This window comes from Arachis hypogaea, chromosome 14 (assembly GCF_003086295.3).
Source record: "Arachis hypogaea cultivar Tifrunner chromosome 14, arahy.Tifrunner.gnm2.J5K5, whole genome shotgun sequence".
Taxonomy (NCBI): Eukaryota; Viridiplantae; Streptophyta; class Magnoliopsida; order Fabales; family Fabaceae; genus Arachis; species Arachis hypogaea.
In genome coordinates, this window is record NC_092049.1 from 68,883,824 (window position 1) to 68,939,153 (window position 55,330).

General features: G+C 35.5%; 2 protein-coding genes across 3 annotated transcripts; both read left to right on the forward strand.

The window, feature by feature from the left end:
• Positions 1-22,219: 22,219 nt before the first annotated feature.
• LOC112742087 (uncharacterized) lies at positions 22,220-32,650 on the forward strand. 2 transcript variants are annotated; one of them, XM_025791314.3, is made up of 12 exons: positions 22,220-23,279; positions 23,784-23,868; positions 23,950-24,039; positions 24,429-24,502; positions 24,737-24,821; positions 24,933-25,022; positions 25,312-25,442; positions 27,059-27,140; positions 27,235-27,282; positions 27,570-27,642; positions 27,753-27,856; positions 32,407-32,650. In XM_025791314.3, the coding sequence occupies exons 1-12, from the start codon at positions 22,423-22,425 to the stop codon at positions 32,443-32,445; spliced, it is 1,758 nt and encodes a 585-aa protein (XP_025647099.1). In that variant the 5' UTR covers positions 22,220-22,422; the 3' UTR covers positions 32,446-32,650. The 2 variants fall into 2 exon arrangements, with proteins under 2 accessions (XP_025647099.1, XP_025647098.1); XM_025791313.2 differs by lacking the exon at positions 32,407-32,650 and adding an exon at positions 30,868-31,484.
• Positions 32,651-34,040: 1,390 nt separating this feature from the next.
• On the forward strand, positions 34,041-36,777 carry LOC112742650 (acyltransferase GLAUCE-like). Its single transcript, XM_072215804.1, has 3 exons — positions 34,041-34,466; positions 35,196-35,748; positions 36,398-36,777. Exons 1-3 carry the CDS (start codon positions 34,041-34,043, stop codon positions 36,775-36,777), a joined length of 1,359 nt encoding a protein of 452 aa, XP_072071905.1.
• The last annotated feature ends 18,553 nt before the right edge of the window (positions 36,778-55,330 follow it).

Below are 55,330 nucleotides of genomic sequence, written 5' to 3' on the forward strand. Positions count from 1 at the left end.
GAAGATGGGTGTCAAAACAAAGTGGGGATCCCGGATCGCACAAGGAAAATCAACTTTGGGAGCTCATAGTTTGTGAAGAACTCCATCAAAGCTTGAAGATATTAACATTAAAGAATGGAGCTTATTGAAGACTCAAGCATTGGTGGATGTTCAAGGATGGATTCAAGCACAAGCCACCTTGATGAAGAGTCCCCCATAAGTCTAACTTAAGGACAATAAACAAAAGTGCTAGGTGGGAGACACCCCACCATGGTAACATCCTTTCATTTTTCTCTTTTGTATATATTGGTAAAACTAGTTTAATTTCATGTTTTGATTAGTTAGTTGAGTTTATTTGGGAGTCTCATAGGTTAAATAAGGTTTTATGATGTTTTGGTAGCTGTTTGGAGGTTTGGAATGCTTGGATTGGTGCAAAAACATAGAAAAATTTTGAAAAACAGAGCACCACCCACGCGCACGCGCACTCCACGCGTACGCGTGACCCAAGTATTTTCGGCCATCCACGCGCACGCGTCATATATACGTACGCGTGGATTGAGTTTTTTCCACTTCCCATACATTTACCCGAGAGTTGTGCCTGAAGTGTGCCAACTTTGTGCCCCAAGGCACGCGCACACGTACCTTGCACGTTCGCGTCGACTCTCTGCCTTGCCATGCACGCGTCCGCGCATTGCGCGCATACGCGCCGCTTCCATTTCATCAATCCACGCTCACGCGCACATGACGCACATGCGTGGATTGCCCTGTTTCACTCACTTTCTTTTCTTTTCCTCTTTCCATTTCTTTCCTTCCTCTCTCCTCTCTTCTTTTCTTTCCACCCTTCAAGCATCATCCAACACTACCAAGCATCATATAACACCATTTCTTTTAGTTAATTAGTTAGTTTAATTTTTATTTTCCATTATAAGTGTTGGATTACTAATCTTGTTTACTGTTTACTGCTACTGCTTATTGATAGGATGTTAGTTTAACATCATTGTTGTTAATTGTACTTGTTGGATTTCTTTGTTGAGGTTGTATTTGGTTACTTGGTTTGGAATTTTTCATGTTTAACACTTTTGAATACCAAGTACTTGTTACATTGCCTTCATGCATCTTAACTCTTTGAATTGCATGTTTTGGCCACCATGCATTCATCATCTATTGTTAGGCAATTGTACATTATCAATGCATTTTTTTAGGATGCTTGTTCTAATTGATCATCACCTATTTCATGCATTGAGATTGTGGAATTGTGAAATTGGATCGAAAGCTTACCTAGTGACATATTTTTGAGCTTTGTAAAGCTTTGTGGGCCATGCTTGCTATGTGATTGATTTCCACTTCTATCCGCTTTTTCCTAAGTTTCATAGCATCCATGTGTTTCACCTCTATGCCACTTTAGTGTTGCAACAACTTCAATATGTGTCATTGATTATTGTGTGAGCTTCATATACCATTTTGTTCACTAAGTCTACATACACATCAATCAATGCTCATGCATTATTCAATTTCACAATTGCTTGATTAATTGCTTGAATGCTTTCATGCCTCTTCACTACTTGTGTGGTTGACTTAACCTACAAGTCTTTTAAAGTATCTCAAGCACACTAGAATGAGTGAAGTGCATGTTTTATTTTGTATAATTTGTGACATGATCTTTAAATACTAGGGTGTGAGTACTAAACCGCATGCAAGTTAGGACCCACACACTTATTTGTCATTAATGTCACACTAATTCACTCACTCATTTCTAGTGGTTTACCTCATTCCAACAATCCATGCTCCCTTGCTTGTGCATTCACTTGTCTTATTATCTCCTATTTTCTATGTTTAGGATGAGTCATCATAAGCAAAAACGGAAGCAGGAGAAGAACACGCAGCATCGGTTGACCTACCAGCTGAAAGTAGCAACTCAGAAAGTCGCCGTACCCCCTTGCTCATCTTTGAGTGCACCGAGGACGGTGCAAACTTTTAAGTGTGGGGAGGTCGTCCGTCCGCTCGGCATTTTTGGGTGACAAGTTTCTAATCCCAACACTTTTGCATTTCATTTTTAGGTCTTTTAGGATTTTTGGTTGCATTGCATATGTATATATTAAGCTTAGTCAAAATCATGATATTTTCCAAGGATTTTATCTATAGGGCACCCCAATTGAAAAAAAAAATTTTAGAACTTGCTTGAATTATATACTTTGTGGAACATGATTTTTGAGCTAAGAACACAAGCATGTGATATTTGAGCCTAATTGTGTGGTTACATCATACATAACCACTTACTTTCATTCTTGTGTGCATTATTCTCTTCCTATGATTGTAATCTTTGATTTGTTTAATTCTATATGTCCATTATTTTGTGTATACATGCATTTATATGATTGAGGCCATTTTCAAATAGCTCACTTACCCAAATAGCCAACCTTTTATCTTCCATTGTTAACCAATTTTGAGCCTATGCTTAACCCATTTGTTTTTAACTATAGCACATTACAAGCCTAAGTGAAAAACAATAAATGTCCCTTATTTGGATCTTTGATTAGCTTAGGCTAGTGAGAGTGTTTATCATTTAATTTTGGGAGAGTTGGGAACATTGGGTAGAGATAAACGTATAGTTGATATTTGTGTTGAAAATTTTGGAAATTGAAAACATACTCATGCATCAATCATGTTTATACCATATGCATTGGTGTTCTTGTCTATATTTTAGTTTGAAAAAAAATGAGAAAAACAAAAAGAAAAAGAACATATATATATATATATATATAAGAAAAAAAATATATAGAAAAAGAAAAAAAACTAGAAAAAGAATTGCAGTAAAAAGGGGACAAAGTGCCCCAAGGAAAAGCTCAATAAAAATCAATGCATATGTGTGGTGTCCAAAAATAGAATGCATGAATGTGTGGAAAAGTGAAAAATGGGTAGTTAGGATTGTTAGAATGGTATAGGGTATCATAGGTTAGGTGGGAAGTTTAAGTTAATCAAAGATTCGAATTTCAAGCTCACTTGACCATATGCATCCTACATTGACCCTAGCCCCATTACAACCTATGGGAAAGACCTCATGATATTTGTATGCATGCATAAAGTAATTGTTGATTGTTAGATGAAAAACAAATCTTGGAAAGCATGATTAGGGGATAATTGAGTGAATCAACCCCATACACTTGAGCGATTAGAGCGGATACACATCCGGTGAGGGTTCAATTGCTCAATTACATGTTTCCACCCATGATCATCTGATTTCCTACAAGTTTGTAAAATATTTTTAATAATTCAATTCAATTGTGGGTTGAGTGATTGCTATTGCCTTAGCCCTTGTGTTTGTATATGTATTCTTAGAAATTGATTTATTTTGACTAAGTGGATGCATTCATGTAGATAGATTGCATATAGATAGGTTGCATGTAGTTAGTTAGCATTGAATAAATGTTCATAACCCTTTTCTTGTCCTTCTTTATTCTTAGCATGGGGACATGCTTGGTTTAAGTGTGGAGAGATTTGATAAACCCCAATTTTATGGTTTATCTTATGCTTATTTTGGGGGATTTTATCACTTTTTCTCACATTTATTCAATGAAATAGCATGGTTTTGCAATTCTCCCTTGATTTGTGCTTAAATGTGAAAACATGCTTTTTAGGCCTTAAAATAGCTAAATTCAATTCACTTTAATTCCATTCGATACCTTGATGTATTTGTTGAGTGATTTCAGATTCATAGGGCAAGTATTGGATGGAAGAAGTGAGGAGAAAAGCATGCAAAGTGGGAGAACTCATGAAGAAATGAAGGAACCGTAAAGCTGTCAAGTCCGACCTCTTCACACTCAATCGACCATAACTTGAGCTATAGAGGTCCAAATGAGATGGTTCCAGTTGTTTTGGAAAGCTAACATCCGGGGCTTCGAAAGGATATAAAATTTGCCATATGTTGTCTGACGCATAGGGGCGCGCACGTGCCATGTGCGCGCGCGCCGATGGAGCATGTGGGTCCACTTTGGTGAAATCGCCCACAGCGATTTTTGAAGCATTTTTGGGTCCAATCCAACTCATTTCTGATGCTTTTGAACCCGAGGATTGAAGAGGGAATGAACCAAGTAGTCATAGTTTTAGTTTTCATCATGTTTTAGGGTAGAATTCTAGAGAGAGAAGCTCCCCCTTCTCTCTAGAATTTAGGGTAGTTTAGGATTAATTTTCTCAAATTCTTCTTTCAATTCTTGTTTTGATTTCAATTCTCTTTATGTTTTAGTGTTCTATTGTCTTTGATCTTCTAATTCCTCTTGTTAATTTCTTGTTTTACTTTCTTTTATGTTGATGAACCATTGTTGAATCTTAATTTTCTTTAATGCAATTTTATGTTTCTATGTCCTTTTTATGTTCATCTTAATTGTTATTGTTGATTTCTTGCTTATGTTAGTTATGGGTTTCTTTTAATTCATGCATTCTATGATGTTTGCTTTTATTGCACACTAGGTGTTTGATATAATGTTTCCTTTAGTTTTTGAGTAGTTCTCTTTGCTCTTGGCCTAGGCTAAGGGAATTGAGTGACCTTGAGTCATTGGGTCTCAATGAATTGGTGATTTGAGAACCCTTGGTGATCAATTTGATACTTATTGACGCTAACCCACTACTAATCCAATTAGTAGGTAGGTTGGGACTTATGGGTTGATGTGATCAAGCCTATTTGACGTACTTCAAGCCTAGGAGTAGATATTACGTACTTAAGGCTTTGGAAGTAGACTTAATAGGTTGGCCTCTCATGATTGTCAATATTTGGTTTGTAGACAAGGATGGTGATCTCAATTACCTATGTCTAGCCAAGAGTACTTTTCCTTTATTTTATTAGTTCTTGTTATTTTACTTTCTTGCCATTTACTATTTCTCATCATTTACTATGCTTTCCTGGTATGCCTTCCAAGTGTTTGACAAAATGTTTGGTTGGATGTTAGAGTAGAATTTTATGCTCTTGGCTTGGGAAGGTAACTTAGGAACTCCTGAGTTACTAATGTCTAAGTGATAGATTGACGATTGGGAGCCATTAACGCTAAATCTCACTAATTGATTCAGTGGAGAACTAGGACTTATGGACTTGGATTGACATAGCTCACTTGACTTTCCTCTACTATTAGTTAGGGGTTAACTTAGTGAGGTTGGTCCTTGCCAATTCTCATGTTGTGGTTAGTGATAAGGATAGAAATTCTTGACCACCAACCTTTGCCAAGGTCTTTTTGTTATTTGAATTTCCTTACCATTTACTTTTCATGTCTCTTATTCCAAAAATCCCAAAATATACTTCATAACCAATAATTGAGCACTTCATTGCAATTCCTTGTGAGACGACCCGGAGTCTAAATACTTCGGTTAATTTTGATTGGGGTTTGTACTTGTGACAACTCAAATTTTTTTATGTGGGAATTGTTTGTTGGTTTAGAACTATTCTTACAATGAAGTTCTTATTTCTAGAAGAGAAATTCTAGACCGACACGACAAATTCTCATTATCAGTTACTCCTCGGAGGAGGAAGTGAAGCAATCGAAAAGGACCTGGTCGACGAGACAAGACAAATGGCACACCTAGCAGAAGCTGCAATAAAACATAGAATAGCCCTAAGGTACAATGGCAAAGTGCCCATAAGAAGCCTAGGAGAAGGCGACTTGGTCTTACGATGCAACGACATAGGGCTACCAACCCAGGGGAAGGCATGCTAGCCGCAAACTTGGGGGGTCCTTACAGGGTAAGAGAAGTCCTTGGCAAGGGAGGCTACAAGCTAGAAAAGTTGGACGGAAGCGAGGTGCCGAGAACATGGAACATGGCAAACCTTAAGCGGTTCTACTCATAAGAAGAGACGACCACACGACCTGACGACCTCAACCCCCCTCCCTTTCATGTTTCTCCTTTATGTTCTCCTTTTATGTTCCTCCTTTTTACAATCCTATCATTTTCCTCTTTTATTATCTTTCACTTAATTGCGCATTACATTATTTCCTTGTTTCAGAGTTCTAACAATATGATAAGTTTACCTTTCGCAAAGTTTCAAATTGGAATAACAAGCGACGAAAAATGGCGAACGGTCGACCTAACAGGAACCCGGGACTGATCACCCCGGGAACCATAGGGACCAAAAAATAAACGACTCAGACAAGCAGCAAAAATAATGAATACCACAAAAATAGTAAACCAAAAGGCCGCGACGGCCCGAGAGAACAAATCAGTAAAAAGCAAAGCCACGACGGCCCGAATAAACAATCAATAACCAAAACGGAAGTTTGAAATAAAAAAGAAAAGTATTCGGTACAACCAAAGGGCACCTTATAACAGGCCCCGAAATGAAAGCAAGATTACAAAATAAACCAAGGAACATGAAAGTTGGGGAGTATCCATCTAGCGCTTGAGGATGTCAATGATCTTCCCGCCCTCCACTGTCTTCATAGCGCCAACTTGGGAGAGGTCGAGGTCGGGTGCCAGCACGGCCACCTGGAGCTTAATCCCTTCCTCGGTCAGCTTAACAGCCTCACGGGCCCCCTTTGCAAGCTCCTTGTTCTTTTTCTTCAAAGCGGCCATCTCCTGGGAAGCAGCCTCTGCCGAGCTCTCCGCCAACTTTAGTTTCTCTTTGATGAGCGAATAATTTATACGCTTTTTGGCATTGTTTTTAGTATGTTTTCAGTATAATTTAGTTAGTTTTTGTTATATTTCTATTAGTTTTTAAATAAAAATCACAATTCTGGACTTTACTATGAGTTCGTGTATTTTTTTGTAATTTCAGGTATTTTCTGGCTGAAATTGAGGGAGCTTAGCAAAAATCTGATTCAGGCTGAAAAAGGACTGCTGATGTTGTTGGATTCTGACTTTCCTACACTCGGAATGGATTTTCTGGAGCTACAGGAGTCCAATTGGCGCGCTCTCAATTGCGTTGGAAAGTAGACATCCAGGGCTTTCCAGCAATATATAATAGTCTATACTTTTCTCAAGGATAGACGACGTAAACTGGCGTTCAACGCCAGTTCCATGTTGCAGTCTGGCGTCAAACGCAGAAACAGGTTACAAATGGGAGTTGAACGCCAGAAACAGGTTACAACCTGGCGTTTAACTCCAGAAATAGCCTAGGCACGTGAGAAGCTTAAGTCTCAGCCCCAGCACACACCAAGTGGGCCCCAGAAATGGATTTCTGCACCATCTATCATAGTTTATTCATTTTCTGTAAACCTAGGTTACTAGTTTAGTATTTAAACAACTTTTAGAGGTCTATTTCGGACCTCATGACATTTTTAGATCTGAACTTTGTACTCTTTGACGGCATGAGTCTCTAAACTCCATTGTTGGGGGTGAGGAGCTCTGCCGTGTTCCGATGAATGAATGCAATTATTTTTGTTTTCTATTCAAATACGTTTGTTTCTATCTAAGATGTTCATTCGCACTTCAATATGATGGATGTGATGATCCGTGACACTCATCACCATTCTTAATCTATGAACGTGTGCCTGATAACCACCTCCGTTCTACCTTCGATTGAATGAGTATCTCTTGGATTCCTTAATCAGAATCTTCGTGGTATAAGCTAGAATCCATTGGCAGCATTCTTGAGAATCCAGAAAGTCTAAACCTTGTCTGTGGTATTCTGAGTAGGATTCAGGGATTGAATGACTGTGACGAGCTTCAAACTCACAAGGGTTGGGCGTAGTGACAGACACAAAAGGATCAATGGATCCTATTCCAGCATGTGTGAGAAACGACAGATGATTAGCCGTGTGGTGACAGCGCACCTGGACCATTTTCACTTAGAGGACGGATGGTAGCCATTGACAACGGTGATCCACCAACATACAGCTTGCCATAGGAGGAACCTTGCGTGCGTGAAGAAGAAGACAGGGGAAAAGCAGAGATTCAGAAGACAAAGCATCTCCAAAACTCCAACATATTCTCCATTACTGCACAACAAGTATTTAATTCATACTCTTTTAGTTTTCGCAATCCAAACTGATAATTATAATTGATATCCTGACTAAGAATTACAAGGTAACCATAGATTGCTTCAAGCCAACAATCTCCGTGGGATTCGACCCTTACTCACGTAAGGTATTACTTGGACGACCTAGTGCACTTGCTGGTTAGTGGTATGAGTTGTAAAAGGTGTGATTTACAATTCGTGCACCAAGTTTTTGGCGCCGTTGCCGGGGATTGTTCGAGTTTGAATAACTGACGGTTTATCTTCTTGCTTAGATTAGGAAAATTTTGTCTTTTGAGTCAAAGTCTTTTACTTTCTTTTCAAAAATCTTTAAAAAAAATTTTATTTTTCTTTATTAATCTGTGATTTATCTTTAAGTTTTTTATTATTGTTCTTGTTAAAACTTTAGAATCCTTATTTCCCTTTTCAAAAATTTTTCGAAATTTGAATTTTTTTACTAATAATTGACTTTTTCTGTTTGAGTTTAGTTTTACATTTTAAGTTTTGTGTCAATTGCATATTTTATATTTTTCTTTAAATTTTTGAATTTGTGTCCTTTGTTTTTCCTAGATCTTCAAGTTGATCTTGTTTAATTTTCTTGTTTGATATTTAGTTTTTCTTGTTCTGTTTCTTATCTTGTTTTTCTTGTGCTTTTTCAAAACATTAGCTTTCAAAAAAAAATTTATTCTTAGTTATCAAAAATACTTCTTCAAAACAAGTGTTACATTTACAGCTCAATTGGCTAGAGCGTTGGTCTATGTTCTTGGTAATTGGGTATCTTCTTTTTAAAATTTTTTCAAAAATAATTTTTCTTTGATTAAATCTTGTGCCAAACCTTAAGTTTGGTGTCTTCTTGTTGATCTTTCTATAATTTTCGAAAATTTTATTGTGATTTTTTAAAAATTTTAAGTTTGGTGTTCTTTCTTCATGTTCTTGTTGTTCTTGTGAGTCTTCAAAGTGTTCTTGAGTTTTCCTTGTGTCTTGATCTTAAAATTTTAAGTTTGGTATTCCTTGGTGTTTTACCTCCAAAATTTTCGAAAACAAGGAGCATTAGATCTAAAAATTTTAAATCTTGTGCTATTTTATTGTTTTTCTCTTTCCTCTTTAAATTCAAAAATATCTTTTCTCTCTATTTTAAAGCAAATTTTCGAAAATCAATTTTGAATTTCTGATTTTTTCAAAATTTAAAATCTTTTTCAAAAATCATATCCAAAAGTTTTCAAATCTTCTTAATTAAGTAATTATTTTAGTTTTAAATTTCTGTTCTTAATTTTTGAAATTTATATTTAATTTCTAATTATTTTATTTTATTTCGTTTTTTTATTTATTTAATTATTCGTTCTTTTTTTAAAAAAAAATATATAATATAATAATAAAAATATATTTTAATTGCAATTCACATCAATTCCCCTTCCTCCATCATGGACCTAAATGGAATTGAATAGTCCAGAAGGACTCTGGGGTCATATGCTAACCCCACTACTGCTTCATATGGGAGCAGTATCTGTATATCCTCCATTGGAGTCAGTTGCTTTGAGTTGAATCCTCAGCTCATTATCATGGTGCAGCAAAGTTGCCAGTATTCCGGTCTTCCACAGGAAGAACCTACAGAGTTTTTGGCACAGTTTTTACAAATTGCTGACACAGTACATGATAAAGAAGTAGATCAGGATGTCTACAGACTATTACTGTTTCCATTTGCTATAAAAGATCAAGCTAAGAGGTGGTTAAATAACCAACCTAAAGCTAGCATAAAGACATGAAAACAGCTGTCAGAAAAATTTCTGAATCAATACTTCCCTCCCAAACGGATGACACAGCTAAGGCTGGACATCCAAGGCTTTAAACAAGGAGATAATGAATCTCTTTATGATGTTTGGGAGAGATACAGAGAGATGCTAAGAAAATGCCCCTCTGAAATGTTTTCAGAATGGGTGTAGTTGGACATCTTCTATTATGGGCTTACAGAGAAAGCTCAAACTTCTCTAGACCACTCAGCTGGTGGGTCTATACATATGAGAAAGACAATTGAAGAAGCTCAAGAGCTCATTGATACAGTTGCCAGAAATCAGCATCTGTACCTAAGCAGTGAATCTTCCATGAAAGAAGAGGCTAAAACAGTAACTACTGAACTCAGTCCTGCAGAACAACTTACTGAATTTAATCAGCAATTAGATTTTCTAACAAAACAGCTGGCCGAATTCAAGGAGATATTACAAGATACAAGAAGGGCTAATATAAACATGGAAGTACAGTTGAGGCAAACAGAACAGCAGTTATCAAAACAAATAACAGAAGAATGCCAAGCAGTTCAATTAAGAAGTGGAAAAACATTAAATACCTCACTTCAAGGCAGCAGGAAGCCAAGAAATGAACAAACTGCTATTCGCGATCCCTCTGAGGACAGTAAGAGCCCAGAGAAGAATAACTCTGGCGTTCAAACGCCAGAAACAAGCAATGATTTGGCGTCAAACGCCCAACGGAAGCTCAGTTCTGGCGTTCAAACGCCAGGAACAAGTAAGGAGTTGGCGTCCAACGCCACTCCAGCTTCTGACTTTGGCAATCAAATGCCAGTGAGGGATCAGACACACACAAGTGCTGATAACAACCCCTCTAAAAAGGCCTCTCCAACCACCTCTGTAGGAAGTAAACCTGCAGGAACTAAGGTTGAGGAATACAAAGCCAAGATGCCTTATCCTCAAAAACTCCATAAAGAGGAGCAGGATAAGCAATTTGCTCGCTTTGCATACTATCTTCGGACTCTTGAAATAAAGATTCCATTTGTAGAGGCACTTGAGCAAATACCTTCTTATGCCAAGTTCATGAAAGAGATCTTGAGTCATAAGAAGGATTGGAGAGAAACTGAAAGAGTTCTCCTCACTGAAGAATGTAGTGTAGTCATTCTGAAAGCTTCCCAGAAAAGCTTAAGGATCCCGGGAGCTTTCTGATACCATGCACACTAGAGGGTAATTGCACCAAGACAGCTTTATGTGATCTTGGAGCAAGCATCAATCTAATACCTGCATCCACTATCAGAAAGCTTGGTTTAACTGAAGAAGTCAAACCAACCCAGATATGTCTCCAACTTGCTGATGGCTCCATTAAATACCCATCAGGCATGATTGAAGACATGATTGTCAGGGTTGGGCCATTCGCCTTTCCCACTGACTTTGTGGTGCTGGAAATGGAAGAGCACAAGAGTGCTACTCTCATTCTAGGAAGACCTTTCCTAGCAACTGGACGAACTCTCATTGATGTCCAAAAGGGGGAAGTAACCCTGAGGGTCAATGAGGATGAGTTCAAGTTAAATGTTGTCAAAGCCATGCAGCATCCAGACACACCCAAAGACTGCATGAAAGTTGATCTTATTGACTCTTTGATAGAGGAGATCAACATGGCTGAGAGTCTCGAATCAGAGCTGGAAGACATCTTTAAAGATGTTCAGCCTAATTTAGAGGATTCAGAAGAATTGAAAGAACTTCTGAAACTTCCTCAGGAAGAGGAAACACCTCCTAAACCTGAGCTCAAGACATTACCACCATCCCTGAAATATGCATTTCTGGGAGAAGGTGACACTTTTCCAGTGATCATAAGCTCTGCTTTAAATCCACTGGAAGAGGAAGTACTAATTCAAGTGCTAAGGACACACAACACAGCTCTTGGGTGGTCCATAAATGACCTTAAGGGCATAAGCCCAGCTAGATATATGCACAAAATCCTATTGGAGGATAATGCTAAGCCAGTGGTTCAACCACAGAGGCGGCTAAATCCAGCCATGAAGGAAGTGGTGCAGAAGGAGGTCACCAAGTTACTAGAGGCTGGGATTATTTATCCTATTTCTGATAGCCCCTGGGTGAGCCCTGTTCAAGTTGTCCCCAAAAAGGAAGGTATGACAGTGGTTCATAATGAAAAGAATGAACTGGTTCCTACAAGAACAGTTACAGGGTGGCGCATGTGTATTGACTACAGAAGGCTCAACACAGCCACCAGAAAGTATCATTTTCCTTTACCATTCATAGACCAGATGCTAGAGAGACTAGCAGGTTATGAATACTACTGCTTTTTGGATGGCTATTCAAGTTATAACCAAATTGCAGTAGATCCTCAGGACCAAGAGAAAATAGCATTCACATGTCCTTCTGGAGTGTTTGCTTACAGGAGGATGCCCTTTGGTCTGTGTAATGCACCTACAACCTTTCAGAGGTGCATGCTCTCTATCTTCTCTGATATGGTAAAGAAATTTTTGGAAGTCTTCATGGATGACTTTTCAGTATTTATAGACTCATTCAGCTCCTGCCTTAACCATTTAGCACTTGTTCTGAAAAGATGCCAAGAGACCAACCTAGTTTTAAACTGGAAAAAATGCCACTTTATAGTGACTGAAGAAATTGTCCTTGGGCATAAAATTTCAAACAAGGGAATAGAGGTGGATCAAGCTAAAGTGGAAGTAATTGAAAAATTACCACCACCTGCTAATGTTAAGGCAATCAGAAGCTTTCTGGGGCATGCAGGATTCTACAGGAGGTTTATAAAGGATTTTTCAAAAATTGCAAAACCCTTGAGCAATCTGCTAGCTGCTGACACGCCATTTGTGTTTGACATAGAGCGTCTGCAAGCGTTTGAGACTCTGAAAGCTAAGCTGGTCACAGCACCAGTTATTTCTGCACCAGACTGGACATTACCATTTGAACTAATGTGTGATGCCAGTGATCACGCCATTGGTGCAGTACTGGGGCAGAGGCATGACAAGCTTCTGCATGTCATTTATTATGATAGCCTTGTTTTAAATGATGCCCAGAAAAATTACACAACAACAGAAAAAGAATTGCTTGCAGTGGTTTATTCCATTGACAAGTTTAGATCATACTTGGTAGGATCAAAAGTGATTGTGTACACTGACCATGCAGCTCTTAAATATCTACTCACAAAGCAGGATTCAAAACCCAGGCTCATAAGATGGGTGTTGCTTCTGCAAGAGTTTGATATAGAAATAAGAGACAGAAAAGGGACAGAGAATCAAGTGGCTGATCATCTGTCCCGAATAGAGCCAATAGAAGGGGCGCTCCCCCTCCTTTGAGATCTCTGAAACCTTTCCGGATGAGCATTTATTCGCCATTCAGGAAACACCATGGTTTACAGACATTGCAAACTATAAAGCTGTAAGGTTCATACCCAAGGAGTACAGCAGGCAACAAAAGAAAAAATTAATTACTGATGCAAAGTACTACTTGTGGGATGAACCCTATCTCTTTAAGAGATGTGCAGACGGAATAATCCGTAGGTGTGTACCTAGAGATGAAGCACAGAAGATCTTATGGCATTTCCATGGATCACAATATGGAGGCCATTTCGGAGGTGAGTGAACAGCCACCAATGTCCTCCAATGTGGCTTCTACTGGCCTACCCTCTATAGAGATTCCCGAGAGTTTGTACGTAACTGTGACAGTTGCCAGAGAGCTGGTAATCTGCCTCATGGTTACGCCATGCCTCAACAAGGGATCTTGGAGATTGAGTTGTTTGATGTATGGAGAATTGACTTCATGGGGCCTTTCCTACCATCATACTCAAACACTTATATTCTGGTGGCAGTCGATTATGTATCAAAATGGGTAGAGGCCATTGCCACACCCACTAATAATACTAAGACCATACTGATGTTCCTCCAGAAACATATCTTCAGCATGTTTGGTGTCCCTAGAGTACTAATCAGTGATGGGGGCACTCACTTCTGCAACAAACAGCTTTACTCTGCTATGGTTCAGTATGGGATTAACCACAAGGTGGCCACTCCATATCATCCACAGACAAATGGGCAAGCTGAAGTCTCTAATAGAGAACTAAAAAGAATCCTGGAACGGACTGTCAGTACCTGTAGAAAGGATTGGGCAAGAGGGTTGGATGATGCTCTGTGGGCTTACAGAACAGCATTCAAGACTCCTATAGGAACCTCTCCAAACCAACTTGTGTATGGTAAGGCCTGTCATCTGCCCATGAAACTGGAACATAAGGCCTACTGGGCAACCAGATTCTTGAACTTTGATGCCAAATTAGCCGGAGAAAAAAGATTACTCCAGCTAAATGAGCTAGAGGAATTTAGACTCACTGCTTTCAAAAATGCCAAGCTTTATAAGGAGAAATAAAAAAGATGGCATGACAAAAAGCTGTCATCAAGAGTCTTTGAACCAGGACAAAAGGTTCTGCTGTTTAACTCTAGGCTCAGGCTATTCCCTGGGAAACTGAAATCCCGGTGGAGGGGACTATATGTAATTACAAGTGTATCACCATATGGTTATGTGGAGCTTCAAGACATTGATTCTGATAAGAAGTTTATTGTTAATGGATAGAGAATCAAACATTACCTTGAAGGCAATGTTGAGCAAGAGTGCTCAAGGCTGAGGCTAGATTAAAAGCTCAGCAAGGTCTAGCTAAAGACAATAAAGAAGCGCTTGCTGGGAGGCAACCCAGCCGTTGGGAAAACTTTTTCTATTATTTTGCCCTATTCTTGATTTTATTTGTTTATATAAAGTTCATTGTTAATAAGGTAAAGAGTCAATTCCATAAGTTCACAGGGTTACAGAAGGATTCAGCACACAAAACAGAGAGAAAGAGCTCACTGGCAAAAAAACGCCAGTAAGAAGCACAACTGGGCGTTAAACGCCCAAAAGAAGCATCTACTGGGCATTTAACGCTAGTAATGATAGCCATCTGGGTGTTAAACGCCAGAAAGAAGCAACTTCTAGGCGTTTAACGCCAGATTGACAGCATCATGGGCGTTCAGAAAAACGCCCAGTGACATAGGGGTTTCTGGCATTTAACGCCAGCTAGAAGCAATAGCTGGGCGTTAAACGCCTAGACCAAGCACCAACTGGGCGTTAAACGCCCAAAACATGCAGTAGTTGGGCGTTTAACGCCAGGATTGTGGGGAGTAGGCAATTTCGTTTTCAATTCAAATTTTTTCCATTTTTTTATGTTTCAATTCATAATTTCTTGCGCAAACATGTCACAAACCCTAATTTCTAAAAACCCTAATTTCAAAAAAAAAAAATCAAATGTATCTTAATTCATAAGCCCTTTTTCAAATCCTTTTCAAAACAAAGCTATCTCTTTTCACTCTAAAATCTTTTCAAATCATCAATATCTTTTTCAAATCTTCACATCATCTTTTTCAAAATTCAGATTTATCTTTTTCAAATATCTTTCATATCTTTTCAATTTTAAATCATATCTTTTTCCTATCATACTTATCTTTTACAAATCATATCTTTTATCATATCTCCTTCAAAATTTTCGAACCCACCCTCCCTTTTCCCTTTAAATCCTAATTCGGCCTCCCCCTCTCCTCCACAAGTTGCGCTTGGCTCTCCCTCTTTCCCTTTCCTTTCTTTTCTTTTGCTGGAGGACAAGCAAACCTCTAAGTTTGCTGTGTTTATCCGTGATCACTAAGCCAATACCCACTAAGATCATGGCTCCCAAGGGAAAACAAACTGACTCAAGAGGCAAGAAGGAGAATATTCCAAAAACCACTTTGGAATCAAGGGAAGTTCATAACCAAAGAACATTCAAACCATTTTTACAAAATAATGAGTCTAAGGTCAGTGATCCCGGAGGTTAAATTCGATTTGAAAGAAGATGAATATCTGGAGATCCAAGAGCAAATTCGAAACAGGAGCTGGGAAGTCCTAGCTAATCCTGAAATAAAGGTGGGAAGAAACATGGTTCAGGAATTCTATGCTAATCTATGGTAGACAGACAAGCAGAGAATAGCTAGAACCGCATTTTATGACTATAGAACTCTGGTCAGATGGAAGATTGTTCACACCCACCCTGACAAAATAAGGGAGATCTTCAAGCTGCCTTAACTGCAAGATGACCCAGACTCCTTTAATAGGAGAATGATGAGATCAAACCTGGGATTGGACAAAATCTTAGAGGACATATGCCTCCCTGGAGCCAAGTGGACAACCAACACAAAGGGTGCCCCGAACCAACTCAAGAGAGGAGATCTCAAACCAGTTGCCAGAGGCTGGCTGGACTTCATTGGGCGCTCTATACTGCCCACTAGCAACCGCTCTAAGGTCACCATCAGAAGAGCAGTGATGATTCATTGCATTATGCTAGAAAAAGAAGTGGAAGTTCATCAGCTGATTGCTTGTGAACTTTACAAAATTGCAAACAAGAACTCCAAAGATGCTAGATTGGCTTATCCAAGCTTAGTCTCTCTGCTATGTAAAGATGCTGGAATAAAAATGGGAATAGATAAGTATATCTCAGTTGAGCAACCAATCACCAAAAAGTCTATGGAAGGACTACCAGTGCAGGACGACCTCATCAAGAGAAAAGCAGAGGAGCTCCTCCCGGAAATCCCTCAAATTGAATACTGGGAGCGCCTAGAAGCATCTGTCACCAAGTTGCAAGAAGTTGTGAATCAACTGAAGGAAGAACAACAAAATCAAAACAGCATACTATGTAAACTGCTTAAAGAACAAGAAGAGCAAGGGCGTGACATAAAAGGAACTGAAGCGCCAGAAGCTGTCTCTTGAAGGGCCAAGCACCCCACAGACTAAAGAAGCATCTACCTCCCAAAATAAAGGTTGTTGAGTCCTAACTCTGAGATAACCTTTTATCTATGTTAAGAGTATATGAGTATTAGAGTTAGAGTCATTTATTTTTAAGTCCTTAATTTCCTGTCTTTTATTATTAAGTGTCTGCTTTTATGCCTAATTTATAATATTAAATAATAAATAAAGATTAGAGTCTATGCCTTAAAGTTATGAATATCCTAGGAATCCATCACCTTTCTTAAATAAAAAAATTGTTTTAATTACAAAAGAACAAGAAGTACATGGTTTCAAATTCATCCTTGAAACTAGTTTAATTATTTTGATGTGGTGACAATACTTTTTGTTTTCTGAATGAATGCTTGAACAGTGCATATGTCTTTTGAATTTGATTGTTTATGAATGTTAAATATGTTGGCTCTTGAAAGAATGATGAAAAGGAGAAATGTTATTTAATGATCTGAAAAATCATAAAAATTGATTCTTGAAGCAAGAAAAAGCAGTGAATACAAAAGCTTGCGAAAAAAAAATTTAGCAAAAAAAAATAGAAAGAAAAAGAAAAAGCAAGTAGAAAAAGCCAAAAGCTCTTTAAACCAAAAGGCAAGAGCAAAAAGTCAATAGCCCTTAAAACCAAAAGGCAAGGGTGATAAAAAGGATCCAAGGCTTTGAGCATCAGTGGATAGGAGGGCCTAAAAGAATAAAATCCTGGCCTAAGCGGCTAAACCAAGCTGTCCCTAACCATGTGCTTGTGGCGTGAAGGTGTCAAGTGAGAACTTGAGATTGAGCGGTTAAAGTTAAGGTCCAAAGCAAAAGAAGAGTGTCCTTAACAACCCTGGACACCTCCAATTGGGGACTCTAGCAAAGCTGAGTCACAATCTGAAAAGGTTCACCCAGTTATGTGTCTGTGGCATTTATGTATCCGGTGGTAATACTGGAAAACAAAGTGCTTAGGGCCACGGCCAAGACTCATAAAGTAGTTGTGTTCAAGAATCAACATGCTAAACTAGGAGAATCAATAACACTATCTGAATTCTAAGTTCTTATAGATGCCAATCATTCTGAACCTCAATGGATAAAGTGAGATGCCAAAACTATTCAAGAGGCAAAAAGCTACTAGTCCCGCTCATCTAATTGGAGCTAAGTTTCATTGATATTTTGGAATTTATAGTATATTCTCTTCTTTTTATCCTAATTGATTTTCAGTTGCTTGGGGACAAGCAACAATTTAAGTTTGGTGTTGTGATGAGCGGATAATTTATACGCTTTTTGGCATTATTTTTAGTATGTTTTCAGTATAATTTAGTTAGTTTTTGTTATATTTCTATTAGTTTTTAAATAAAAATCACAATTCTGGACTTTACTATGAGTTCGTGTGTTTTTCTGTAATTTCAAGAATTTTCTGGCTGAAATTGAGGGAGCTGAGCAAAAATCTGATTCAGGCTGAAAAAGGACTGCTGATGTTGTTGGATTCTGACCTCCCTGCACTCGGAATGGATTTTCTGGAGCTACAGGAATCCAATTGGCACGCTCTCAATTGCATTGAAAAGTAGACATCTAGGGCTTTCCAGAAATATATAATAGTCCATACTTTGCTCAAGGATAGACGATGTAAACTGGTGTTCAACGTCAGTTCCATGTTGCACTCTGGCGTCAAACGCCAGAAACAGGTTACAAATGGGAGTTGAACGCCATAAACAGGTTACAACCTGGCGTTTAACTCCAGAAACGGCCTAGGCACGTGAGAAACTTAAGTCTCAGCCCAGCACACACCAAGTGGGCCCCAGAAGTGGATTTCTGCACCATTTATCATAGTTTATTCATTTTCTGTAAACCTAGGTTACTAGTTTAGTATTTAAACAACTTTTAGAGGTCTATTTCGGACCTCATGACATTTTTAGATCTGAACTTTGTACTCTTTGACAGCATGAGTCTCTAAACTCCATTGTTGGGGGTGAGGAGCTCTGCTGTGTTCCGATAAATTAATGTAATTATTTCTGTTTTCTATTCAAACACGCTTGTTTCTATCTAAGATGTTCATTCGCACTTCAATATGATGGATGTGATGATCCGTGACACTCATCACCATTCTCAACCTATGAACGTGTGCCTGACAACCACCTCCGTTCTACCTTCGATTGAATGAGTATCTCTTGGATTCCTTAATCAGAATCTTCGTGGTATAAGCTAGAATCCATTGGTAGCATTCTTGAGAATCCGGAAAGTCTAAACCTTGTCTGTGATATTCCGAGTAGGTTTCAGGGATTGAATGACTGTGACGAGCTTCAAACTCACAAGGGTTGGGCGTAGTGACAGACGCAAAAGGATCAATGGATCCTATTCCAGCATGAGTGAGAACCGACAGATGATTAGCCGTGCGGTGACAGCGCACCTGGACCATTTTCACTGAGAGGACGGATGGTAGCCATTGACAATGGTGATCCACCAACACACAGCTTGCCATAGGAGGAACCTTGCGTGCATGAAGAAGAAGATAGGGGGAAAGCAGAGATTCAGAAGACAAAGCATCTCCAAAACTCCAACATATTCTCCATTACTGCACAACAAGTATTTAATTCATACTCTTTTAGTTTTCGCAATCCAAACTGATAATTATAATTGATATCCTGACTAAGAATTACAAGGTAACCATAGATTGCTTCAAGCCAACAATCTCCGTGGGATTCGACCCTTACTCACGTAAGGTATTACTTGGACGACCCAGTGCACTTGCTGGTTAGTGGTACGAGTTGTGAAAAGTGTGATTTACAATTCGTGCACCACTCTTCCAACTCCTCAACCTTCTTCTTGGCAGCAGCAGTTTCACCACGGGAGGTGTTCAAATATTTCATCAAGGCCATATCCCGATCCACCAACCTATTAATCTCCTTGGCATCCTCGTCAGCCTTCTTCTACTGCTCGGACAATTTTCAGGGACTCCTCCTGAGATCGTGAATCTGTCAGATCTTTTTGGGAGTTCTGAAGCTTTACTTCCATAGCATGATAATTGCCCAAGATAGGCTCCACCTTCTTGGCAATAGCAGCAGCTCGGAGAAGACTGCGGTAGATCCACCTAGCCTGCCCGGAAAGGTCGGCCTCGTGAAAAAACTCCTCGGTGCCAGGGAGCAACTGGGATTCAATAAAATCCCAGCATCGAAGTTTTTCTCCATAACAGAGAGCGCCTTCCCGGTATCCCGCTTCGTCTTCTTAGGATTACCCACGACTTTCAAGTCGTCGTCACCAAAACCAAAATATTCCTAAAAAATTTCCGTCTCCACACCCTGGGACCCCGAAACATTCTCGGGAGGAACAACCTTCTCTGGTTGAACCTAGTCGACCCCGTCAACTTGGCCACTGGCCTCCCCGGTTTCCCCCTGCTCCTGACTCGCCGTAGGAGTAGCCGGGGAGTCGTCATCACTCTCATCATCCCCCTTGATGAGGTTCATCAAATCAGCCAGGATTTTCTTCTCACCAGCCATGGAAACTACGAGCAAAGAAAAAGAGAGCAAAGGTGTGAATAATAGAAAAATAAAACATGAAGAAGCACAAAAGAAAAGGAACTCACCAACATACGACCGACCGACCTCCCGGTCCCCCATAACCATACGGGGATTAAGGTTCTTTTCACCAAAAATGGCCAACAGAATATCAGCAATATTGCGATCTTCCGGACTCAGCCAGTCATAAGATACTTTTATTAGATAGTTGGATCCCACCCCAAAGCTCCAGTAGGTCGGGATCCACCTAGCTCCCTCGGCCGTAAGCTAGAAAGGTTGGTGACCTTCAATTGGCCTAACCTTAAAGAAGGTAGACTTGAACCCATGGTAAGAGTCCTCAAAAAGGGCAAAGATTCTACGGCCTTGTTGGGCCCTAAAGGACATATATCCCTTCTTAGCCTTCCCCTGGCTAGAAGGGTTCGTGAGCAGAAAGAGGTAGAGAAAGACATTCACTGAAGTCGGCAGCTCTAGATACTGACAAACCATCTCGAAGCAGCGGATGGAAGCCCAACTGTTCAGATGAAGCTACGACGGAGCAACATCACAGCGATTTAACAAGCCCATGACGAAGGGGGAGAAAGGCAAACAAAGCCCCAAGGTCGTGAACATGGGTTCATAAACCCACAACCAATCGACAACTCGAGGAGAAGAAAAGTTCTTCTGACATACGCGCTCCAGACCAGCAGGAACGTAAACTTGATAAAGCGCCTCCTCGGGACCCCCTCCATACAAGAGCCCTGACTGGCGCAGTTTTTGGAGGCCCTCCTTTGTAATCCTAGAAGGGGTATCCTTCACGTCGGAGGAAAGCTAGGCGTAGTGGTCAACAAAATCGGCTAGCGGGCGCTGAGCCTAACTCGAGGAAACAAGGCGCTCAGCCATACCTATAGCGGGGGCACCACCTAGTCAAGACGGGAGGTCGGGAGCCCTCAAAACAATAAAAGCGAAAAGGAAAACTACGAATCACCCTTTAGACACCCCTATACTAACCCAAAATGTAAGTAAAAACTCAGGAAAAACCCAGTGGCACCCCCTCTAGAAGAAAAAGCAACAAGAAAAACGCAGAAACCCAGGCATGCATAAACAGGAATGCACGAAAACTAAAGGGAAGAGGCAACCAAAAAGGAAAAACCATAAAGCTTACCAGGAAAGCAGAATCCACAAGATGCTGGATAGGAGCGAAGAACCCAAAGAGGAAGAAAGGGCACTGGAAGCAAAAAAGAACCAATGCAGCAAGAGCAGAAGCAGAAGCAGAAGCAGCAGCAACGCGAGGGATCAAGAAGATGAGGAAAAAGAAATGTAAAGTGGGGAAGGGGGTTACGAAATAAAAATAAGGGGAGAAAGCGTAACCGCCGAGGAAGAGCGCTAAAAGGCAGGGGCATATTCGTCATTTCACTCGAAATTTCAAATCAATGAAATGATGGGCATTTAATGTCCAGCATAGAAGCCAATAAAGTAGTGCCAAGGTCGAGGCGATCACGCGTGAGGGACACGAAACGCCATCAACGAGTTCCCGAAAAAGAAGAAAGTTTGCCGGCTTGGCGAATAGGACAAACGCGCCCAGCCACGAGTTCCAAACCTCAAGGCTGGCGCGTTGGGGGCACTGTTACGGACCACCAAGTCCAGCCCAACTAGTCGCGGGGTCGGGGCACCACCCCCACCCAGGCCCAAACCTCCAGCAAAGGAGTTCAACGGGTCGGTTCCTAACACCCGACCCAAGGCCCGACCGACCTACCACCCAAAGCGTGCCATCGCTCGGGTTGGTATCCTCGGGGAGCGTCCCGACCTGAAGTCCGGGACGACCTGCCCACGTGGAATGCGACAGCTCACAGCTCCTCAACTAATGGGTTAGGCCATCGCTAGGCCCACCCAACATAGTATATAAGGGGAGAGGACAGCTCTCCCCCCAAGGTACGTCACATTTTTACCTAATTCGGCCATCCTCTGATACGGACTCTAACTTGATCGTCGGAGTGTCCTTGCAGGTGGCCACCCCCCGCGCTCCACCCCAACTCCGGCGTCGCTAGCACACGTCAACCCTCGCTCCACGTCAGCTCGGGGTCTCTTCCTCTCTCCTACTCGTCACCATCCGACTACCCGAGAACATCAGGTAACGAACAATCCCATTACTAAAAAAGTGAGCCTCTCGTGAGATAAATTAAAAATAAGTTTAGTTTATATTTTTATTTTTTATTTTTATTTTTAGTATTTTTTATTTTTATAAAATAAAAATAAAAATAAAGAATAAATAAAAAATCGAACGCACTCTAATTTCGCGTTTGAAATTAGCGGTTTGCTAAATTTTAAGCCGTGGTTTACCCCTGAAATTGCAAATGATAAACTTCACCTCTTACTGTATACTATGGACTGCTTAGCTCAGCCAATTGAAGCTCATGCCAGAGTTTGAATTCGCAAAACTCAGATACCAGAGATAGAATTCACAACCTCGATTGGTGCAACAATGGAGGAGATATCCAATTTTCCATTAAACCCAGAGCCCCCAGAAGAAGAAAGCCCGCAGTCTCAGATGCATGAATCTACTCCCGACCGTAAAACCATGCGAACAACCAAACCCGGCATCAAGCGCCTCATCCTCAGCCTCACAGTGCTCTTCTCATTCATTATAGGTTTCCCGTTCCTCTGGAAATCCATCGAAATCTACCGCGCTCCACTCCCCTTCGACCGAATCGAGTCCTTCTCCTCGCAATTGGAGTCCGATCCCTTACACTTCCCCTGCCGATTCCAAGCCATATTCGTCGGCTTTGACTTCTCCGCTTCTCGCGGCCTCGGTCCAAACGACGTCGCAGCAGCAATTACCCGCAAGATGTCCCAACTGAACCCTAACTCCTCGCGATGCGGCAATTGCATCGGCGGTGACTACGACGTCTCTGTGGTCATCGATTCGGGCTCCAGTTGCGCGCAGACGGAGGGTTCGGAAGCTAAGTGTCCGTTGAAGTGTGGTGAAGTTGTTTTTGGCGGGAAGTTGAGTGACGAAGATTTTGATGAGATGCTGAAGCGTTGTTTGGGGAATGTAGGCGGTGGAGGGAAGGGTTATAGTGTTGTGGTTTTTAATGGGGACAAGGAGGAAGGGGAAGTGAGGGCTGTGGTGGGTAAGTACCGGCATGCGTGGGTACTCGGCCACGTTTCGGAGGATGAGGCGGTTTCAAGGACAGCTGAGATCTTTGCCAGGGTGTTTATGAATGCCGGGAGTGAAGGGAATTCGATTCGCAGTGAGTTCATGCCGGTTGGTGCTGATGGCAGGATTGTTCTTTCCTTCAGTTTGCTCAATGCAGAGCCACAAGATTGGATATATGATTGGTATGGATTGTGAAATTGAGACTCCATTTCAGTGTTGTTTTAATGAGGTTTTATTTCAATTTTTTTTCTTTCAAAAACTAGCTATTGATGTTTTATAAATAGGAATTAATGTTCCATTTACTGACAGTGTAAAGTGTCACTGTCAGCAAATGAAAATACAATTAAGTGTCAGATTAGTATACCCTTTACAATAGTACCCATCATGATTTCTCACTTGCAATTTGATTGATGGATAGTGTAAAACTTTTTACATTGCAGGGCATAGAAATTCATCTTAGATGGATGATAAGTATTTATTTTGCTATATTGTTTCTAGATGTGTTATTTATAAGTTAGGCACTCAGAATTCACATGTTTTAAGTGGTGACATAGAGGCTTTAACAGTTATTCTAGATCATTGTGGAACTGTTCTTTTTGCTTTTATATGTGTTGTCATGAATATTATTAGCTTAGTTTTCTTTGAAAGAGTTTCATCCTGAAGTTTCTGTGGTGATCTTAATATAGGAGTTTTCATGAAATTGACAAGACTCTGTTGCATCCTGTGATCCAAGCTTTGCAACCTATAGCAAACATAACGGTTGAAAGCCAGGTATAGCCTTTTATACATGTGATGGTTAAAAAGTCGGGGCATTGTTTAGATTTGAATGATTTTATTGTTCCTAATTGGCAGGTTTTATACTACACGCCAAAGTCTTCTTTTTCGTACTGGGATGATATACACGGAAGCCACATATTCAGTACCAAGGATCTTCCTTTCTTTGTATACATTCTCTTTGGTCTTGACTTATTTATAGTTTGTAGCAAATTTACCATTATTTAGTTCTAACTTTAGACCCTTTCTACTTTTGTATCATTGGATAGATGATGTGCCTTTCTACCCGAAAATATTTGATTTGTTGGCATAATTAGTGATTATCAGATAAAGTCACAGCGCTTTGATCATTTAGAAGTTCCTTTGTCTATTGAGTTATGCATATGTCTTTTGTAGAGATGGTTCAACTTACGTGAGTTCTTTATCACTGCTAATGCATTAGAAAGTATCTGCAGAACCTTGCAATTTTTCTTGTAGTATTTACTTAATATCTATCTGAGATACAACAATAATAAATTTGGTGATGTATTTGATGTAAATATTTTGATGTTGAACAGCTTAATTCAAATGAGTGGCATCTAGATACTTCAGTTGCAGCAGGAGGGAGATCTAAAGTATTGCAACTTGTGGTGTATACTCTTCAGCTCAATCCTAGATTTATTTACTTCTTTTCATAATCTAAGAATTCGTTTCTTCTTTTACTTTTGATAGCCTTCCTAGTGCTAGCATTAAATGGAAAAAATTGAAATTTCTTCTGTCTCATTGTCTCTACTGCTATTATAATTCTCTATTGTGATTAGTTTGTTAATTCTGATCTGCGTTTAAACAGAGCTTACATTAAATGTTTCCTTGTATATAATGGCAGGTATATACCATCTGCAAAGGAATGTCCTCTGCAATTGGAGCTTCCAAATGGAGATCTCTCTAAGACTAATGGCTTTATATCTCCTGTTATTCATCTACCTTCAAAATTTCCTTACTTTATCATTTTGTAATATTACATGTCTTATAAAATTCCAAATTTGTGATTGTTATGAAGAGCATATTTTGGAATATTGCAGATGTGGGGTGGTGTTGTTGTATGGAATCCCGAAAGTTGTGTAAAGGATTTGGAGAGTAAAGATCCAGACAGACGTGTGATTTCTCCCCAGGTTTTCCTTTTAGTTTGTTAACACTCATTAATCAAAATCTTCAATTATATACATCGAACGTAACCCGATTTTTGGAAAATTTTATTCTGTTTATTTTCAACCCAGTGTAATAAGTTCTCATTAACAAATAATTGATATATCTGAGCCATTACAATTCAGCAATTATTTTAAAGCACTTTTATTTATTTTCTTGTTTAGATAGAGAATATTATGCTATTTGTTTATGCTGGTATACATACATATCATAAGTTCAGTTTCTGAACATGGAAACATGCATATTATGAAACAGAATCTCCAGAAGCTTTTTGAAGTTCTAATGGGGCAGTTGCGGCAACTCCTTGGTCTCAAGTCTGATAACCTATATGTTGGTCAATCAGGGGCATACATCCTCCTAGGGAGTGAAAGAGGTTTTACAGAATGGTAAGAGTAATAATCCTTTTTGTATTCTTTAGAAAACATTAGTTACATGTTTTGAATAGGAATTTTCTTTGACCTGTTAAAATTATTTTGGAAGCTTGATAGTGCTATATGTGTCCTAAATTGCATGTCACAAGCTCCTAAATGGACATATATATTAAAAGGGGGAATCTCGTTCAATTAAAAAAATTTATAATTCATTATGTATCCTTTAGGTACTGCTCTAATAATACAATTCTTCGAGGCATGACAAATTCATTTCCTTTGTTTGATGGGAAATATTTCTGAGTTATATTGTCTGTATTCTCTGGTGTATCTTCTTGGAAATATCTTAAAATTTGTTTCTTTCTTTTAATGGAAAAAGCATTTTCTGAAATGTACTTTCCTACACCTGATATAAGCCATATAACGGTCAAAGGAAATTGTTCTCTCTGGGTGTGGAAAATATGATTTCTCCTTTTCTTAACAAACTGGTGTTTAAAATTTAGAAAATGCGTTGCTTCCTAATTTCTATAAGAACCTTTCAGCTGAAAACAACTTTAGGAAATATGCTTACATGAAATCATTTTTCTGGAGGCAAATTTGTACCTATATCATTTGCCAATGTAAACTTGTTGCCAAGTAATTATCAATAAAACAAGGATAGTTTTCTCCTTTGATTTGTTCCATAAAATAGCTGCAGTAAATTTACCTCTCAATTTCAACTTTCAAGGAAAACAACAGTGGATGGTGGGTGGTGAAAATCAACATGAGAAGAACTTAAATATACTCTAGAGATGAGAATGTTGCTATGCGTTAGTTGACACACTAAATGTAATAGCTTTTGGAATGAATGATATGGGAGAAAGTTGGTGAAACCTCTATTGGAAGGAAGAATATTGCCATAGATAGCTTGGTCATACGATGTAAAAAAGACATAGAATCCTCACTAAATGGAATACATCCGATAGAGGATAGCAGGTAGGTTTAGAGGGAGAGCAACAAGAACTATATATATGAAACCAGGAAAATTAAACTTGTTTGGGTTTAAAGATTTTTTCTGTATTCCTTTTCTATTTTTTTTTTTAGTTAAAACTCCATATTATTTTCAACATATCAAAAAATTCTAGTAGTGTCTTTATATGTATGTGGCTTTTGATCGGAAGCAATTTCATCATTTGATCAGTGTTCATCTGCACCTTAAAGAAAAAACACTTGGCTGTTATTGGTGGTGAGGTTTAGGAGTATGAAGTGATCCTCATCGTTGTTTTTGTTATTTGTTTTTGTTTTCCTGCATTTTAATACAGCTATACTCATTCCATACTGTTGTCAGTCTGTGATAATACTCGGTTTCTATTCATTCTGATTTACTGGTACCGCTGTACCTGTCTAACACTTTTAAAATGTTCCCATTGAAGTTAACTAAATGCATTTTCATCCTTGTTTCTTATCTCACTGAAATTGACTCTTATCTTCTTGGGATGATATAAGTAGAATTTGTATATTTATTTATATATTCATTTATATCAAAGGCATTTATTACTATTATTATTAGTATTTCTTTTGTTTAAAAAGAAAAAAAAAATTCCTTAATAATTAAACTGCAGTGAATATAATTTTTGTCAGTGGATTTTATGTAGGGAGTTGGATGTTTTGTCAGGGAAGCATGTATGCTTTAATCTACATTCATGTGCGACAACACTTGGATCTCTTTCCAGATTGGTATATTTATCAGTTATCAGCTGAGTGTCTTTAAGTTTTAAAATGGATATTCTTTGCTAAATGCTTTTCAATCTGAAATTCCATTTCTATGCAGGTTCAATCATTGCCAAGAATGATTATCATTGATGAAATTGGAAAACAGGTGATTGTAAATGCTTCTTGGTTGTTGTAGATTGGATTATGTGTTTTTAACATGGACTATGATGTCAACCACATTCCATTGGTTGAAATGTCCTGTGTTTAGTGCATATAGCATAATTCATTTTTCCCCATTTCACATCTAAATATCTTATGTTTATAATATTGAATTTCATATTTTTGCTGGAAACTCTGTATAATATTTTCTTTTGTATATATTCTCTGTACGTTAACTTTTAAAATATGGATATTAAATTCTTTACCTCCTGAATGTTATGTGTTGATGAGCAGGTGAAGTTTTCTCTGGAAGCTGCAAAGTTTGCTCAAAGTTATGCATCTACTGGAATTTATAATGCATCTGCTGGTATGATTCCTTTAAGCTTATTTCAATTTTAAAAGGTTATTAGTGGCTTTGATGAAGATATTTAGGCTGCTGTTTGTTGCTAAAATATGACCAATCTCTTTTCTTGTCAGTATCATCAAGGCAAGCAAGATCTCTGGTGGAGGATGCCTTTTTCCATCCTTCAATTATGTCTATCAGCTACTATTCGTTTGAGCATTGTTTTGCCATCTATTCGGTTAGTTCTTTTATCCTGGTATATGTAGATCAATACTTGATGTTTGCATCATTCAATCATTTGAATGCACTTGTTTCCGGTGGCGGATCTTGGGAAAAAAAAAATTAGGAGGTCCAAATATATAATTAAGTATATATATTATGTAAAAGTATTGATATTCAAATTAAATGTGTTAATTTTTTAACTTTTCAATAATTATAAATTCATAATTGTACTATTGTAATAAATTCTAAAAAAATTTAAAAATTATAATTAACATAATAGCATATAAAATTACAATAAATAGATATTTTTGTTTGTCCAAATCATTTTTTTTAAATTGAAGATCAATAAAGAAAATATAAAATGATAAACTTAAAACATAAGATTTTTTCTATTTGATTTTATGGTACTACTTATTCTATTATGTAATAACATACTTTAACAGCGACATAGAAAATTAAAAGATTAGACTTATTTTAATAAACACTTTCACTAATAAAATCATGTGCAATTAGTTATCCATTTTATAGTTTAGTTGAAAAATAATTTTGTATTATAAAGTAAAGTTAATAAAATAGTATGAACTCACTTGTTTTTATTATTTATCAAAAAAATTATTTATTATTTGATAGTTGGATTCCATTTAGTAAAATCATTATAATTTGAAATAATTAACTTATCCTTCTAATTACAAACTTAAGAAATATTGCTTATAATTGTAATATGAAATCATGATATAAATAAATAAAAGAAAAAACAACCATTTGTACTTATGAACTTTACGAATACTGACAAAAGTACCTATTAAATAGGAAAACTAACGTACCAATGAAATATAGGTTCCGTGTGACAAAAGTACCAAAATCCTATTTTTTTGTTGACTTTTTAATAAAATTTCCAAATTACTCCCTCCATTTATCTTCATCCTTGACTCTCTCTGTAATCCTCCAATTACGAAATCCATGTTGAAAACATAGAGACAGGGCACACAAATAGCGTTGCATTGCTCTCCCCATCACCAACATCAAGGCTCTTAACTTTATCAAGAGCAATAAGAGAGAGCAGAGTGAGAGCCTTTCCGAGCCCCATTTCATCGGCTAGGATCCCTCCCCTCAAAGGCTTTGTCTTTACGCACGACTCAGGGCTGGAAGTGAGTCAAGCTAGCTCGAGCTCGACTCGTTAATAGCTCGATAAGTTAGCTGGTGAGCTGAGCTTAAGCCTGAAATTGAGCTCATAAATTAAATGAGTCGAGCTTGAGCTTGGATAAGTTCAGCTCATTAGCTCGTGAGCTGGCTCAATTATATATATATATATATACACATTATTGTTGGTTGAATGGATGAAGTATAACGTGACAAATCTAGTTAAATTGTTCAGGATAGAAGTGAATAAGAGACACATTTATATATTAATGTTCTTATTTAAAATTTTATAGGCATTTTTTATATATGATTTTGATGTAGGAAATAAATAAAAAATTTATAATTGATAGATAGCTAATATATAAAATTGATTTTTTAAAATATTTTTTAATATATATGTTATAATTTGTTGATATAGAATTATAGGTTATGTTTCTGTTATTTGAGCTAACTTGTGAGCTTGAGCCAGTTCGTAAGCTTTCGGTGAGCCAAATTTGAGCTTAAGAAATAGGCTCGATTGTTAATGAATCGAGCCGTGAGCCAAGCTTAATTTTCATGAGTCGAGCTTGAGCTTGGTCTAGCTCGGCTCAGCTTGACTCACTTCTAGCCCTACGCGCGTGCTCTTTTAACCAGGTTGAAGAACTGTCCCCCTTCTCTCTACTCCAAAACGACGGAAGCTCCTTGCTTTCCTCTCTGTTAAGGAGCCACAACAGCCCTTTCTTCTGGTGCTGTAGAAGCTTCGTCCTCACAATGTTCTCGGGAGGCTCCAGCGATTGAAGAACGGGGGTTTTGGCAGCCAAGTTGTGGGTGAGGCTCCTGAAAATGAGGTCAATAGCTTCGAACTTCTTAAGGGCTGAGATGGCAGCGATAACCTCCGAGTAGCGGAGGAAAGGGTGTTGGTCAGAGAGATTGAAGAGAAATGGTGGGGATAATTAGGGAATTTTATTAAAAAGTCAACAAAAAATTAGAGTTTTGATTCTTTTGTCATACGGAACCCATCTTGTATCGGTTCAATGTTAGTTTCATGGGTATTTTTGTTAGTTTGTAAAATTTATGGGTATAAATAGTTGTTTTTTCTAAATAAAAGTAGAAAAATAAAGATTTGGTGATATAGAAAGAAAAAGTAAACGATATATATCCAATGGATATTAAATTAAAATAAGGGATAAAGTTTACTTTTTGTCTCTAACATTTGTGATTTTTTTTTTTCAAAAATATCCATAACGTTTAATTCCATTCAATTTTGTCTCTAACATTTTCAATTCATTTAATTTTGTTCCTAAGGTTTTACGTGTAATTGATGTCTAAGGGTAATTTGGAAACAAATCAGAAACGTTAATGACAAAATTGAATGAAACTAAACGTTAGTGGTATTTTTGAAAATGATCACAAATGATTGTGACAAAAAGACATACTTTACTCCTTATAATAAGAGATGAACCAAGGACCATAGATTATTGAAGACTTACAAGAAGAGTGAAAGCCAATTCATAACCTTTTATACACATGAAAGTAGTAGTCAGTTTTATTTTCATAAAATGTTTTGGGGGGCCATAGCCCCCATTGTCTTAAAGAAGCTCCGTCATTGCTTGTTTCATTTTGACATTAATAATGAGGGAATGCAGATATGTATAAGCCCACATACGCTGAAAACTGAATCCTCTTTAGCTGGATGAGATTTTTATAATAAAACGAGACATATAATAAGGCATTAGAAGAACCATGGTGCTCATCAAGACTCAGGAGTGCAATACATGGAAGCTTGAACGAAATGCTTATAGGCTATAGCCCGGGAAATGAACTCAGATGTACTCATAATTTTAACAGATGTCTATATTTGAACGAAATGCTTTACTCAGATGTCTATATTTTTTTCTATTGCTGCAGCCATTTTTTCTTCCGGTTACAATGCATGTCATCCTAGCTGCTTTGAGAGAATGGAAAAGATACAAGCAAGAAAATAGGAAGTACTTGGCATGGAAAGCCAAAGAAAGAATTGTATCTTAATTCGCATTACAAGAGATCACATTCGACAGTGCAACGTAGCTAGTTTTCAAGGTACTAAGAACTCCAATATATGATTAAGCAGTGCAACTCAGAAAAACTCTTCTTTCTCTGCCTCCAAAATCTGCTTCCTTTCTCGTCTTCCTAAAGATTTATAATCTTGACATCGGAGAGCTATTTGATGTAATTGGGGCAAGGCAACATTAACAGAGGGTCCGAGGATCGCGGTTGTACGCATGTACCATGGGTAAGAAATTAAAGGGAAAAAGATGCGCATCACAGAATGAGTTAGTGAATTTGGGCAAGTATGCATGCAATTTCTTCATTCTGTGAACAAAAAGTGATGCCATTGGCTAGTTTTTGTTATATTGTGCTTGTCAATAAACCTGATTAATATATATATTTTGACGTTCTCAAGACATTGTAATTCTCACTTCGTACCCTTCATCAGACTGTAAGCCAAATTATCAGAGAACAATGTAGCATCTTCTTATTGTCCAGTTTTCTTTGTGGGACATTGATCTTAGAGAACAATTTTGTTGACCCATTTGAGTGAGTGTAACAAGCAGCTCTCTTTTAGATTGAGGCCTTGAAAGTCAAATAAGTCAGCAAACTGGCTGGGACTAATTCAGGGTGAATCAATTCTACAATATTACTGTTCATACCCTAGTCCGAAAACTTAAAGTTAGATCCAATGAAGATAAAGACCCACTCAAAAAAAATGGCCTCTTTTACTTGTCCCGACCTCATATGAGGTTGGGTACGATAAGGAGGTCTAGTCCTGCTTATTCAAATAAGTAATTATCTTTTCAAATATCTCGTATTATATTTACCTCTTCTAGAAAGTAAATCTTAACAAACATCCAAAATAAAAAGAATAGTTATCCATTTACAAAGGTGGTTATTTACTCTATTATAAATACACTTAGGGGCGGATTCAGAAAAAATTAACAACGGGGTAAAAATATATAAAATAAAATTTATGTATAAATATTTTATTTTATCTTTTTATTTCATAGTATATTCTAACAAAACAGATCAAGGATTAATTTATCGTAAATCTGAACTCCATTTAAGAATTTGTCATTGTCCAATAAATTATTATATATACAAAATAAAATATAAATTCTTGACATTTGCTTAAATGAATTATTGATATTCTAAAACATATTTCAAATAACTTCTAATTAGCTAGTATCATGAAGTTAATTATCACTATTTCTTTATTTTATTTATTTATTTATTTTAAAAATAAATATTAACATTTATATATAATTATGTTTTTTCATCAAAATTTTTGTGGTTTGCTTCTACCTGGGTCCGTGCTTGAATACACAGACACCTCTCAGGCATATTTAAGTTCCAATCTATTAAAAATTTGTTTAAAATCCTTGCTAATTTAGACATTGGAGTCTCTTATAGGTACCACCCCCACCTCCTCATAAGGAACTCGGACGATGACACCTCGTCTACGATACAAGTTGGACGTTGTCTCAGAAAGAGTTTGGATCTCACGTCCCAGCCCAAGAGCAATCCAGTTTCAAGTAACCATCGGAACAATAACTAAGTTTTTATTTTGTTTTAACTTAATTTTGGGGTCAGAATTATTTAAAAAATGCTAGGTGACAAAACATAATTTTAACCAAGCATATCTTTGTTCTTGCCATTTGATTTCTATCTCCTCTTTCTTCTTCATCATCACCTCCCCCTCTTCCTTCTCCTTTTTCTTCTTTTCTTATTTGATTCTTCTCTTTTTCCTTTTTTCCTCTTCCTCGTTTATTATTTGTGTCATCTTTTTCTATCCAATATATGTTATAGCTAAATTATTGAGCACAAAAATTTTTTATATACAACACAAATTGTGGTGGCGAGCACATAATTTTTTAAAAAATCACAAAACTAAAATATTGATTTATCCAATCAAATGCAATAAAATTATTGAGCACAAAAATTTTGATACACAATACAAAAATTTACGGTGATTAACGAAATTTTTATACATCAATTTAAGAATTTTGTTTTCTGTAAACTTTTATGTGTGAATCACTATTAAGCTTGTCAATTTTTGAATTCTTTAAGACGAGGATTGAATCTTTTTATTTCATCACTCTATTTACTTAGTATGATGTACTAGAATTTAGTTTTTCTTTTTTTTTTTTGTATTACGTGCAAAAGTTTTTGTGTTATATTAGTAAGTTTATGTATTTTTTAACAAAAAATTATGTGTTTTTTTTTTCATCATATGCTACTTCATCATTTTCTTCTCTTTTTTATTTTTTCTCTTCATATTTTTTTACTTCACCTACTCAAGAAGAATAAAAAATGAAAAGAAAAAAAATAAAATAAAGAAGAAGAAAAAAAAATAAAACATTTACGAGAACACCGGAAGGATGAAAAAGAAATTTAAGGAAAAAAACGCAATAGCGGCTGTAATACAAGAAGGAGGAGGAGGAAATGCAAAAAGAAAAAGAAAGCGCATGACAGTTTTAAGTCCAATCTGCCTAATTTGGGAGTTGAGCCATAGAAACTCTAAATTGAAACCGGATTAAGTTAAAAGTTTCAAATGTATGTTACATAATTGATTGGGTTAATTGGCTAATAGATTCAAATTAAGTTAGATAATATAAGTTTTTAAGTTAGATAATATTAATTATTGGTCATATAAATATGTATAACTAATTCCTATTAGTTATACATTTATCTCTACGGAGACGCTACAAATTTGTTACAAAATGAGTTACTATGATATAACATTTTCCACTTGTGTTAATAAGAAAATAAAAATGGTTGAGAGTTTCAAGTATTAAATTATGACGCAAGAAAAGAAAAAAATTTATGTTTAACCACATATTATTAATCAAATCGTTATATGTAAGCAATAATAATGGAGAATAACATACATAATTCTAACTTCCCAGTAGTGTTAATAGCAATAAAGTGACGTAGTGATTTGCTTAACCTTTTTGTCAAACGCTATATATTTTTGTCACTTTTTCATGTTTTTTGGTATTCCATTAACTTAATATATTGAGGGAATACCGATTTTTAAGAGAATAATGGAATTGATAGAGAAAGTAGTTGTTTATCCCGAGCAATCCACTCTTAAAAAGCGAATTTTCTTGTCCAATATCGACTTATGTCTTGTTGTTTACCAGGACACTGTCTTCTTCTTTGATCCTCCAACTAGCGAAATGAGTTTTTCTGAAATTTTCAACAAATTATGCAATGCATTTGGTAAATTGCTTGTGCATTATGACTTTATGGCTGGCCGACTTGTGCAAAGTTTGGAGGACAGTCATCGGTTTGAAATAGACTGTAATGATGCTGGTATTGTGGTTATTGCTGCAAGAACTGATAGAAAGTTGAGTGAATTTGGTGATATTTTTGCACCTAATCAAGATTTAGAGGAATTGGCTATGTTCCTCCAAGGAAAACAGGAAGAAGAAATCGACTTGAAAGAGAAACCCCTTTTATCGGTACAGGTTGGTCAATTAATGCTTCCTTAAGTGCAACATAACTAACACTTAAATTTGATTTCAATTCATTTTATATTTGTAGTTACAGAATATTTGTATCAACGTTTAGAAAAACATAGTAACTTAGTATAGATCTTGTAATTAAAAATTTTCTTTCAATTAGCAAGCCAGGTCTTGCCAATTTGACTATAAATACAAATTGAAGGATAACAATCCGCGAAAATTGAATTACAAACGTTTTCAACTACATGGGACATAATTACAGTATAATATTTTAGGCTATAAGAACTGTTCACATATTTTGGAAATCTTCGAAATTTTTTTTATTATTGATTACCAATGTGTGTAATCTAATTATATTATTTTATTAAAGATTTTTCCTTAGCATGAATTTTTTTCTTAATTTTATTGAAACTAAATTGTACGAGTGATTTAGATTCTATGTATATAAAATTTAGTAAAAACAAAATCGGTTGGTCTGATTTTATGGAATTTGATTTTAAAAAATTTCTTAAACACAAATTAGAGAATGAAATTTGTGTACGTAATTAGAATTCTATTATTTGTTTCTCCTAAAATAGAATGTCAGATTTCTTTCAGCTGTCAACACTGACCTGTTTGGTCAATATATGTGATAATTACACATGATGGTCCCATATTATTATAATTAATTTCGGTTCATGTTATTTGTTTTAGTTATTATTATAAAAACAAATATTTCATTATTTCTCACAGTTGACGCAATTTGCTTGCGGGAGTTTGGCATTAACTGCTCACTACAATCACTGCACACTAGACGGTTTAGCAGTAAGAGATTTCGGGGCAAACTTGGCTGCATTAACACGTGGTGATTCCCTAATCGTAGTTCCTTTTACAGATAGGACATTGCTAAGAGCAAGAAACCCACCAAGGATTAGTTACCCACATTTTGAGTATGGAAAAGCTACAAACATTGAAAACTTGTTTAGTGTTCGTGGAACAAGTGGTGGCATTAATGTAAGACAAAATGTGACACAAAACCAAATCCAGATTCTTTATTTGTCTCCACAGCAAATTGCCAGCTTTAAAATGAAAGCTATTAAGGATTGTAACTTAAAGAATGTGACTACTTTTCATGTTGTTGCCGGTAAAATATGGAAGGCGAGAACTATTGCGATAAAGATGTCAGATGATCAAGTGTCGACAATGTTGTTTCCTGTGGATATTAGGAAAAGAGTTTCTCCAGAACTTCCATACGGCTTTGCAGGCAAGGATGAAATACATATGAGAATATTTTTAACAAAAAAATGTTATGAGTACATAAAAAATAATCATTATATAAAATTTACCAAATCAGCAATTAAGTATTTATGTTTAACTCATTTTAATGTGTATTTTATCTTTTAATATATATTTTATATAAGTAGCTAATTTGGTAGTATAAATAGCTAATTTGGTTGCTAATTTTTAATGTACACAAAACATGATTGTATTTTTAATTATTACAAAAATGTGATTTTTGAAATTTGAGCATTTATATAGGTGCTCTCATTGAAAATAGATTCTCTCAATTATTGTAAACTGTGATTTCTCACCATATACATTTTAAGTAAAACTAAAAAAACATGTGAGAGAACACGTTCAATCATAAAAGATCACACTTGACAATATCAATTGAAAGAAAAATAAGTGTCTCATATTCCATCTTTTAATCTTTTCTTTTTGTTTTTTATTCTAGCTAAAAACTAAAAAAAATTACATCTTTACTTTTTTTCCTCTCATATTTTCTATTGAAACTTCTAACATTTAAAAGACAAAAAAAAAAAAAAAATTTGCCACCACTTCATGTAAATTATTTTCAAAACATCACATAAAAATAAGTTATTTATAAAGAGTAAATAACCCGATCTAACTTCTGTGTGTAATTTTGTAAATGTTGTTTTACTTTTCTATTATAGGCAATGCTTTGGTTCCTGGATTTGCAAGAGCAACTGTGAAGGAGCTCACAGAATTAGAGGATGCTTATCATATCATAAAAGTACAAGAAGGAATTGAAAGGTTGGATGACGAGTATATTAAGTCAAGCATAGATTGGTTAGAATTGAACAAAGGAGTGCCTCGTAGGGAAGATAGTTTCTCATTGGTTTCAGGGTTGAGATTGGGGATTGGGGACCAACATTTTGCATGGGGTAAACTAAAATGTTCAACACCACTTACTGTTAAGCCAGGTCTAGTCATGCTATTACCAGCAGCACCAGGTGATGGAGGTCTTAATGTCTGTCTGGATTTACTAGAAGATCAAATGTACATATTTCGTAGGATAATGCTGGAATTCTAAAAACAAAGGCACAATCTTTATACATATATAACTATATGTAAAAATAAAAGTACTTTAGTATTATTCTAAATTAAAAGTAGGCACTCTTATGAGAGATCCCAATAAAAGTAAAGTTTGATGCCATTTATCTGTTACTTTGTAACGAGTAAAAGTGGACCAAATAGTTCAGTTATGTATTTTTCATTAGTAGTAGAATTTACTATAAATAAGAATGATAGTGATGTAATGAATTATGAATAAAATTAATGAATTGTACAAAAGAGGAAATGATAAGAAAGGATAAGTAACTAACTAATGGTGTAGTGAGTAGATCTAACAAACTAACCAACATGCTTACTATACAAAACAACCTTTAACTAATTTCTGAATTTGGCCAAGATGTCTATTGCATTTGAATTTCATTTAGTAGACAATACATGCAGCTGTATTTTGTTACATCCCCCCACAGACTGAAATTACATGGTTTGTGTAGAAATCAAGTAAGAAAATGATCTTGGAGCAAGGGATTTGGTGAACAGATCAATCGACTGCTCACGGGAGGCAATGTGCCTAAGATTAGAAACCCTTTCTTTAAACTTGTTTCTTGCCATATGGCAATCTACTTTAACATGTTTAGTTCCTTCAGCATGGAAGACAGGATTGGAAGCAATATAGATAGCTGATTTGTTGTCACAAAAGATAAAAACCGAAAGAGGAGGATCAATGTCGAATTCCTTGAGTAGCTTGAGTAACCAAATGACCTCATAGGTGCCATTAGCAAGGACATGATATTTGGCCTCTGTGGTCGATCTTGAGACTGTGGCCTACTTCTTACTTTTTCAAGAAATAAGAGTTTGATCAAGGAAGAAACAATAACCACTAATAGATTTTTTGGTGTCTTAACAAGCACCCCAATCTGTGTATCTAGAGAGTTTGAAGGAATTGGTAACTGAGAAAAGTAAGCCAGTTCTCGTGATTGCTTTAGATACCAAAGAACCTGATAAGCAGCCTTCAAATTTTCTTTGTCATGCAGTAGAGTGTATAAGAGCCAACCCAACCTAAAATCCAGCTTAAATATAAAATATATTTCTTTGAATATGTTATTTTTACTGATGTCATTTTCGGGTTAAATTTGGATTATGCTTCGGATTGAGTCAACCCAGCTCGAAGTCATATTAAATAACTAAAATATATATTTTCTAATAAAATTAATAAAAAAATATTATATTTTTATATTATATAATACTGCTTTATCTTTAAAATAATTTATTTTTATATAACTGTATATAATATTTGTTAAATTTAATCTTTAGTGGTCATATTTTATTAATTTATTATATAAAATTTAAAAAATTATATATACTTTAAATCAACTTGGTTTAACTCGATATATTTCAAATTAGTTTAGGGTTAGATTCAAAATTTTAAAATAGACCTGGTGACGAATGGATTTTTGATGGTATAGAATTTTCACAAATGAATTCTCGTTGCAAGTATAGCTTCTAAACCAACAATAATCCTTTCATACAAAAATTTGCTTGTCACAAGTAACAAAGCCCTAAATTCTATAAACCGAAGTATTTAAACCTCGGGTCGTTCTCCCTAGGAATTACAATGAAGTGTCTTGTTATTGGTTATGGATTGTATTTTGGGGTTTTGGGATAAGAGACATGAAATGTAAATGACAATGAAAATAAACTAACAACTAAAAAGCACTTGGCAAGGTTGTGAGAATTAGAAGTCCTATCCTAGTTATCCTCCTCGATTGTGACCGCAATTGTCCATTGCTACCACTTAGTTAACCTCTAATAATGGAGGAAAGTCAAGTGGATGAATCAACTTGATTCCACAAGTCCTAGCCAACTCCCAAGGGAAAGACTAGCTTTAGTGATATCTAAATCAATTAGCAACTTCTAATTATCAATCAACAAAGATATTAGATAACTCAAGCGTCACTAATTACTCTACCATAGCCAAGAGGAACAAAATCTATACTAAAATCCAACCAAGCATTTCATCAAACACTTGGAAGGCATAAAAGAAAAGCAAAGTAAATTGATAACAAAAAAAATAGAATCTAACAACAATTATGGCAATGAATTAACAACAACAATCAAAAGGAACACAATTATTATGAATTACCTCTAATTGAATTGAAAGAAAATAGAAGGAGCAAAAGTAGATCTACAACAAAACATAAGAACAACATAAAGGAAATTACAACAAAAGAATAGAAGAAGAATGAATGTAACAACAAGGAATTGAAAGATAGAAGTGGAAGAAAGCAAAGATTAAAACCTAGATCTAAAAACTAAACCTAATTCTAATCCTAATTCTAGAGAGAAGGGAGAGCTTCTCTCTCTAGAAACTAACTCTCACTACTAAACTAAGCTAAAACTTAACTAATGGTAACTAACTTCTAAAGTATGAAAAGTATGAAAAGTATGAAAAGTATGAAAAGTGTCCTCATTCCCCCTTCAATCATTGGCTTAAATAGCATCAGAAATGAGTTGGATTGGGCCCACAAGGCTTTAGAATTCGCTGGCCACGTTTTGTTTTAAGTGAACCAGGTGGCAGCAACGGCGCGTGCGCGTACTATGCGCGTACGTGTCACCATGCGCGGTTCAACCATAGCAAATCTTATATCGTTTCGAAGCCCCGGATGTTAGCTTTCCAACCCAACTGGAACCACATCATTTGGACCTCTGTAGCTCAAGTTATGGCCGATTAAGTGCGAAGAGGTCGGCTTGACAGCTTTCCGGTTCTTTCATTTCTTCATGAGTTCTCCAACTTTTCATGCTTTCTTTCTTCATTCCCTTGATCCAATCTTTGCCTCCTAAACCTTAAATCACTTAACAAACATATCAAGGCATCTAATAGAATCAAGGTGAATTAAATTTAGCTATTTTGAGTCCTAAAAAGCATGTTTTCACATTCAAGCACAATTAAAGGAGAATATACAAAACCATGCTATTTCTTGAATAAATATGGGTAAAAGGTGATAAAATCTCCAAAAATCAATACAAGATAAACCCTACAAATGGGGTTTGTCACCTGGCTGCCAGAAAAATAAATTGAATTCAAGTCTAATAAAGCATGACCTAACACGGCCTATGCACACCTTTATCATATAGGATCCAAACACTAAAGTTTTAGAGTAATTACACAAATCAGTTCCAAGGATTTTAGAATCGGACATTTAAGTCTCTAAGAAAAATTAATACACAGATCAATTTCCAATATTTTACTCTAACAGATAAATCAGTCCCTAATTCATTTTTTGGCAGTTATTACCCAAATCAGTTTTCAAAGATTTTAAAATTGGACATTTTAGTCCTCAAGAAAAACTAATGTACAAATCAATCCCCAACGTTTTCTTTTTGTTAGACATAATAGTCCTCCGTCCAAAAATAAAATAAAGTAAAATAATAATTATTATTAATTGCACAATAATATTAAACTATATTTTTTGTATCTTTTGGACAAAAATAATAATAAATTTATTCATTAAATAATAATAATAATAATAATAATAATAATAATAATAATAATAATAATAATAAAATTATTAGAAATTATTTTACAAGAAATTCAAGGTTAAAACCATTTGATATTTTTGTATTTAATCAAAAGATGTCCTATGTAAAAAAAATATATGATTTTATTAAAAGATATGTATTAAAAGAAAATATTTTAATTTGGATTTATATTAAATACATATTTATTTAATACGAACATATTTTTTAAAATAGTACATCTTTTGATTATATTAAATACCAAAATATCAAATAGTTTTAACCTTGAATTTCTTGTAAAATAATCTCTAATAATTTTATTTATTATTATTATTATTATTATTATTATTATTATTATTGAGTGACTATATATATAAATCCATATATAAGAATCTAATAAATAAATTTATCATTATTTTTATCTAGAAAATACAAAAAATCATGGTATAATAATAATAATAATAATAATAATAATAATAATTAATAAAATTATTAGAGTTTATTTTACAAGAAATTCAAGGTTAAAACTATTTGATATTTTTGTATTTAATATAATCAAAAGATGTACTATTTTAAAAAATATGTTTGTATTAAAAAAAATGTATTTAATATAAATAAGAATTTACTGAATAAATTTATCATTATTTTTGTCCAAAAAATACAAAAAAATATAGTAGAATATTATTGTGCAATTAATAATAATTATTTTATTTTATTTTATTTTTGGATGGAAGACTATTATGTCTAACAGATAGAAACATTGGGGATTGATTTGTACATTAGTTTTTCTTGGGGACTAAAATGTCCGTTTTTTAAATCTTTGGAGACTGATCTGGGTAATTACTCTGCCGGAAAATGAACTGGGGACTGATTTGTCTGCCGGAGTAAAATTTTAGGGATTGATCTGTGTATTAATTTTTCTTGGAAACTAAAATGTCTGATTCTAAAATTCTCGGGGACTGATTTGGGTAATTACTCAATGTTTTATGTATTCCGCTGACATCACTTTTCACCTTTTGAGCTTATTGCCATTACAAGGCAATGTCTTCAATGGACCACATCAAAGAATATTATTCTCTATAAAGTTGTTGTTTTTAAAAAATTTAAAGGATAAAGTACTAAATTGGTCTATCACGTTTGGGACTAATTCTATTTTGGTCCCAAAGATTTTAATTGTCCTATTTACATCCAAAAAAAAATTTTGATTAGCCACAATCAAGTCTGCTGTCAAGTTACGGTGAAATAAGTAACGACGTGTCCTACGTGATTAACCTAACACACATGATGGATTTTATCGTTAGAAGCAAGAGAGCCAAAAAAAAAATTAGAGTCAATAAGTAAACCCGAAACCCCTAATGCTGTTCATATTCTTGTCCCTCGGACTACTAAGAATGGCTTCTCCATCATCTTCTCAAGGTTCGCGTAGCAGTAACAAAACTTGTGGGAGAAGGAAGACATGCTTTTGTGGGGAGAGTCCAGTGCTGCGGACATCCTCTACGGCAGAGAATCCTAGAAGAAGATTATGGGGATGTGTCAGGTAAGTGTCCTATTTCTAGTCTCCTCTTTCGATTGATCAATGGTTGCTAAGTGTATAGAGCTATTAAACAGTTGGGTGTGTTGTTTTTGGTTTTCTAAGTACAGATCGGAGAAGAATGCGAGTATTTTACTTGGGCAGAGGCTGAAGGACAAGACCTACAAATTCAATGACTAAAGAAAAAAACAAGTGTGTTGAAGGAAAATCTGTACAAGGCTAAAAGAAAATTCACAGTGGCAATTGCAGTTGGGGTTCTTAGATGGATAATGGTTGGGTTGTTGCTATATGATCGATCTAGTTATGCAAGACATATGAGGCTATCATATGTTTAAATTGCTGATAAAATTAGAGTTGTGGTTTAGGTTGTTAACAGTTATGTGTATCTATTTTGCTGAATTTGTCCCTTTTTTGATATGAATGTGTAAAAGTATGTGCTGTAAATATTGTTAACTATTGATTGAAATGAAAAAAAAATGGGTTCCTAAAAATTGACATACATTTTTGGCACTCTAATATTTTAAATTACTTTGTCAACCAATAGCAAGAACTCTTAAAGAAGCAACTCACATGACCATACTCCTAAAAAAACTTATAACCGTCTATACTAGAAAAGTCTTAAAGTAGCTTCTCTAAAGCATTACAATATCAAAAGAAGTCTCAAAATAACCATCCAAACACAATGGTGTAGTCAAAATAGAAATCTTAAAGTAGATTCTCTTAGGTGGTCATTGCCACTTTCATTACAAAATATTCATAGAACATAGTACTATAAAATCATCCCAATGCTTCTAGGCCCTAGGTGGTGTTTTGGCCATGTACTTCAAGGTCCTTCTGGATGGGCTATGATGTGTTATTATTGATAGCTGGGGTTGACTGTTGTTGTTGGTGCACTTAGCTCTCTTGGAAGAGGTCCGTGACTATTGGGTCCCTACCTCTTGTGCGTTGTTCTTTCTCTTTGGCTGAGTTCTTGTTGCTGCCTTTGATCTTGATTTGATGGGATTTACAGTCCTAGTTGTGCAAGTACTAGTCCTAGTTATGTTAGCATTCTTCTTGAAAGGTTGAGCTGCCTTTTTCTACAACCAATAACAGAAAATAGAAATATCAATAAATTGTCATTAATCTAATACATAGATTAAATTAGTTCCAATCCATACATTAGTTCCAATCGTATCTTGTTTGCCAGGGCCTCCACCTTTCGCTTTCTAGAACTGCTTCTTTTATTGTGACCAAGTGCAAAATAGTATGAACATTTTTGTTGTTGTCCTTCCCTGGATAATTTTGACAGTGATCCAGTATTCCTTGGCTCATCACCAGTCTTGTTCCTGCTCAATTTAGGGCATCCTATAGATTTCCTAAAGACTAGTGGTAGCACATCATCATTCTGAGAATGCTCCCATAGATTTAGTCCATTAATAGAGTAGATTACATGTTGATAGCAGTTTACATAGGTCTCTTTCTTATAGTAATTGTTTATATAATTCTTGACATCTAAATCATTTTTCTAATGCAACTCATGGCATGCTCACAAGGATAACCTGTTAGCCGAAACTTCCTACAAGAGCACTCATGGTCCTTTAAGTCCATAACAAACTTGTCCCTATTATCCTGTGTGCTATACACTTCATACTTGTCCCTACCTGCATAGCTGGCCATATGCTCCCCACCTTTATCAAACTCTTTTTCAATCTTCTTATTTATTTTTGGCAAAATATCTCCAGCATATGTTCGTATACTTTCTCTAATATCAGCTGATGCGTGAGCATCTTTCATAACTTTTCCTAGTGAATTTGCATTCAAATTGTTGAGTTTAATCAAGAATTAATTATCTTTTAGCCACTATGGATACTAATTTGAGTCGTGTTTAATTTTGTTTATTTTAGGTAGCATTTGGCTAGATTTGATGGAGTTTCCACAGAAAAAGAGAAGAAGGCGAATAATGCTGTCAACCCTGTCCTCTCTGCACTCAAACCTGAATAACTCAAGCTACAAAAGTCCAATGGACGTGATTTTAGTGGCGTTGAAAAGCTAACTTCTAGAGCTTTTCAACTATGTATAATAGTTCATACTTCTTTTTCATCAATTCAGCAAGGGTGGCGCCTAACTTGAGAATTCTCAAGTTAGGCGCCAAGATCAACTAACTCCATGAACCAAGGCAGCCAAGGTGGCGCCTTGCTTGAGAAATCCCAAGTTAGGCCCCAGGATAAGAGAGAGGCGTCCAAGACACACTGCCAAGGATGCGCCTAACTTGAGAAATCTCAAGTTAGGCGCTAGGCACAACAACAACACGCAACATTGGTTTTGATTCCTTCAAGTTAGGCGCACTCCACATTCAAGTAAAGCCCACACCACATTCAAGTAAGGCGCACTCCCTCATGAAGTTAGGTGCTGACTCGAGCTATGCACACCATTCCTCATTGTGCCCTTCAAGTTAGGCGCAGGGAGGAGCAAGTTAGGCACCAACTTAGTGAACCCAAGTGGTCCCCATTCATCCAAGACAAGGCTGCGCGCAGAGTACATTATTCGTGATTAAATTTTATTTTTTTAAATAGGAAAAGATAGTAATTAGTTTTAGGAAACATATTTTACATTAATTCGGATTGGATATAAAAAGGGAAAAGAAGCATCCCTTCGGGCTCTTCTCTTCTCTTCTACCTCATTCCGCAATTTGCAGTTTTTCAGAATCCTTGTTTTATCTCTGAACCATGAGCAGCTAAACCTCCACTGTTAAGGTTAGGAGCTCTGTCTATTGTATGGATTGATACTATTATTTTTCTATTTTAATTCATGTACTGATTTATATTTCAAGAATTATTTTCGTTCTTTATCTTATGAATTTGAGTGGAACGCAAGTATGACCCTTGCTCTAATTGGGTTCTTGTATACTTGGAAAAGCTCTTTACTTGAACAACAGCTTGAAAACAATTTCTCCTAAATTTCTAATTATCTGGACTTAACGGGTATGTGACATATAATCCTCTTATATTTGGGTAATTAAGATTTCTGTGGCATATAAACTAGAATTGAACTTCACTCTCTAATTGGAATTAAGTGACCAAGGAATTGGCGGTTGATGAAGGTTAGAGGAGACTAAAAAGGTCTAAGGAATTAGGGTTTAGTCACATATAGTTTGCCATGAATAGAATCTTGCATGATTAAAATAGTTGGTAAGAAAATTCAATCCGGAAGATAGATATCTCTGAAGCTGATGAGCGGATAATTGATACGCCTTTTGGCATTGTTTTTAGGTAGTTTTTAGTATGTTTTAGTTACTTTTTATTATATTTTTATTAGTTTTTATGAAAAAATCACATTTCTGGACTTTACTATGAGTTTGTGTGTTTCTCTATAATTTTAGGTATTTTCTGGAAGAAATTGATGCACCTGAGCAAAAATCTGATTCAGAGGCTGAGAAAGGACTGCAGATGCTGTTGGATTTTGACCTCCATGCACTCAAACGCGTTTTTCTGGAGTTACAGAAGTCCAATTGGCGCGTTCTCAATTGAGATGGAAAGCTAACATCTTGGGCTTTCTAGAAATATATAATAGTCCAAACTTTGCTAGAGATTTGATGGCCCAAACTGGCGTTCAACGCCAGCTAGAGACACTTTTCTGGCGTAAAACGTCGGAACTGGAGTTAAACGCCCAAACTAGCATCCAAGCTGGCGTTTAACTCTAGAAAAGGCCTATGCACGTGTAAAGCTCAATGCTCAGCCCAAGAACACACCAAGTGGGCTCTGAAAGTGGATTTCTGTACTATCTGCACTTGGTTACTCAATTTATGTAATCCTTAGTAACTAGTTTAGTATAAATACTAGTATTTCCTATTGTATTCAGATCTTATCATCTTTTTTCCATCTTTTATAAACTTCATGGTTGGCTGGCCTCACGGCCATGCCTAGGCTATTTTCTCTTATGTATTTTCCAACGGTGGAGTTTCTACACCTCATAGATTAAGGTGCGGAGCTCTGCTGTTCTTCATGAATTAATGCAAGTACTATTGTTTCTCTTTCAATTCACGCTTACTTCTTCTCTAAGATATACTCTCGTACTTAATTTAGTTAAGTCAGAATGAAGGGGTGACTCGTGACAATCACCCACTATCTTCGTTACTCGCTTAGCCAAGATCCGCGTGCCTAACAACCACAAGCGGTCTACATGATGTTCAACGTAGTCATTGGACGACAGCCGGAGTATAGTCTCTTGGGTCTCTGATACACGGATTTGACTTTCCTCTCTTGACAACAGAGCATTCGAATCAGTGAGATTAGAACCTTCGTGGTAGAGGCTAGAACCAATTGGCAGCATTCCTGAGATCCGGAAAGTCTAAACCTTGTCTGTGGTATTCCAAGTAGGATCTGGGACGGGATGACTGTGATGAGCTTCAAACTCACGAATGTTGGGCGCAGTGACAGTGTGCAAAAAGATAGAGAGATTCTATTCCGACACAAGTGAGAACCGACAGATGATTAGCCGTGCGGTAGCTGTTCCTGGTATTTTTCATCCGAGACGAGAGATCCGACAGTTGATTAGCCGTACAGAAACCGTACCTGGACCATTTTCACAGAGAGGACAGATGGTAGCCATTGACAACGGTGATCCACCAACATACAACTTGCCATGGAAGGGAGCACGCATGATTGGATGAAGACAATAGGAAAGCAGAGGTTCAGAAGCAACAAAACATCTCCAAACGCTTATCTGAAATTCCCACCACTGAATTACATAAGTATCTTTATTTTAATTTACGTTTTATTTATCTTTCAATTATCAAAAGTCATAACCAATTGAATCCGCCTGACTAAGATTTACAGGATGACCATAGCTTGCTTCAAGCCAGCAATCTCCGTGGGATCGACCCTTACTCGCGTAAGGTTTTATTACTTGGACGACCCAGTGCACTTGCTAGTTAGTTGTACCAGAGTTGTGAAAAGTGTGATCACAATCCCGCACACTAAGTTTTTGGTGCCGTTGCTGGGGATTGTTCGAGTTTGGACAACTGATGTTTCGTCTTGTTGCTTAGATTAGGAAAAATTTATCTTTTTTGGTTTAGAGTCACTAAATTTGAGTCTTTTATTTTCTTTTCAAAAATTTTATTTTTCTTTATTAATCTTTAATTTTTCTTTGAGTCTTTTGTTTGAGTTTAGTGTCAAATCTTTAAGTTTGGTGTCTTCTTGTGTTTTTGTTTTATAATTTTCGAAAATTTTGTGTTTGGTTTTTTAAAATTTTTAAGTTTGGAGACTTTTGCATGTTCTTGTGTTCTTTGAATTTCTTGAGTTTTATTCTTGGTGTTCTTCTTGATCTTCAAAGTGTTCTTGTTTTTTTTTTGTTTTGATCTTAAAAATTTTAAGTTTGGTGTCTTTTTGGTGTTTATCTTCAAATTTTCAAAAATTACTCTTCCTAAAAATCTAAAAATTTTTATGTTTTGTGTCTTTTACTTGTTTTTCTCTTTCCTCATTAAATTCAAAACAAAAAAAAAATATCTTTTCTCTTTATTTTAATTGAATTCGAAATTTATATTTAAAAATTCAGATTTTTATTTTAAAATTTTTATCTTATCTTAGTTTTAAATTTTAAAATTCAAATATTTTTCAAAAATCATATCTTTTTCAAAATCTTATCTTATCTTATTTCAAATTCAAATTTCAAATTTCAATTAAATTCCAAAATTCAAAATTCAAATTTCAAAATTTAAATTTAAAATTTTAAAAATCAAACCTTTTCAAAATTTAAATCTTTTTCAAATCTTTATCTTATATTGTTGACTTTTTCAAAATTCAAAATTCAAAATTTAAAATTCAAAATTTCAATTTAAAAACTTTATCTTTTCAAATCTTTTTCAAAATCAATTCTTTTTCATTTTTTTATGATTTTCAAATTTCATTCTTAAAATTTTTCAAAATCTTTTTCATTTTTCTTTTAATGTTTTCGAAAATTTTAAAACTAATTTTTCAAAATCTTTTTCTTAATTTTATTTCATATTTTCGAAAATCCTTGCTAACAATTAATGTTTTGATTCCAAAAATTCAAGTTTGTTACTTTCTTGTTAAGAAATGTTCAATCTTTAAATTCTAGAATCATATCTTTTAGTTTCTTGTTAGTCAAGTCATGAACTTTAATTTTAAAAATCAAATCTTTTTAATTTCTTTTTCAAAATAAATTTCAATCATATCTTTTTAAAATTTTAATTTCAAAATCTTTTTCTAACTTCTTATCTTTTCAAAATTTATTTTCAAATCTTTTTCAACTAACTACTTGCCTTGTTTGTTTTAATTTTAAAAAGTTTACTATTTCTTATCTTTTTCAAAACCACCTAACTACTTTTTCCCTTCTAATTTTTGAAAATCACTAACCACTTTTTCAAAAATCTTTTTAATTAACTAATTGTTTTAGTTTTTAATTTTCTTGTATTTCTTTTTCAAATTTTCGAAACTAACTTAATTAATTAAATAAAAATAAAAATATTTTTCTTTTCCCTCTTCTTAAAATTTGAATACTCTCTCTCTCATCCCTTTCTATTCATTTTATTTATTTACTAACATTTTTCGTCTACTCATCTAATAATTCGAACCCTCTCCCTCTCTCTGTGTTCGAATTCTTCTTATTCTCTCTCTACCTCGTTCTTCTATTCTTCTTTTCCTCTGACAAATAAAAGAATCTCTATACTGTGACATAGAGGATTCCTCTTCTCTCTTTGTTCTCTTCTTTTTCATATGAGCAGGAACAGGGATAAAGACATTCTTGTTGAAGCTGATCCTGAACTTGAAAGGACTCTGAAGAGGAAGCTAAAGCACAAAACTCCGGAGAGGACCTTACAGAAAATTTCGAAAAAGAGGTAGACATGGCAGCCAAACTTGAGAACAATGGTGGAGATGCAAGGAAATGCTTGGTGACTTTACTGCACCAACTTCCAACTTCTATGGAAAAAGCATCTCAATTCCTGCAATTGGAACAAACAACTATGAGCTTAAGCCTCAATTAGTTTCTCTAATGCAGCAGAATTGTAAGTTTTATGGACTTCCATTGGAGGATCCTCATCAGTTCTTAGCTGAATTCTTGCAAATCTATAAGCTCCTTGATCAACCATCTGTATCTCTTTCATTCTTCTCTCCTACTTCTGGAGATATGTTGGCTTTGCAGTCTGCCACATCATCATTTTCAACTGCACACCTGGGTACCATTTTCTAAAGTTGCTATACAAGTGCCTAACACAGAACCTGTGATCTATGCCAAGCAGGAACTCATCAAAGGTAGGAATTAATCCCTAGGACACAATTTTAAAAATAGACTAAATCAATACTAGCACAATTTGAAGTAAACAAAATTAAATTAAAATAACTATAAATAATTAAATTAAATGAGGGTTATCTTTTGTTGATCGCTCATGAATGTACATTGGTGGAGGAAAATCATCGGTTAGGAATTTTTACAAAATAATTCCGTTGCAACTATAGTTCCAAACCGATAGACAATCCTCAATCAAATTTTAATTTGCTTGTCACTTAAGTCAAATCTCAAAAAAAAAATTGAGAGTATTTAAACCTCATGTTGTCTCTCAAGGAATTGCAGGAAAGTGTGCATATTATTGGTTATGGGTTATATTTTGGGGTTTTTATAATAAGGGATAAGAAATATAAATAACAAGAAAATAAGCTAGCAACTAAGAAAGGTCTTGGCAAGGAGTGAGAATTGAAATTTCTATCCTCATTATCATCCTCAATTGTGATGGTAATTGTCATTTGCTCTCACTTAGTTATCTTCTAACAATTGAAGAAAAGTCAAGTGAGTAAAATTAACTCTAGTCTACAAGTCCTAATCAAAGATTAGATTTAGTAGAATTCAAGAAAATTAGCAATCCTCAATCACCAATCAACAAAAGAATTTGACAACTCAAGAGTCTCCAATCACTCAACCCAAGCCAAGAACACAAAATTCTACTCTGAAATCTAACCAAACATTTTATCAAACACTTGGAAGGCATAAAATAAAAGCATAGTAAATAGCAAGAACTAATAAAATCTAAAGCTACCAAATGCAAGATAACAATAATAAGAACTCAATTAAACAACAATAAACAAAGAAACATCAAATTGCATTAATAGAAAATCAAAAGTAACAAGAGTTCATGAAAGTAGAAATGGCAACATAAAGAAAGTAACAAGAAAACTAAGAAGATGAAGATAATAGAACAAGAAAATGTAAAAGAAACTAAATCAAAATAAGTAATTAAACCTACATCTAAGAAGGGATTAACAAAATGTACCATAATTCTAGAGAGAAGAACTAGAATATAACCTAAAGCATGTTTCTAAAACTAGACCTAATTGCTCTCCCCTCCATCCTTCTTGAATTTGGCCTCATATACTTCAGAAATGAGTTGGATTTGGCCCTCCCTGAGCCCAGAAATTTCCCCCAGTGTGTTCCTTTAATGAGGTCACGTGACAGCTGTCACGCATGACCTGGCGGATTCTTCCTTCACGCGTACGCATGGCCTTGCATTCACCAAATCCTTATTTTTTATGAATTCTCCATCTTGCATGCTTTTTCTTTACTTCTTTGATCCAATCCTTGCCTCCTAAGGCTGAAATCACTAAACAAATACATCAAGGCATCAAGTGGAATCAAAGTGAATTAAATTTAGCAATTTAAGGGCCTAAAAAGCATATTTTTACTCTTAAGCACAAATTAAGAGAAATTCACAAAACTATGCTATTTAATTGAATAAATGTGAGATAAGTTGATAAAATCTACTAAATTCAACACAAGATAAACTATAAAATTGGGGTTTATCAACCTCCCCACATTTAAACCAAGCATGTCCTCATGCTAAACTCAAGAAATATGCAAGAAAGGGGTATAAACATTTATTCAATGTAAACTATATAAATGCAACCTATCTACATGCATGCAACTACTTGGTCAAAATAAATCAATTTATAAGAAAAAATTGTGTGAACATATGGGCTAAAGCAATCACAATTAAATCAAATCCACAATTGAATAAGAATTTACAAACTCGCAAGAAAGATGACCATAGGTGAAAACACGTGATTGAACAATCGAACCCCTCACCAAATGTGTATCTGCTCTAATCGCTCAAGTGTATAGGGTTGATTCACTCAATTCTCCTCTATTCATGCTTTCTAAGATTTTTTTTTCATCTAATAATCAACAATTATTCAATGCATGCTGATAGAGAGAATTTTAGTGTCAGTTTGGAATCGATCAAAACAAGAATCAATTCTTTGGTAGCATAGTCCAAGCTAACAATGAATTCTCACGATCAAATATTAAATCCAATACAAAATAACCGAGAGTAATTAAACCTTGGGTCGTCTTTCCTAGGAGTTGCAATGAAATGTACAATTACTGGCTATAGGAGAGAGCATGGGAATTGGGAATGAAAGCAAGAGAGCTAGAGATGTAAATAGCAAGGAATTAAATGATCATGCAAGAAATTAAAGTCAAAGCAATGAGGCAATGGAAATGGAAATTAAGTGCAAAAAGGGGCTCTTAGTGAGAATTGGAGAATTTAGGATTCCTATCCTAGTTATAGACCACAAACATGGTAATTATGTGGAATTGATCCCAATTAGTCAACCCTACTTGAGAATTAGTCAAAAAGAGGTAACTGATCTCAATCCATGAGTCCTAGTCAACTCACTAATTACTTAGTGAAAGACTAGCGTCAATGGAAACCAAACCAATTAACCATTCTCACAGAATGCGAAATGGACATCCACAACTCAATTCCACCCAAACTCCCAATTTCTCAAGCAAGAGTGTGAAAACTAAACATGCAAGAAATTAACATCAAAGCAATAAAAGTTAAAGCAATTAAATGCAAGGAAAGGAAACTTCAAATGCAAGGAAAGGAAACTTCAAATGCAAGAAAACCTCTTGGCAAGTAATTGAGAGCTAAGGCTACCTATCCTAGCCATTGACCACAAACACATGATGATTATGAAGAGTTAATCCTACTTAGTCAACCTTACATTGAAAATAAGTCAAATAGGCATAGTTAATTTCAATCCATAAGTCTTATGTCAACACTAAGGGTCACATAGAGTTAATGGAGACCAAATCAACTAACTACTCTAATGTATAAAACAAGAATGGACATCAATGACTCAATGATCACCAAAGTCATCAATTCCAAGCCAAGAATGTAGAAAAACTAAGTGAAAACTAAGCCAAACATTTTATCAAATACTTGGTGTGCATGAGAATAAAATAATATTAAATTGTATTAAAAATAAAATCTAAAATACCAAAAGCAAAAAAATGACAATGACAACTAAAGAGAGCAATAAATGACATGGAAATATAAATTTGCATTAATTAAAATTTAAGTGAATAAGAGTATCCATTAAAATAAAAATAGAAAAATAAAGGAAATGACAAGAGGGATTAAGAAGATAAAGACATGAGAGCAAGAAAACATAAAGGAAACTACATTAAAACAAGAATTAAAGTGCTGAAATTAAAAGGAAACTAAGCTAAAAACCCTGAGGGGGAGCTTCTCTCTTTAGAAAATGAACTACATGACTAAAATCTAACCCTAATTTCTCCCCCCTTCACATGGAGTGAGGCCTTCCTTCATATAGCACTCAATCAGCTTCAGAAAGTCCAAAATTGGGCCCTCCAATCACCCCCAGCAATTTGCAATAAATGAGTAACGCACTGGGACCTGTGCGTATGTACATATGCTGATTTTCTTCTTGTGCGTATGCACAGGATATTGTGCGTATGCACACATGGTTTTGTGGCTCTTGTGCGTACGCACAGGTGGTTGTGCGCATGCACACTCCAATGTGTGCTTCTCCTTTGTTTTCTTCATGTTTTCTCCCTTTGTTCATGCTTTCTTCTACTTTTTCCTTGCCAAACTTGCCTTTAGGACCTAAAATCACTCAACAAACTTGTCATGGCATCGAATGGTATAAAAGTGGGATTAAAATCACTAATTTAAGCACAAAATAGTATATTTTCACAATTAGGCACAATTTGGAGAGAAAACACAAAAGCATGCTATTTACATGAATAAATGTGGGTTTATGTGATGAAATCCTCTCAAATCAAACCAAAATATACCGGAAAATATGTACTCATCACATGCATACAAATATTATGAGGACTTTCCACAAGGTTGTAATGGGGCTAGGGTAAAGATAAGGATATATATGGTTAAGTGAGCTTGAAATTTGAATCTTTGATTAACCTATGATCTCATCAAACACATATAACAACCTATACAATTCAAATGCAAGCCTAGATATATATTATTTACTTTTTCACACACTCATGCATTCTCTTTTTCAATCACATCACATATGCGTTGTTATTACTCTTCTTTAGGGCATTTTGTCCCCTTTTTATTGCTTTCTTTTTTCTCTTTCTTTTTTTTTTCTCTTTCTTTTTTTTTTCTTTTTCTCTTTTTTATATTATTATTATTTTTTTTAAAAATATAATATATACAAAAAAGATTAATGCATATAGTTTACATAATTAATACATTAGTGTGTACCCAATTCCCACGATTTTTAACAAAACTAGGAACTACATTTTTATCTCACCCAGTGTTCCCCAAATTTCCCATACTTGAATGATAAATACTCTCACTAGCCTAAACTAATCAAAGATCCAAATAAGGTACATTTATTGTTTTTCACTTAGGGGTAGTGATGCGCTAAAATTAAGAACAAAATGGGGTTTTAAAATAGGCTCAAAATTGGTTAACAAAGGTGGATAAAAGGGTAAGGCCATTTGGGTAAGTGAGCTCATTAAAATAAAGGCCTCAATCATATAAATGCATTCATACACCAAATGATGGACATAAAGAATCAAACAAATCAAAGATTGCAATCACAGAAAGAGAATAATACACACAAGAATAAAAATAGTGGTTATATGATGTAACCACACAATTAGGCTAAAAAACTCACAAGCTTATGTATTCTTAGCTAAAAAACATGTTCCACAATATATAATTCAAGCAAGTTCAATGAAAAATTTTTATTCAAATCAATTGGGGTGCCCTATAGATAAATTCCTTGGAAAATTTCATTATTTTGTCTAAGCTTAGTATATATATGCAAACCAAGACAATGCAACTAAGAATTCTAAAAGACCTAGTAATAGAAGAAGAAGAAGAAAAAAAATGAAATGTGAAAGTGTTTGGATTAGAAATTTTCACCCAAAATTGGCCGATTGGTCGAACGACTTCCCCACACTTAAAAGTTTGCACCGTCTTTAGTGCATTCAAAGATGAGCAAGGGGGTACGGCGAATTCACAGATTGCCACCTTCAGCTGGTGGATCAACTAGCCGCTGCGTGTTCTTTCTTCTGCTTCCTTTTTCCCTTATGGCGTGTCATCCTGCAAGATAGAAAAAAGGATAGTATGATGAGTAAATACAAAAGCAAGGAAGCATAGATTGTTGGAATGATGTAAGAGTCACTAAAATGAAGTTGGTGAATCAGTTTGTGACATGAAGGAAAATAGTGCATCACAATTACACAAAAGAGTTAGGCACTTCACTCATTCTAGTGTGCTTGAGATACTTTAAAGAAAACTTATAAGTTAAGACAAACAAACAAGTAATAAAGAAGCATAAAAGCATTCAAGCAAGAATCAAGTGATTGTGAAATGGATGATGAATGGGAATTGGTTGATGTGCAAGAGAATTTAATGAACCAAATGAAATATGAAATTCACACATCAATCAATGATACACTTTGAAGTTTAGTTCGCATCACCTAATTGACATAGAAGTGGTAGACATGGGTGCTATGCAACTTAGGAAAAGAGAAATAGAAGTTAAAATCCATCACATAGCAAGCATGGTCCACAAAGCTTAAAAATCTCAAAAATATGTCACTAGGTAAGCTTACAATCCAAATTCACAATTCCTCAATCTTAATACATGAACTAGGTGACGTAAATAGAAATCAGTCAAAAATAAGCATCACCTAACAAAAAATGAATCAACTACATACAATTGCCTAGTCATGGTTAAAAGATTTAAATCTCATGGTGGCCAAAACATGCAATTTAGAAATCCAAAAACATTCTCAAAGGTAATGTTATGAGTACTTGGTATGCACAAAATTACACATGAAGAATTAACTACCATGCAACAAATTATAATCTCAATGAAGAAATCCAACAATGAATATCAATAACAATGATGCAAAAATAGCAACATATCAGTAATAAAGAGCAATATCTCAGCACAATCAGCAAATCAAATTAATAATCCAATACTTATCACCAAAAATAGAAAATTAAATTAACTAACTAAATAACTAACTAATTAACAAACTAAAGGAAATGATGGTGGATGGTAAATGAAGGTGATGGATGATAGCTGGAGAAGGGAAGAAAAGAAGAGAAAAGAAGAAAAGAAATGGAGAGAAGAGAAGAAAAGATGAGTATGTGAGACAGGGGTATTCACGTGTATGTGAAAGGTCACGCATACGCGTGAATTGAGAAAATAGGGTGCGACGCGTATGCATGGGTCACGCGTACGCG

What these genes read in the sequence shown, in the direction of transcription:
- LOC112742650 (XM_072215804.1), top strand. Translation starts at nt 34,041, where the DNA reads ATGGAATTGATAGAGAAAGTAGTTGTTTATCCCGAGCAATCCACTCTT. An exon ending in AACCCCTTTTATCGGTACAG is followed by an intron (nt 34,467 to 35,195) that starts GTTGGTCAATTA and finishes TATTTCTCACAG; the next exon opens with TTGACGCAATTTGCTTGCGG. An exon ending in AATATTTTTAACAAAAAAAT is followed by an intron (nt 35,749 to 36,397) that starts GTTATGAGTACA and finishes TTTCTATTATAG; the next exon opens with GCAATGCTTTGGTTCCTGGA.
- LOC112742087 (XM_025791313.2), top strand. Translation starts at nt 22,423, where the DNA reads ATGGAGGAGATATCCAATTTTCCATTAAACCCAGAGCCCCCAGAAGAA. An exon ending in ACATAACGGTTGAAAGCCAG is followed by an intron (nt 23,869 to 23,949) that starts GTATAGCCTTTT and finishes CCTAATTGGCAG; the next exon opens with GTTTTATACTACACGCCAAA. An exon ending in AAAGTATTGCAACTTGTGGT is followed by an intron (nt 24,503 to 24,736) that starts GTATACTCTTCA and finishes ATATAATGGCAG; the next exon opens with GTATATACCATCTGCAAAGG.